Source organism: Scleropages formosus, chromosome 11, assembly GCF_900964775.1.
Source record: "Scleropages formosus chromosome 11, fSclFor1.1, whole genome shotgun sequence".
In the NCBI taxonomy this organism is placed as follows: Eukaryota; Metazoa; Chordata; class Actinopteri; order Osteoglossiformes; family Osteoglossidae; genus Scleropages; species Scleropages formosus.
Window position 1 is genome coordinate 20,266,385 of NC_041816.1, and position 58,500 is coordinate 20,324,884.

The window sequence follows — 58,500 nt, forward strand, 5'->3', positions numbered from 1 at the left end:
ATCGCAGAAGTGAAGACCTGCACTCCACTCCTATGAACCCAGACAGTGGCAGAAACCCCTGGGATGAAACCCGTCCCATTGCCTTTACAAGATCAGTTGTGAGAGGAATTGCAAATACTTTAAAAAAAAACCCTTTGTTAGGTATACAAGGTTAATGTATAACAAATATATGCATTCTGCTTATGAAAAGAACAAACTAAAGTGATGCTCTTTAAAAATGCTAAAAAGATGATGTAAAAATCTGAGGAAAGACCTTATATCCCTGCTCTCCTCAGCAGATTACAAAAGAGGTGTGCCATCCTAAAGACAACAGTTGAACGTATTTACAGGAGGCCATCGTCCTTTTCTCAGCGAGCTTGAAGGAGATTCTGGTAAGAGACTCTTGCAAGGACACCCACTGCATACAGACAGATGGAGGGAGAGAACTGCAAGAACGGAGAAGGGTTTCCTCTTGCCATCGTACTTCAAGGTCACCTGAGAGACGGGATGGGAGGCGAGATCATCGAGGGTCATGGCTTCAAACTACAACCCCTGAGAGCAGGGCCAAAAAAAGTTCAGACAGCCACAAAAAAGGTCTGCCGACATACAGTTACTGGTCTTCTTCCATAGCATAAAGACCATGCACTATGACTAATGCCTGTACAGCCCTTCCTCATAATCTTTACCAGCTTCAAAAGGTAAAAACAGGAGAAGCCTCTCTCCAGTGGTCTCTGTGAACTGGACAGAGCAGAACGGTTGGAATTAGCGATGCACCACAAGCAATGGGAAAAACTGCGCTGGAAACAGCTGTTCCCAGCAATAACACCGGAAGTGTCACATCCAGCAACTTTTCCATGGATTCCAAAGGAGGGAAACAAAGGCAGAATTCAAACCGCTTGAAATGAAGGCTGAGAGTCACACAAATAAACCCCGTGTTTAAAAGGAACCCCTGAACAACACTGGCAAAGTCATACAGAGGAAAAGAGAGGGGGGGGAGAAAAAAAAAAAAAAAATCCTGTACAGAAATGAGGTAGGTCTTAACTGGGAGTCACATCAAGAGACTTTGCTGCTGTAAAATATTCATCTCATCTTCCCACCTTCAGAGTCCTATCCAGTCGATACAGGTCATGCAAGTTGAACCTGCAAGTTGAACCTGCAAGCCTCCTCCTTTCTGCTTCATCTTCACATAATTCCTGCTATGTGTAGTCTATACATACTTTCAATATAAATACACAGACGATACAAATGCACCTAAAATGTTAGGCACCCAAGACCCCCAAACTCCACTCAGGGAGCCTGCAAGTCGAAATGCGCGGTGTGTGTGTGTGTGTGTAGATTGCACATTGCGTGGTCCATGTGCTTGTGAATTTGTACGTGTGTGTGTGTATATACCCTGAGACATCAGGAGAATGGGGGAGAGAGACAGGCAGTCAGCACTCTCAGAGTGGGTAAACACAGGCCTGCTTCACGGGGGGGCGGGGGGTTTAAGTTATATTTGCTCTGTCGTTGCACAAAATAAGAGTGGCACTATCCCCCTGTTCACCAGTTTACCATGTGAGGGTTCTTCATGTGCTCACAATCGGGTTTCCTGCGCCTGGGCTCCCACATTTCATCACAAAACCTTGTAGGTGCTGCGTAGTGCGACAAACGCTGCAAGGCGCACTCCGGTCGGCCTTTGAACGCACGACACCAGTCCACATTCTTCAGCTCAGCTTCCTGTGTATTGCCGTGGTGTGTGAAGGCGTACTGTACTTCATTCGCCTCAGAGGCTCGGCGCGGTTTTTCTAGTTCGGTTCTTTTTCCCCACTCCCGGAGCCAGGACTAGGGGCACACGTAGCTGTGCAGCGCAGAGTTGAAAGGGGATGGGGAGGAGGCGAGCGGAGGGGGGAGGCCCTTCCCAGACAGGAAGTGTCTGTTCTCAGGTTGGAGGGGGTTGCCGTTCTCCAGGTGCTCAGGTGAATGGAAGCCATTGGTGAGCTCCACCCCGGGGCTCGTGGTAGGGCTGCTCCCGTTTCCTCCACCTTCCTGTTGTCCAGTGTGATCGGTCTGCAGCTCAGCAGCAAGTTTAGGAAAGGGTTGAGGAGACCCTTCTTCCTGTGGCTGGGATTCCGGATCCCAGGGACCAACCGGCTCTGGGGCAGGAGCCACATCCTTCAGAGAGGGGCTCAAAGAACCGAGAGAGCTCGCTACCTCACTGCTGGTGTCCTGCTCGCACTCTGGGTCTGACAGCTCTGAGTGAACGATCACCTCCGCCTCCACCCGGTTCCTGCTGGCCGAGGAGTACAGCATCTCTCCCGGGTGACCCTGCAAGGCAGCCACCAGCCTCTTGGATTAGCAGGAAGGAACTGACATCATGATGACCTCCTACATTAACATTATGGTAACCATTTCTATGACTTCAAATTTGAATACAGGTACATTTACTCACTTAGCAGACACCTTGAAGTACAATGCAAACAAAAGTGTGTTAGAGAAGTGCGAAAGTGCAGGGTAAACAAAAATAAAAATCACTGCTTTGAAAACACTTTAAAGTTTACTTCTGCTAAGGACCAGTCTGCTAAATAATCAATACTGTAACTGAAGTCCAGTGAATAGCAGGTGTCAGGGTGTCTTGTGATTCTGTGTTTATATTAATATTCTGCGTGTAATTAAATACACACTGATTCTCACAGATAGGGCACCGTTTCAGTGTCTACCGTGTGTGTGTGTGTGTGTGCGTGCGCGAGAGAGAGAGAGAGAGAGAGAGAGAGAGAGAGAGATTGCGCTAACACTACTTCGCTCTAACCTTGCCAGGTTCTGTGCAGGAGGCCTCCAAGAGCCCGTCAGGGGTCCGCCTGGTCCCAGGACTCAGGGACCCGTTGCTGAGAACTGGGGAGTCCTCTGTGATTGCGTCTCGGTACCTGGTGATTCGGCTGGCCCAGTTGCGGCTGACCGACCCGTTCCAAGCGGGCTGTTGGAGAAGAGGACAGCAGGTGAGAAGGAGGAGAAAAGAGACGGGTGGTGATCCAGGCAGACCATCTGTGTCTCATTTACCGTGTTTTAGCGGATCCTTGTTGCGGCCAAATGAGAATCACCCCGAGGCCAAGGTGTAAATGTAAGAGAATGAAGGACAAGCAGCATGCACAACACTGTGACAGGGAGCACAGCATATGGCAGTCGCATGGGGTGCACATGGTGTACACCAACAAGTTCCAAATTTATTTGGACATCTCTAGCTTTTTTATTTTAAAAACACTGATTGAGCCCTGCAGGGCAGAGAAAAAAAAAAATGGTTACGTCCAAATAAAGCTGAAACGTACAGAAGTACCTCAGAGTGTGTGAGAAGCCCATGATGTACAACAAAAATCCTATGGCCATCACTTCGTGTGACTTCAAAGCTGCATGCTTTAACACGTAACCTCAGCAGCCATCTGCATTTCCAACACCACCAGTCCCGAAAGTCTCGAATCCCAGCGCACAGAACCCTATACCTCCTTCCGACAGTCTCTTAGGGACTGATATGTCGTGACCTGTTGTGAATACATGTACCAGGGGAGGCACTCAATGCTTGAAGGTCGCAGACTGCAATGGCTTTTGTTTAATCTCAGCACTTGGTAGAATGACTGAAGTCAGAGTCTGAGCTATGTGTCCGCCTCAGGTGTCTGAGGTATACATCCAGATAGAAACGGTAAAACAAAGGTGTAATCTGCTCGAATAGCTGTAGGGCCTTTTGATTGCTGGAACTGCTCATCTCTGATGTGGCTTAGGGTCATGAGGTTGGCTGCTTCACAAATGCAGAGAAAACCTTGTCCACGTACCTCGCTCATTTTGGGCTCCAGGTCCAAGCTGTCATCGGTGGCGTTGGGTCCCATGAGCCTGTGCTGCTCAGTGACCTCCGTCATGGTCACAGCTGAATCCTTGGTTCCAGGTGGCATCAGCGTTTCCAGCTCGTGGCAATCTCGGCACTCCGGCATCGCCGCAGGACTAGGCCGACTGCGGCGGTACTGAGACTGAGAGGGGAGGACAGAGGAATCCAGTCCCCCTGACCCCTCCCTAGAGCGAAGATGAGAAAAGTTCAAAGCTGCAGTAAAGCCACCCAAGAGTTGAGCATGCCTTGTGTCTCTCTGTTCAAGGCACTGTGCAACAGAGAACATGAACAGAACTCTGGGTCTTCTCTATACAACACATATGAAGGAATTATCTTCTTCGGATGCAATCCATGGTAGATGTGAGTATGAATCTGCAATTGTGATGCCAAGCTCTACTGACCCAGGCCTAGTCCAGCCCACTTCTCTCAAATCACCTTGTCAACCTAAAGTTAAAGGTTTAAGAGTTTCCCTGAGGTACCATTACTGACTTACAGGATGACAAGTAACATGTTTGTTTTGTTATAAACATCTGACCATCTACTACCAAGAGAAGGCTGTTAAAGGAAAAAAAAAATTGAAAATTACAGATGGGTTCATCGTGCGAGATGTGAAAAATACACATCCTTCAGATGTCAGCCACCTACTCACCCTCCATCTGGTGGGTTGTGCTCACCTGCTCTTGGTGCTGCGGAAGCTCACGCAGATGCACAGCAGGATGCAGAGAAGGCCCAGGCATACACCAACAATGATGCCCGTCACGGAGGGAATGTCCAGCTCTACATGGGTGTAGGAGCAGTATTAAAGATATGACATCACACATTACAGTTTCTCCTAAAACATGGGTGGCAGTAACGCTGTTCTTTGCGTACCACTACACTGCAATAATTTCTAATAATCAGAGTACCTGAAGCGCTCGGCAACCTGCATTAAAACAGCGCTGTAAATGCTCAAAAGAGGAGGGTTTGAGAAGCAGAAACAATTCAGGTACTCTAGGAATAGTCTAATAGCGCACCCCTGCTGTAGGTCATAATATTGTACGTACCCTATGTGTGACATGACCTTGCCGTGGAGTGCACTAGTGTGTTGGGTGCATTGGTAGCTAACATATAAAATACAAACTTCAGGCAGAAAACATAACATCACCGTATCTTCCAGGCAACCCCGCCTTTTGAACCATTTGGTGAGCTCTGCCGAAAACACTTCACACTCCCAGTAGGGGAGATATTAATTGGGAGTCGCGAATGGGCGTCTCTCCTCTGGCAGCCACATGAAGCAGGAGAGACAGATGGTGTGGCCCATCCCCCTTTCCTTCCCTCCAGAACATTCTCATTCACAACGGGCTTTATTATTGGCAAACAGAGGAGTTTTCAGTGGAGGCCAAGGCGATCGGCAAATGTTCCACCAAAAACATCCAAATGGTTTGTCGTGTCGCCATTCGGTCTGTACGGTGCCACGTGCCAACATCTGCAGGATAAACCCTTGGATTTCCTGCACTGTTGAAAGCTGTTTTCCTACAGACACAAGCGACTGGGCCAAGTTGGTTTCCTGCTGCTCTGAGAAGGGTGTATGAAGGTGCTGAGACGCAGGCACACTCACCGTATCTTTCCGGTGGTGTCTGAATGTCCTTTACTGGGGAAAGGGGTCCTGGACCCACCAAGGTGCATGCCCCCATCTTAAAGAAGTAGCGTGTGGCACTCATTAAGCCTTGTACTTCTGTACTGGTAACACTCCCTTTGAGAAACAAGGAGGGAAACAAGATAGGATGGTTCAGCACAGCACACAGGAATCCAGGCAAATGACAACAGATTCAAAGACAGACAAAGGGAAAGAAACACACAAATAGAGACATAATCAAACGGAACAATAGAAAAAAGAAGAAAAGAAGACACAAAAAAAAAAAAAAAAAAAAAAAACTGAAGACAGACACCTAAACAAATGACACTGGGGTCCAGGTACACACAAAGCAAGAAGAAGAAGAAGGAAAAAAAAAAAAAAAAAAAAAAAATAGAACATCAGAAGTACAGAGATACGGACAGATAAACACAGAGACACACCGTCACGTGACGCCGAGTTCCACTGGTGATCTGGCTGGCTACTGTTCCCACTATACAGGATCCTATATTCCACAATGATGCCGTTGGGCTCCAGGGGTGGGCGCCAGCTGACCAGCACCGAGTTGGGGTCTAGAGCACTGAGCTGAAGGTCTGTAGGAGGTGTGGAAGGTCCTGCAGTGGAGGAAGGAGTTGTCAGAGAGGCTTAAGCACCGGAGGAGGTTCGACAGCTGCTCTGTAATTGCACACGAGACATTAAGCACTGTGTGTTTTCCCTGGGGGACGGGGCCTTACCAAAGGGCAACCTGCATTGACCACCTGGTGACAGGGGGGTACAGCCAGAATCAGGAGGCTGGATAATGTGGGGGGCAGGTGGGGGTGCATATCCACCTGGTGCTGCCTTGGTAATGAATCGCCAAGGCAGAACCCTGCCCTGTTGGACAGGCAAGGGGTTTCAGCTCCATCTGTGCACTTAATTACCGCCAATTATCCTCCACCCCCACCCCCCCCCAACTTAATCTCCTCAATCTGACATACAGAAGAAACCCTCTTCTCAACGCCCCCGTCCTGCCATGACACGCAAAACCCACACAACGCATCACCATTCTCCTCTATCAAGACAGACTGTCAGCCACCTACTCGTCCTCCGCTGGTATAAACTACATCTAAGGAAAGAGGAAAAAAAAAAAAAAAAAAAATCACTGATGTCCCAGATACACCCTCCTCAAGTGACACATGAACCACAAAGATATACAAACTACTACGGAAAATGCACACAGACCCACAAAAAGAACCTAGACACACATACCACCCATTCAGCCACTAAAATTTCTCTTTCATCCATATGCCCACAATCTCTATTACACCATCTATTAGTTCTCTTTCATCTTTTTCAGACAGATGTATAGCTTTCAAACAGCAATTTATTTCACAATGAGAGGCCCATCAATTTCACGGAGAAAGGAATGGAAATACACAGCTGATGACCAGCAGTAACCTGCAAAACCTTGGAGAGCAGGAAAAGTCTGGGAATGTGTGACCCATTACTCACTGTCAGAGAGTGTGGACTCCTCAACCGTATTACTGAACGGGCCATCCACCTCCAGCCCATTGGACTGCACCGCAAGGGCATAGCGCGTGAACGGCTTCAACGCTCCCAACAGGATCTCTTGAGCAGAGCTGCAGATGGACACACACAGGGAGGGGTGCTGATACTCTGAAAATGGTAACAAAAGTGGCAGCAGTGCCCATAAGCCATTATACCATCCTATACATAAGTACAGCCCATGCACAACTAAATCACTGCCCTGTACACACACACATTATATATCGAAAGAGACAGAGAGAAAGGGCTAGCCAGTATATAACTATGGTACATGTCTATGCATAGCTTGGGGGGGGGGGAGAGATTGAGTAATGTTTGTTAATTCTTATTTCGCTGACAACTTTGTCCAAGGAAACTTACAATGCTATATACAGTAAACTCCTTACAATTCCCCAGTCTATAGAGCAGAGCAATGTAACACACCTCATTCACGCTCACATACATACATACACTACAGCCAAGTAAGAGTCTCCAGGTCACCTGAAACACAAGTCTCTAGACTATGGAGAGTAACCGGAACACCTGGAGGAAACCCTCGTAAACACGAGGAGAACATTCAAACTGCTTACACATTGAGCGGCGTACACCTGCGCGTTGAAAATGTACACTGAAGCACCATGCCTGTTGCAATGCTGAGTGGACGTTCTGGGGAAGCTACCTGGTGTAGTAGGAGACGAGTGAGGCGTTGCGCAGGCCAGCTGGACTGCAGCGCACTGTGTAGCTGATGATCTGCACCGTGCTGAAGCGTGGTTTCTCCCAACGCAGCCAGATGGATGTGGAGCTGTTGGCTGAGGCCTGCAGGCTACTGGGAGGCAATGGGGGCAGGAAGCGTTGGGCTGGAGCTGAGGACACCGTCGGGGAGGGGGGGCAGCGTCAATTACATACCATCATTGGAGCAGTACCCTTACCTCATACAAAAGTACACATTCATAATGGCACACACCATCTTACCTCCAGTGGAAGGCATTCTCTCTGTTCTCCCCTTCCACACGGCTGCGTAGCCATCGGTCTGCTTGTTGTACGCCCACACCTTTACCTCGTACATGCGGTCAGAGGCTGACAAACACATGCATTAGGAGGTGAATGGGAACATACTGCTCAAACATGAAAAGAAAAGGAACTCGATACCATACAAAATAAACAAAAGTGCCTCACGCTAGAAGGGTCAAGGATAATCTCAGGCTGAATACAACCTCTGTTCAAGTTGGTCTAAACACCAATCCAGTCAAAAGCAGAAAAGAAATTACAATTTAAGTTGCATCTTTTCCCACTAACAGCAACAAAGGCAAAAATGTAATATGGATGTGGGTCCAAGATACTTGGCTGTGTTACTAGTGAGTTCAGATCACATTTATTTGATGCTTTTCTCCAAAGTGACATACAATGTTAACTCCCTACAATTACTTACCATTTATACAGCTCGGTAATTTTATTAGAAAAATTGAGGAAAAGTACGTTGTTCAGAGGTACTACAGTTAGAGGCGGGAACTAAACCTGCAACCTTTGGGTCCAAAGGCAGCAGATCTAACCACTATGCTACAAGTCATGCCAGAATTACAACATATTTATCCTTTGACAATGACAAGCAGTGACATCCAACCGAGTCCAACCCTCAACCATTTTTTTTTTTTTAAACAATTATGCATCACATAGAGTGTAAATTGTGGAACTACTACTAAGAAAAGCAGATGGGGGAGGAAAAAAAAAAAAAAAAAAAAAAAATCTATCAGCACACATCCCAAATCCAGCCTTCATGTACAAACCCAACAATACCTTACTGAACCATAGCAATACAGTGTATGTGCGTAGCTCTGCGTCAAAAGCCAACAGTTGAAAACTAACCACTCCTAATGTGTAGAAACAACTTGTCCTCACAATAATCTAATTAGTATTTGTTAACGGCAATGTCACCTACCTAGGCCAGTGATTTCATAATGTCTATTTCTCTTCCTAAGTTTGATCGGTTGGGTTCCAACTCGCTCCTCCACGTTCTCTGGTTCCAGCTCCCGATACTGCAGCTTGTAGCCAGAGACCTGCGTGTGGTTGGGTGGTGGCTGCCATGTAACGTGGAGGGAGTACATTTTGGCTCTGACTTTCAACTCAGTTGGGGCATAGAGCACTGGGGGGAAAGAAAAGCAAAAAAAGATAAGAGGAAACTGAAATAGGAGCCAAAGGGGGTGCGGTGGCGCAGTGGGTTGGACCACAGTCCTGCTCTCTGGTGGGTCTAGGGTTCAAGTCCCGCTTGGGGTGCCTTGCGACGGACTGGCGTCCCGTCCCGGGTGTGTCCCCTTACGCCCTGTGTTACCGGGTAGGCTCCGGTTCCCCGCGACCCTGTATGGGACAAGCAGCTCTGAGAGCGTGCGTGCGTGCGTGAGAGAAATAGGAACCAATTTATATCTTGAAGGTTGCTGTTCAGTTCCCAGGAAGGGTCCTACTGTATCGCCACTGAGCAGGTACTAATCCTCAACATTCAGCTTTATAAACAGCTAAAGATTTTTTTTAAGATACTACAGATAAAGCCCTGCATGGATCACTGCCTTTCTGTGGTTAAGGGCTTGAGTGCTCCAGAGATTCTGGAAGTAATACTGTCTGAAACATTGCACCCTTGACAGGATTTCCTTTGGCCAATGATTTAAATGTGAGGGGCAGGACAGAGCAATCCAAAGAAACTGACTGCCAGGATGATAAAAAATGATGATACATGCTTTAAAATGGAATTGCATCACCAGCACCCAGCTTCTGGAGAAAGGCCTGGCTGGGGGATGTGGTTCATCGGTAAGTGCCTGGTGACTATGTAACCCAAATGGACTGGAGGTATCAACCAGGAAACAACTATCTGCAGTTTCCTTGTAAACTCATCATAAGCAAGGCAACTGGAGGAAATCAGCTACAGTGTTTGTTGGGAGAGACGGAGAAAATGATAGACCTATGGTGTGAAATATCCTTTTGCTGGTGAGGAAAGAGGGGGGTGTAGTGGCGCAGCGGGTTTGGCCAGGGCCTGCTCTGTGGTGGGTCTGGGGTGCGAGTCCTGCTTGGGGTGCCTTGCAGCGGACTGGCGTCCCATCCTGGGTGTGTCCCCTCCCCCTCCAGCCTTACGCCCTGTGCTGCTGGGTTAGGCTCCACTTTGCCGGGACAAGCGGTTGTAAACATTGCATGTGTGTAATGAGGAAAGAGCTGGAGGTGGAAAAGTACTGCTTAGATACAGCTGGTGTTACCTCCCTTCAAAGCATTGGCTCCATTTCCACTTCTCAAGTGGGGAAGGACTGTGTCATACTCCAGACATGCCTCTTATGAGAGGTCCAAGGGGGGTGCAATGATACCCACTAGCCCCCAGCTGGGTGGTACAGAGCTGGAGGTTGTCCCAATGGAGAGGTTAACTTGATGCAACTGCAAGTTACAGCAAACTGATTTTTTTGTGCTGAGCATCTGTTTGTAGTAGCTAGCCTTCCTGGAGAATATGGGTGCCATACTTGAGAACGTGCCACCTACTGACTCTTGAGACCTTAGAGACAAGCCGAGTGTGCCCGAATAGGAACCAAATGGTCAATTAAATATCTTTTGTGTTAATCATCGACTGGCCAAAAGGAACATGCTTGAATACAAATTTGTTTATGAGGGCAATTGACACTAAAGCACCTTGGTTTATAGTTTGATGAACAACATTGTAGTTGTACAATCCCACGATTTTTTTTATGCCTTATCTCCAGGACACTGGTGGTGAGTTGAGTCAGGCAACTGGGGGATTGCTGGAAGACCTGGGAGATGTAAAGCAGTGACATTCTCTTAAGAGCACCTGTTGAAGGCTCTGGTATGAATATGATGGGTGAATTCAATTCTGTCTTCTAGAAGAGTTTCACCTGCATCTAGAAGGAAGTCAGGGCCACCCAATCAAAACGGAGCTTCTTCAGGACCTTAACTGAGGATGCAGCTGTGAGAAGCTACGTTTAGAAGTTGGTGTCTGTTATGAGGACAAATCAAGAACCTACTGGTCCACACCAACAATAAGGGAAGCTGGTTAAAAGAGGTCTTTTGCACTGAGGACTGAAAGTGTCTAGCTAGCGCTGAGAACTTAAGTTGAGAGGTACAGGCAGGGAAAGGTATGGGAGGAGCTCAGAAAGAATATGGAAAGTGACTTTCAGATGTTCTGCTCGGACTGCTGCCTCCGCGACCCGGCCCCACCTAGCGGAAGAAGATGGATGGATGGACTTTCAGATGTCCTCAAAGAGGTTCTGGGAAAGCTTTTGGTAGCTTAACAGAAAACAGTGGAATGTCATCCAGGATTAAGTACTCTCAACTGGAGATACTGTCAGGGTGTGGAAGTTTGACTTCAAAAACTACTTCAAAAGACCACCCCCTCTGGACATAGTACTGTTTTCAGAGACCTTAGGACCATTTAGGTCCTGCAGGGCTACTAGGAGAAAACATCTGTAATGTTCTGGGGATGGCACCTCACCGCTGGTCTGGTTGAGGTGGTCCGGGGTATGGTGTAGCGTCCATTCTGAGGGGGTCCCGAAGCCAGCACTGGTCCCAGCTGCCATGCGAAGTCGATAGGCTCGGTTGGGCAGCAACCCCCGTAGGGTGACCTGGGTGTCGTTCCCACCCACCTCCACCGAGGACACATGGTCTGCTGTGAGAAGCACACACAGTCACGATTCCTCCATAGGCAAATATACACAGAGCATTTCAGGACTTCAGATGGGTCATTCATTTGTCCGATATCATGTTGATGTGTTCTTGGTATCTGTTTAAAAACATCTAGTGTGGGGGGGAAAAGCCAACAGAGACAAACGTGCTGCAGTAGAGCCAACAATGATTTGTCATCCTTGGTTATGACTATCTGAAAACCCATCGATTTTAAATTCCTCTGATTATCTGGTCATGACAACTATAAGCAGAGGTTCACACAGCAACTAGCGGAAAAACCTTTCTGCTTTCAACCATCAGTCTCCCGCTGGGCAAATAGCTCTGTAATTCAGCACTGAGTGCTAATGAATTTAATCTTTTCTTTGCCCCTACATTTGACCTCCTGCAATATAAATAGGGTTACAGCCAGAAGATTCTACATTGCTTTAATTTCATTGAGGGAAAAGTGCAGGAATTTTCTTGTTAGACAGCAGTATAATAGTAATAGTATAAAATGTAAAGCTAAATTTATGATTTGTTTGGGGTCTTCCTGACTCCTCAATGTCACAATATTATGAGAAGCTAAGTGAAATAGTGCACAGTTCAACTGCATTCTATTCTCTATGCAGCTATGACTAATGTGCCTTGGCAGAAGTTTTAGTATTGAACTAAGTGGCTGCACTTTCAGAATCATGTGTCTGTATCACTGTGTCATCGACAACATAGAGGTCTGTTTGCTGTCTTGTGTGTTTCTTTGGAGGAAATCATCTGCTAAAAGAATAGATGTAAATGTAAACATCAGCAGGGGGTGTAGTGGCGCAGTGGGTTTGCCTGGGTCCTGCTCTCCGGTGGGTCTGGGGTTTGAGTCCTGCGTGGGGTACCTTGTGACGGACTGGCGTCCCGTCCTGGGTGTGTTCCCTCCCCCTCCAGCCTTGCGCCCTGTGTTGCCGGGTTCGGCTCTGGCTCCCCACGACCCCGGATGGGACAAGTGGTTTTAGATGATGCGTGTGCGCGCGCGTGTGTGTGTGTATAAACATCAGCCACATGACAGCTCTGCAAAGTGGGGGCAGGAGTTCAAGGTGAAACACCGCTGTACATCTTCCTCCCAATGCACTTCTCGCAAAGATCAGACTGGCAGACAGCCCCTTCCTCTAGTGCTGGTGCTCACCTGGACCTCCTTAATCCTTTCTTTTACCCCACAAATATTATGAAATTCACCTATACCTAATAGAAGAATAATAAAAAACAAAAGCACAATTATAAGAAATGTAAAAAAAAAAAAAAAAAAAATGTAAGTGGTATGTTTTTTTACAGTGAAACGCAGACAAATGCGCATCAACTCGGAGCCAGAAGTACGTATTAAGTGGAGGTAGAGGGTAACACAGAGGCGGCACTTCATCGACACTTCAGTATTGGCAGACGCAGAAGCTGTGGAACTGGGGTGCAACATAATCAGACCTGTGATAAATGATAACCTTTTGACTGTGAGCCCTTGCTCTACATATGTCGACATATTTTCACTTTTTCACTATGCTGTCTATCATTATGCTGTTGTGACCCTGTGCTGTTTATAAAACCATTTTAAAAAAATAAAAAAAAAATTGGTGCGCAAGCTCTCGTGATGAAAAAAAAAAAAATACTTCTGTAAAGTTTGTAACAGCAAAAAGTTTGGTACTTGTTGGTTCAAAATTCAGGAACCCATTGTAGTTATTACATTAGCTGTCATAATAGGACATCAGCATTTAAATGCAAAAATATATAACAGACAGACTGAAACCGCTAGTCCTGAGCAGGGTCATGGCGAACAGGAACCTAACCCGGCAACACAGGGCACAAGGCTGGAGGGGGTGGGGACACATGCAGGACAGGATGCCAGTCCGTCACAAGGCACCACAAGCAGGACTTGAACCCCCAGACCCACCAGAGAGCAGGACCCGGCCAAGCCCGCTGCACCACCATACCCCCCGTATTATTATTATTATAATAATAAGAAAATATTCCCCAGTATCTGCACTTGACTCCTGATGGCTTACACACACACACACACACACACACACACACACACAAAATCACTGCCATTCAAGTCTAGTGACAATATGAAAACTATTCTTCAATATTAAGTGATCTTCACAATGGCAAATTATGAATGAGAGACTCAAAGGAGGCCCCAGTTATAGCTGTGCCACCAAGGGATGCTCACCTTCGTCCAGGGTGCTGTAATCTATGCGGTAGCGGGTGATGGCCCCGCGGCTGTGCTCAGGGGATAGGGGCAGCCACATGACGTGGATGTCGGTGGGGGAGGTACTGAGCAGGGAAAGCTGCGGGGGTGCAATGGGCACTGTGGGACAAAACAGGGCATTGACAATCTCGCCTCTCCAAATGCAGCCTATTCTCAGACAGCGCCCCCACATTCACCGCAGTCGACAGCACTTTTCAAACTTTACCCATTCCCTGCAGCTCTTACAGCGCCTGCTCTTTACCCTGTGACTCACCATCCTCCGGCATCGCCACAGTGATGGACTGCGAAGGGCGGCTGGCCCCCATGGGGGAGTACGCCACCACATAGAAGGTGTAAGCTGTGTGAGGAAGAAGCTCCTTCACCAGATACTCAGTCGTGTCATTGTGTACAGCAAACTGGTACTCCACAATGCCAGAGCCTAGAGCAAAAGAAGAAGGAAGAGACAACGTTTATCACTACAACAGAAACAAATATTTACCACTACTGTAAATCAGTGATACCATCATCACTCAACAGGCACCTGGTGGCACAGAGCAAATTCACAACTGAGAAGGGGCCTTGCTGTTGTGCACTACAGATTTATAAACACTCATCCTGTTATTCCGTCTCCTGATATCGGGCTTTTCACCTCTCTGGTTGGCAATTTTTTACGCTACTTATCATTAATTGCTCCGGATTCATCCGGTCTGCGACACTGTCTTGTGCAATAGACAGACGACATCTGAGAACTGCGCCAAAGCAGCTGTGTGAGAAAGACAAACACACTGCATTGTGGGAACTGAGTACCCATATGCTTTCAGTAGCGTTCTGACACTTTCCTGTCTCGCTTGCATACTAGTATGATTGCATCCTGTCTTAATTTTAATTCAATATAATTTAATTCATTTTATAATAAAAATTCTATAATTTATTTAAAAAAACTCCGGAGACAGATGAGCGATAAAAAAAAAAAAAAAAAAAGTTTTGGGGGTGCAATTGAATAAAAAAAAAAAAAAAATCATTTTTTTAAAAAAAAAAAATTGTGGAAGAAAGCCACAAAAACATAAAACAGAAAAAAAGAAAAAAAAAAAAAGACCACAAAGGGATGAGTGTATAATATTATTATTCATTCCATTTTACTGTGTCACTACTTTTTCCTTATGACATTGGCTATTATTTAGAGTGATTTTGGGGTGAACTTTGGATGAGCTTGGAATAAATCTAATTTCTTTTCCTAGAAGAAATGATGCAATAAGTAATTCGATTTGCTGGTTTTTGGAATGTATTAGAACTGGACAACAGAGGATAAGTATATGGGAAAATGGCAAGCTATCAATCTTCTAAGAAAATGCACAATTCTTCTGCGGTCATGCTCTCTGTTACCATGCACAGCATAAAAAAAACATAACAGAACACGTCAAGAACTGTGCTAGCAAAATGAACAGAATCTATCTCAGGAGCGTTCGACTTCGGTAAGGTCGGAGATTTTAGCATAGCGAAGCCAAACTATCGTGGTGCGGCGAAGCTCACCAGCCTGCTGGTAGTGCACGGAGAAGCCAATGATGTGTTCGCTGTTGTGCTCTGGCCTCTCCCAGCTCAGCAGCACAGAACTGCTGGAGTGCGGCAGGGCCGACAGCAACCTGGGAGGGCTGGGAAGCCCCTCTCTCACAATGACGGACAGCCTGGCGGTGGCGCAGGCCGTGCCCAGGCTGTTTGTGGCAATGCACTGGTAGTAGCCAGCATCAGCCGCTCCCAGCTGGTTGATGAGCAGGACCCCGGGGCTCTGGGTCTTGACACGGCCGTTGGGCCGCACGGGCTCGCCATTCCGCAGCCAGTGCAGTGTCGGCGCCGGCTCCCCGGAGCTGTTGCACACAAAGCGGGCAGTGTTGCCGCGGGACAGGGACACCGTCTCAGGGGGCTGCAGGATTACAGGTGGAGCTAGTGGGGCGAAGACAAAAGTCAGGTAAATCTGGAATTTATCCCTACTGCAGAGATGTCGAGCGGCAGGGGCACTCACACAGCACGCGCAGCTCTGCGACGGCTACGACAAAATCCCGGGTCCTTGGCTTGTTGGCGCGGCACACGTACACGCCAGCGTGGTGGCTCCGCGTGTCTGGGATCAGCAGGTTGGTTTCCAGGACAACTGCATCAGTAGCAATGGGTTTCCCATCTGCGCCAAGGGTGCAACAAAGCGGAGACAACAAACGTGTTTTTCCTCAACTTAATTCTCGCACGTAAATTCAGATGAGACACTCTACCCATAGAAAGAATCAAGACACACCCAAGCACAACTCCTTCACCATAGTACCATCCTTCACTGTCAGAGGAAACCAGTGTTTGGCAGATACTCTATATTACAGATGCATTTATTGAATTATTCTCGTATATTTTTACTAAATGGTCAAGGCAAGAAGTCAAGAAACAAAGTTCACAGTGGTACTGTGAAGGACACACCTGATACCGTGTAGACTGCACCCCGCATGTGACACTACAGGCACAAAATAGCGGCACCCGCATCAAAAAGAGAGAGGGGCACAGTTCAAACCAGCGGCGTTGAAGGAATTTCAATAGGCAATGCCGGTTTTCTTCCAGGACTTAATAGAACAGGGCTACAGGGGCCAGAGACTGTGAATGAAGCGTATAAAGTACAAAAATCCCTCGAGTCCATTTCTGGAATTAAGATAACCACCATGTATTAAAAACCCCTTTGAGGAAGTTAATACTTTAGAAGCGAACACACACAATTCTACACCAGTAATGTGAGCAATTTGCAAAAGGCACAGGAGACGTGCAGAGCCAAGGGTGCCACGGCGCTGAATCCAGGCTCAGGTGTGTTGACACACACACACACACACACACACACACACACACACACACACACACTCCTGTATCACATGTTTAAAGCGAAGAAAAGACGGAATTTGGCTGAGGGATTTTATTCAAGAACTCTTCTAACATCTGGGTTTAAAAAAAAAAAGAAAACCCTTTACTCATCCATCTGCTCAAACTTTGACAAAACCTACAAACTCAGTCCTCATCTCAAGGCTTCTTGTACACTCATATCAAAAATTCAAGACCTTTACTTTGACTTAATCAACTAGGAAACAGTGCTGTGCAAATACACGCTTTTCAAAAAAAAAAAAAAAAAAAAAAACAACATTTTCAGTCTGTTGAATTATATACGAGTACATGTATGAATCCTTTTGAGTTCTCATATCCAGTTGGAAATGCCAGAAGTGGGTCCTCATCCTTTTTCCTTTGAGAATTTCTAATAACATTTATGGAACAGCTAATACATGTATAAAAAACAGAAAAATTTTGTTCAGCATCGGTGCCTTAATTTAAAACCCAGTTTGCCACACTTCCGTTACAAATTCACCATGCGGTGAGTACTGAACATTGCCAGTCCCAGAAGATAAATAGTAACCGTTGAGCTGCTTAAGGAAGGTCAGATAAGGTCAACAGACGTAACCTCTGTGACCTTCTACAAGCTCCTCTTGAGAGAAAGAAACCCAAACGACAAAGACCTGGGTCCACGGTGGGTGATCTTTGGACTTAATCTAAGCGCCTCCAGTAAAATATAGAGTATAAACACTTGTATAAATGAGAGGCGGTCAGTCATCGTGCCAGTGTGAAGACCAACAAAGAAGTTTCACCAGTGATCAAACCCTGAGTTTCTTGATTGCCATCGAGTCTGATTGTCTGATCAGCCAGCGTTACCAGACTAACACGTACGTTTTCTGAATGTCAGCAGCATGATCTAAATTCTATTATGCAAATATGGAATACTTGTACAATCTTTCTCGCAGATGCAAACAATATTACTTTAAGCTGTCGAACGCAATAACATCCGATTTGGACACTCATATGAAATGTTCTGTCCCTCCCCATTTTCCATGGTCACCAACTGTAACTAACACAGGTAAAAGTCACCTTGGATCAACGGAACAAATGAGTAAAAGCAAAAGGGCAACAGGTGACGTAATGGTTACAGGTACTTCCTTGCACTCATAGGACCTAGGTTCGAATCGCACCTCCTGCTGTAGTACCCTTGAGAAAGGTAATTACCCTGAAATGCACCAGCAAAAAATACCCAACTGCATAAATGGGAAAATCATTATAAGTGCATGAGCATACAAACATTGTAAGTTGCTATGGAGAAAGGTCAACGAAATGAATAAATAATAACCTTAAGATGACTCACCCTGTCTACTCCAGGACACCAGCGGTTTAGGATGTCCCTGGGCCATGCATTCCATCACTGTGGGACGCCCCGATACCACCGTGGTGTTCCGTGGGGGTGCCTCAATCACCACATCCCCGGCAGCGGCGGGAGGCCCTGCGGACAAAAACACGGGTCCCATTCATGTTCCTGACAGCAACCAGCAGAGAGCAGCAGTGGGCAGAACCCAGAACAATACTGCCCACCACAGCCCAAACGTTCACCCCGGCCTGGAGAAGAAAACCGAAGCTCCCTGTTGAGCCTTTTGCGCGCTGTTCATTATTTACAAATGTCAAGACACACAGAAGGTGATAGATGGGAATGTGAAGGTAAAACTGTCAGAACTGAAATATGTTTTCAGAAACTGTTGCATCGTTTGCTGTCTGAACGCCGGCAAAAACCGAACACGCTCGTAGGTCTGCAGGTTTCCAACGACGGAGGAAATTCAGCTTCGCTACAAGTGGCATAAATAAACAGTGAAGTCATATATTCGCAAAGGAGCAGCAACACCGATATGAGGCACGTTCTGTATTTAGTGCTGACAAATCTCGCTATAAAAGTGCTCCAGCTGCAATCAACTCCCCAAGGAGAAATGGGGGGGGGGGGGGGGGGGGGGCAGCGTCGTCGTCGTCTCTGGGACACAGTAAGCAAATAATGCATTAACGAAGATTGCATACAATGCTGCCAGACCATTCAGTGGCTGTGGGCTGTATGTGGGTCACTCGCTGCTACGTGGCACCTGGAGAAATGTCCTGTGTGTCAGGTCTGTAAGTTACCCATCCGTTTTTACACGTCGTCTCTGTATCTGTATCAATATATAGTCACTGGCCACCTTATTAGGAAGCCCTACTGGAGCTAGTAGGACCCTCTTTTATATCCAGAATGGCCTGATGCAACAAGATGACGGACACATTCCGCAACAGTCTCAGCCTATGCTGGCTTGCCATTTTCGCACAATTTCTCCACATTCACTCCGCTACTATCGTTTTCCACCTTCCCCAAAGATGCTCCATTGGCGGGAAAGCTGGGCTTCCCGTTGTAGTGAAATTGCTGTCATATTTGTGGAAGTGTAGTGGGCAAGAGAAAAAAAAGGGGGGGGGGGTGGCCTTTTCTGCGTTGCTGGCACCAATTGTTACTTGAATCACGCACCGATTCTAACGTCCACTTGGGCAGTAACTGAACCTCTTGCCCCTGTATGCATGCTTTACAACCACGCGACTCACTAACTGCGGAGGCCGAGCTGCAAATGGCCACGCGTACCTAATAAAGAGGCCGGTGTGCGTATAATGCGTGTGAACATTCCTCAATGCTTTTCAGGGTTTTTTTCAAATCTCTAATTGCAGTAATTACGGTGCTTTGCTTGGTTTCGGCGGTGGGATATTTATCATTGCTTCCGCCCTTCGTTGCAGCATCGCCGTGAAATTTCCTTTGGGATCAATAAAGTTTCTTCGCATCCATCCATCAACGTATCGATATTCTCCCTTCATTATCTGGCCACTGCTTGCCAGACCACTTGCCTAACTGGCAGAAAAAACAATTACTTGTTCATCTACCAAAAATGGCACGCATCCCCAAAGCGAGGAACAAACACATACCTCCTGGAGCCGCTCGTCCCAAGCAGGGTCACAGCAAGCCGGCAACATGGGACGTGAGGCTGGAAGGGGAGGGGACACACCCAGGACAGGACACCAGTCTGTCGCAAGGCACCCCAAGTGGGACTCGAACCCCAGACCCACAAGAGAGCAGGCCCTGTCCAAACCCACTGCGCCACACCGCCCCACCCCCCGCTTCGAGGAACAAACATTATATATAAAAACAAAGGATTAGTACATGTGACTGGTATGATCTTCCTAACGCAGGAAGCCTTCTTCCTAGTCCTTAAGACGGGACAAAAGCAGAGTGAAGCGAATGAAGCACAGTCAGTCAGAGTGAGACACAAAAGGCCGGCTTGGAGTCGCGTACAGCCGACAGCGCTCGTCGCGGTGAGACGTCAAAGGCGCGAAGACGTGGTGACGTCCGAGGGCCGGTTTCTGTCCTGCTGTCGCAAGGCCAGCTGAAGGCACTGCGGTTAACTTAATTTGTACAGTTGGTCTTTGCACTGAAGCACACGTGCGCGCGCGCACAGACACACAGACCAAAACAAACAAAGGAAACAGCATGTCTGAATCGATATAAACCGGTAGTCTGTGTGCTAACAGCACACATGTGGTACAAGCCTATTAATGTTCCCTCCAGCTCAGCAGCATAGAGACCCATCATTGATGAAAGTCTCTGTATTCATTACTGCATGGTAATAGGGTCCAAAGCAGCTGCTTCATTTCATTCCATCTGCGCCTCTAACACACACACACACACACACACACACCATCCCTGCCTCTACCTTACCACACACAGCACACGCTTCATTAGCAGGCGGTGCAGTTGGTTCGGGCACCGTTTGTCGCAACTCCCTGTGCCGGAGGGTCCGGTAGGTGGGCTTTACCTGCAGCGACGGTAAGTGTGGCCTCCTGGCTGAAGCGTTTGCGTGCGGCGTTGGTGGCCACGCAGCGGTAGCTGCCCGCATCTTCTTCCTGCACCCGCAAAATTTGCAGCACACCACTGGGAAGGGAGATGAACCTGCGCACATGTGGGAGGAGGGGTGGTAAGGAAGGGAGCTTTCAAAAGCTAGACCAAGCATGACTGGACCCACACAAACTCAACCTTTCCTTCCCCACTCTACAGAGACCCTACTGCACTGGACCCATGAAGTATCCAAAGGAGTTTTCCCAAATAAATCTCTCTGGACGTTACCTCAGGATCCTTGATGATATTTCTGATCTGTGTATCACTTAGGAAAAAAGCATCTGTCAAATGCACTGGATTTACATTTATCTATTTAGGTGAGACTTTTTTCCCCAGAGGTGACTTAAAATGTTAAGCTACTTACACTGATTTACCCATTTATACAGAGGGGTGATTCTGGCTGGAGAAATCCAGGGTAAGAACATTGCTCAAGGGTACTACAGCAGGTGGTGGGGCTCAAACCAAAGTCCTTTGAGTGCAAAGGTGGTATCTCTAACCATTACACCACTTTCTGCACCCGAGCACAAACACGAAGGTGTGAAACAGAGTAGCCTGATGTAAGTGTGTGAGACAAGAAAAGGGAGGGACACAGACCACAACCGTACACTTGAACCATGCGTGAGCACACTGCATTGGAAATTGTATGGCACAATAGCTGTTCCCTGGTGGAAAGACCGATCTAGGGAGAAAGATACAGAGACACGGAACGGAGAAGAGGAGCAAACTGGGGAAACGGGGGGGGGGGGGGAGGAAAAAAAAAAAAAAAAAAAAAAGCTTGATGTAGAACATAGAGAGCCTGGTGTCACTCTGTTGCACAACAGCACTCACTGCTGCTGCCAGCTGCATGCTGTGCCCTCCACTTGTCAATATTGATCTCCCCTCGGCATGCCCGCATACCAGCTTATGTCCCTCCCTCACCATTCACGCCCTCTGCTCCTGAACTGGGAGTGACAATTAACCAGAGCGGTGAAAATAACAGGTATAATGCATCATATCCAACTATGAAAGCGGTAGGTAGGCTTCCAACAGCAGGGTGAAAAGAACGGACCGGGGGCTCAAGGAATTCCTTCTTGATAGTGCAACACCTCGACAGCTAGCAACTACACATGGGCTTGGACTCACTACCTTGGTCCCTTCAGGGTACAGGAGGTCACACAGGGACAAAGCTCTAAGTTTAAATAACTCAAAATAGCACATTCATAACACCAGTGTGGTAACAGGATAAATTTAGGGTACAGGTTACAGATTACCACTATTTGAAATGGAAAAAGATTTATTTATAACATAGGGAGGAAAAAAAAAAAAAAAAAAAAAAAAAAAGGTGTGTGATGATTTCCTCCAAAGCAGCTTACAATGTTAAAATTATTATTGCAGTTACAAACATTTACCCAGTTACACAGCTGAGTAATTTAGGGCAAGTACCTTGCTCAAGGCTATTATAGCTTGAGGTTGGGATCAAACCTACAACCTTCAAAGCCAGTAGCGCTAACCACTATGCTACTGGCTGTCCCATACAAATGAGCCTGTTTGTCCACTAATCAAATTTTATACAATAGGGTAATTTCTACTCAAGCAATTTTACAATAAGTATTTTGAGCAATCGGGGGGGGTTGGGAGTGTGGTGGCACAGCGGGTTTGGCCAGGGCCTGCTTTGTGGTGGGGCTGGAGTTCAAGCCCTGCTTAGGGTGCCCTGTGGCAGACCGGTGTCCTGTCAGGGGTGTGTCCCCCCCAGCCCCGCATCCTGCATTGCCAGGTTAGACTCTCGTTTGCCGCAACCCTGCTTGCAACTAGTAGTGGTGGACAGTGTGTGCGTGTACTTTGAACAACAGTACTACTACAGCATCAGCAGGAGATTTTAACTGTTTCCCTGAGTGCAATGCAGCAGTTCCACTCACCATAGCACCTGTTGCCCCCAGCAGGTGGCACAGTGGTTCACATTTTCCTGCTGAATTCCATTTACTGTATCACTCTGCAAACTAAGCAGGAATGTGAACATCTCCACAACACAATGCCAGATTATATTCAGTTAATTTCAGCTGTCAAGTAGAACAAGTTAATTAAATGCAAAAAGACACATTTCTTTAGACAGCTATCCAGATGGATATAAAATATATGTTGAATTACTTAGAGGTTAAATGCAATTTTGACAGTCATTTAACCTCGAAATAAGTAAATGAGTAATTTAAACAGAATGCGCTGCTTTTTTTGTGAAAAATGATTTTGCTATTCAAATCATTACAAGGAAAAACACTTTATTGTATAATAATAAAACATGCTGCATCAGTAGCCTGCAGTGAACTGCCCCTGTATTTACAGGTACCACCATTCAACCCGGCAGAGATATTGAAAAAATGTGACTAGTTAAGACAACTACAGTGAATATCATTGCTAACAGTACATTAGGCAGCTACACTGCTGTTAACGGTGGAACACAGGGTGAATTTGTGCGACTTTGAACAGTGCACCCAAGGTGCAACAAACACCAGAACAATGGATTTTGGGAACAATGGACAGCGGCCAAATATTGTTCCCCCATTTAAGGAACACACACACACACACACACACACACACACACACACACACTTTCTGACCCGCTTGTCCCATACGGGGTCACGGGGAACCGGAGCCTACCCGGCAACACAGGGCGTAAGGCCGGAGGGGGAGGGGGACACACCTAGGACGGGATGCCAGTCCGTCGCAAGGCACCCCAAGCGGAACTCGAACCCCAGACCCACCGGAGAGCAGGACCTGGTCCAACCCACTGCACCACCGCGCCCCCCTTAAGGCAAACAAGCAAGAAGAAATAAAAAAAAGGCATAAAAATCTGTAAAAACATATGTATAAATGGATATATACAACATAGGCCCATTCCTGTGTGGGTGTACAAACATTTGCAAAACACACCTTCAGAAGAGCCGTGCATGTAGACCTATCACATCTCACATTACATAATAGTCGATCAGATGACTGCAGAAGGAAACTGTCAAAAGCTTTTCCATTCTAATGTACACTTTTCTCCAAAGCAACGTACAGTGTTAACACAGACACTCACACACGCACACAGACTGAAACCGCTTGCCCCAAGCAGGGTCGCAGCAAGCCGGAGCCTAACCCGGTGGACACACCTAGGACGGGATGCCAGTCCATCACAAGGCACCCCAAGCAGGACGCAAACCCCAGACCCATCAGAGAGCAGGCACAGGCCAAATCTACTGCGCCACCGCACCCCCTCCTACTTAGTGTTAAGCTGCTGACAATTATTTACCCATTTATATAGTTGGGCAATTTTACCAGAGCAATTTAGGTGAGATTCAAACCAAAGGCAGCAGCTCTAACCACTATGCCATGAGATTTCCCCAATCTACTTTATTTTACTTGCATTTCTGCTGTGAATATTTATTTATGCATTTCATATCATAAAATATTGTCTGTGTGTATAGCATCCTCCGCTGCCCTTCCCTGTAGTCTGTTGTTCCGAGAATGGAATATATTAATTCAGTAAAGGAGGAAGGATTCAAAGCAAGATCCTTTGAGTGTGGGGCAGCAGTGCTAACCACCTACTTATCAACAGGCACGTGGCAGTTCAACCAAAGCTGAAGCCGTCCTCAGTTGTGTACATCAGTTTGTAACCAATTGACTTCAACTCTCATATGAATCAAGGCCTCTGAAGGGCTTCATTTAGAGACAGATCCTGGACTTGGAGGTCTAAGAATGATATCAGCCAACAATAGTAGGGAAACTTGAAACCTACATGAGACAACATGTCTAAAGACAAAGTAGCAACAAATACTGACGCCCAAATAAAACAAAATATCAATTTTAGTTTCGTTTAGCTGACGCTTTTCTCCAAAGTGACTTAAGATGTTAATCTACTTCCAGTTATTTACCTATATAGACAGCTGCGCAATTTTACTGAAACAATTTAGGGTAAGTATACCTTGCTCAGGGGGTGCGGTGGCGCAGTGGGTTGGACCACAGTCCTGCTCTCTGGTGGGTCTGGGGTTCGAGTCCCGCTTGGGGTGCCTTGTGATGGACTGGCGTCCCGTCCTGGGTGTGTCCCCTCCCCCTCCAGCCTTACGCCCTGAGTTGCCGGGTTAGGCTCCAGTTCGCCATGACCCCGTATGGGACAAGCGGTTCCGAAAATATGTGTGTGTGTGTGTGTGTGTGTGTGTGTGTGTGTATATATATGTATACCTTGCTCAAGGGTACTACAGCTTGATGTGGAAATCAAACCTGCCATTTCTGGGCCGAAAGGCAGCAACTCTAACCACGACACTAAGAGCTGTTTATTTTGCTTCAATTACCATACAATCTATTGTCTGAAACCGCTTGTCCCATGCGGGGTCGCGGGGAGCCGGAGCCTAACCCGGCAACGCAGGCGCAAGGCTGGAGGGGGAGGGGACACACCCAGGACGGGACGCCAGTCCGTCGCAAGGCACCCCAAGTGGGACTCGAACCCCAGACCCACCGGAGAGCAGGACCCGGTCAAACCCACTGCACCCCCTCATAAAACTAATTTAAAACTCCTAAAAAATAAACATCTCCACAAACTTCTGATTTCTCCCATAAAAATGTGTAACATCTTGTTATTGATCGCAGACAATGAAACAGACGCACGGGCTGTAAGCACAGTGCAACCGAGATGAATTAGGGAGGTCCAATCCCGCCGATTCTGTCGGGGTTTCTTTGCTACAGACAAGTTTTAGAGAGTAAGTAAATGAAGAATATCTTTTTTAAAATAAGATGGGGAAAATATCTATTTGCATGGTATTTCCTGGAGTCGTTAGACCACCTACAGTAAATATAAATGTTATTAAAAGCACGCGGGTAAATGGTATTAAACCGAGCTCTTCTGTTAAGGTAAAGGGACAGGTCAGCCTTTGGAGTTCACCTACAGCAGCCATATGACTGCTTTAGGGGTATATCTACCATGGAGCTCTGCCAACCGGCCCCTTTTGATGAAGTTGAGGCCTCCTGCACAACGTCTTGCAGTCGCTTGGGTTTTGGATTGCATTCTGACCTCTGCTTTCATGTTCCGATAAATCCTCCCAGGCCCCAGCCCCCACTGGCTCTCAGGGCAACGAAGGTGCATCTTGTTCACCTCGCTCTCTCATCCTGGAGAGAGCTCCAGTCCAACGGGAGGCTGCGCCCTCTTACAGCCCCTCAAAGACATCTGTAACTCATTCATTCGGGGATTGCACAAGACTTTTGCTTTCTTCAAAGAGGGAAAACGGAGAAGAAAGTCAGAAGAGTAGGAATGCATGACAATGCCGGTAGATGGTGAGAAAGGAGGAAAACACCTGAAGGAGAAGCATAGCTTTCACCAGGCAGAGGGCATGAACTGAACCAGACTAAGTGTGGAGTTTTTGGGTAAATAAAGAAGAAAATGGCCACGAACTGCATGACCCCTACCTTCAGCCCTTACGGAGAGACAGGAAGCCAGCAGAGTTGAGCTCGGCTCTTATCTCTGAAACCCAGTCAACCCGCGAAGATCAAATACAGCCAAAATAAAAAATACATTTCTGATTTAATAAGTCTGCTGTTCAAAAGCACTGCACCTTCTCTTCCATGGAGAGGTTATTCATTCAGTATCCAGCTTGAAACCTTAGTGGTGGGATAGAGAGCTCTTTTGCACAGTTAACAGCTGGCCACAGTGCAGCTAGGCCCCTGTGACATCTGCTTCACACCTTACCCTTTCACATCATGCAAGGTTGGGGGAGTGCCAACTGGAGAGGCTGCGGGGAAGAATTCTTGGAAAACATCTAATGCTGGGAGTTTAGGACAAACATCCTGCTTGAGGAGCAGCTGCTCAGCTCAAATGCCTTCACCAGCAGCTAGCAAAAATGGTTAGTGCAGCATGTCAAAATCTCTCACCTGGGTTGGGCGGGCACTGGCACCTGGTCCTTCTCCCAGGCAATGCTGGGTGTTGGCAGGCCATCCACCTGGCACTCGAAGCGTGCAGCTCCCCCCATGGGTACCACCTGGGGCTCTGGGTGCAGGAGGAAGCGGGACAAGCCTGGAAAGGAGGATGGAGGAAGGGAGAGGACAGCTGGGACCTCTATGAAGAGACAGTGGACACTGCACCCGCTGCTCGTACCATCCAAAACAAGGCAATGGAGGCTGATAAGGCCCACAAACCTCAGCCATGTATATCCCATGGTAAGACTTCATGAGCGGTGCAGACCCGCTCTAAGAAGTAGTTTCCCCATGATTTAGCAACGGGCATTACATTTCCAATGCTGCAAAAGTCATTCAAACACATCCAAAAAAAAAAATTACAGAAACGAACAAAGGAGTCAATAAAATCTCCACACGGATTCACCTTGGGTTGCTTTTGTGGCACAGTAATGTGAAAAGCTAACCTGTGAACCAGCATTTCTGGAGAATTCTGACTCAAACTTCTGCAAGCATTCATTCTAGGGCCTCAAAGGAGATGAAGGGTTGGTACAGATGGAGTGTATTCCGTTTCTATACAGGCAAAGTTAAAACCAACTAAACAATAACCTAGAGTTCATTCTTTAAATAAATATTTGTTCCTTCCTTCAGGACAGTCCCTGAGCATTTCAAGGTTACTGAATAGAGGTCATATAGGTTTGTATACAGTATGACCAGAGTATGGGGCAGTTTGTTTTCATTTTAAACATTGACTGATTCTTGCAGGCATACCTGGAAAGGGGTCCTAACCTGCTATGTACTTGTTCAAACGGCTTAAATTATCAATGAAGCCTAGGTGCTCAAAAAACACTCCAGCTTTTCAGACACACAACTCTTCCTGTACTGTAAATTTAACTTTGGCGATCGCCGCAGTGATGTTAAATCAATAATTAACTACGAACAGCATTCACGTAAACATCTGTCAAACACCATAAACAGGATAGAAGAACCAAAGGCAGCACATGAAAGCTGAGAACTCGAGGAACACAGATGATGGGAACAGCGCAGGCTAATATTCACGAATTGTTTGTACTTCTCCACTGTTGGATTCCCAATAATGCACAAGGCTGCGTGGACACGTGAAGCCAACTGCATTCGTGTACTGCCCAACTGCTTGTTGCTGCGATCTGGATGGGCTTGGGGTGCCTAACCGGAAAACTGTAGGCTTGCACTAAACCCAAATATTGCCCTCAGCACCAAATGTGAGGCCATGTTAAACTTGCAAAAGAAGCCTCTATATCAGGCAGGCGTTGTTCCCATCTGTGCTCCCGGCATCACTCCAGCTTCTCATTTTCCAGCCACTTTCCTGTCATATCACAGCTCCCTCTCACTTTCTCCTATCCCCTTGAACTCTTGACAGTCCCTCCCAAGATCTTGGTAGCCATCAGCTTCTGCTCCCATGGCTCCGGCAAACATGCATACCAACAGTCACATGGACATACTGGCAAACACTAGCACAAAAAACACAAAGGAGTTGCCTCCTGAGCCTCAATCATTACACAAACCCTGCATGCATCTAGAGGGAATCATTCCAATGTGCGATCGCCAACGTTCGCCTTTGCGTGTTCTCTCAAACATATATGCCAATACTTGTGTAATGTGCACCGGCAAAAACATCAGTACTGGACATACTTCCTGTTCTTTGACAAACGCGTGTCTATCTAAAGCTCTTTGTCCGAAATCCACTTCTGTGCATTCTGTTCTGAGTTGCACATCCCTCTTAGAAAAGCCTCCACCAAATGAATGAATGCATGCAAATGTTTTGTGACTTGACCTTCATGTTGGTGCTGTAAGACCAAGAACACAGCAAACGGGTCAAGATGTGAGCTGTGACCTAGGTGGCCTTTTTGTTCCTCAGGAGCCCTGAAGGGATAAAACCTGCAAGCTGAGCTGCTCTGTTAAGGGAACTCTTAATATGCATAAAAATAAGTGCCCCTCAATAGCCCAATATAGCCCCCTCATGAAAAAAGCATTAGGAAGAAAAAGAGCGAAATCTCATGCAAAGATGACAGTATTTTACACAGCGGCAATAAAGCTGAAACTGGTGCTTTCTGAAGACCTGCAAACTAATCTCCCTTTTTACTCCCAGGACGGAGCCTGCGGTGTCCGCAAGATGCTACCTGTGCTGGCACATACAATGGGCCCCTTGTCTGTCCCAGGTGTGCCTGAGTAAGCCAGCATAAGGAATGGACTTCATCTGCAGGAAGTGAGGACACGCTACTGACAGGGACCGCTACAAAGGCTTTAGACTGGGTGCACACAGAGGTCCCGAGTGAAACCATGTTTCCATATGCCAGCACCCAACGAACACATCTGTACAGACACACATATACCCTCTAGACAGCTGAGGTTATGCTTTCAAACTGGAGATGCTGGTTCAGAGAGTCAGGCTCGGCACTCACTGGCTAGGTGCAGAGTCAGGGAGCGACTGGCCAGAGCGCCCAGTGGGCTCACTGAGATGCAGCTGTAGCCGCCCTCCACTGCAGGGGGCACCTTCCCTTCCCGGCCTTCTCTGGAGGGGGCCAGCACCGCCAAGGAGCCGTTGGGGAGAGTCTGCGTGGCCTCGCCATCCACCACAGAGATCCCATTCTGTAGCCAAGTGATGTTGAGAGGTGTGTCGGTCGCCCCCAAGTGGCAGTCCAACAAAAGGGGCTGTCCTGGCTCCAGAACCACGTGGACAGGCCCTGCCCCGCAGCTGAGCTCCACTGACACTGGCTTCTCTGCATGGGGTGTGTGTGAGAGAGAGAGAGAAAGGAGAAGAGAAAAAAAAAAAAAAAAAAAAAAAAAAAAGAGGTGAGCATTTTGCAACATAGGAAATTAGCACACCGAACACCTGAACAGCGAACAAAGAACCTGAGTTGTATGAGCAACTAAAGTCAAGAGTTAAATGAAGGTGATCTCAGACAGAAGTAACGGCATCCTATGCACAGGACGAGAGGAGACTAGTTCACCATGGAAAGGAATGTAAAAAGAAAGAAAAGTACCATTTCCAAATGTTCAGGGTCACGATGGACAGTAAGAAACCCACGTCAAAATAAGGAGAACAGCAAAACTCAGGAGGGATGAAGCCCAATTCAAACCCTCAGCCCAGGAGCTGTGAGGCACCAGTGTTACCTGCTGTGTCACCATACTGCTCCCAAGTCAATTACAATGTCACTGCAACATCTGCCTGGTGTACTTTCAGTTTTTTCTGGAGATGGCCTTTGAGGGCAGACCATGAACAGAGGTTTGTGCTGGTTGATTGCGAAGGTTTTGATCAGACTGAACAACCAATTTCTTTCACTTTGACAGACTGAAAGGACCGTATTGTACACGGGAATGGAAACTGCATCAAAAGAATAAAATCCAATTGGTAAAATGAAGCTGAAAAATAGGATCATAATGCACAAACTATGGTATGGTTCTCTCTCCCTCGCTCTCACACACACAGGTTTGCATAGTCAGACACGACCTCCTGCTTCTTTAGTCTGCAAAAAAAAAAACAGGAGGAACATTGGGAACAAATGTTTCCTTGATTAAAGCAACACTGCCCCCCCCCCCAAGCAATAGCAGCCCCCCGCTGGGAGCCTACTGGGTCCTCAAATTACAAACACAATTGAGACCACTATGGTACAATCAATAAGAGCTTAATAATATAGATGTCCTTCGATTTCATTTGCAGGGTATCTTCTGTAAAAGTCTCAAATATAACTTCAATAAAGAGAAAAATATGCTGTGACTCCTTTAACATTTTCTTAGCTTCAAAGTACATTAATTTACATTTATTCATTTACCAGATGCTTTTCTCCAAAGCGACGTACATCTCAAAGAAAATACAATTTGTACATTAAATCGGGAGAGAGAGAGACATAGCTGCAGACGTGCGATTCTTAAGTACAGTTTCTTTCCACCATACGTATCGACGTTCACCGTACAAGTAGCTGCATAAAACTCAGTAGACGAATCCTGATCACCTTCCCGCCATTTTTTTTTTTGGGATACACAAACATCTACATACAATACAGGAGTAGCGGCTGCGTAAAGGATTATCTGGACATGATCATAAAGTTACTGTGCATGAACATATACACCATACATGAGTTTGAGAGATTATGGGGAAGTGAGTTCAGAAAAGGTGAGTTCAGACCCTTCTTGAGTGTAGACAGAGTTTCAGCAGTTCTGAGAGAGAGAGGGAGGTCATTCCACCACAACGCAACCAGAGCTGAGAACCTCCACGCTTTACCATTCGTGTGCGGGACCACCAAGCGAGCGGAAGTAGACGAGCAAAGCGGTCTGGTTGGGGCGCAGCGGATGATCAAGTTTTGTAGATAGCTGGGAGCAGTTTTATTGATGCATTTGTAAGCAAAAACCATGGTCTTAAACCAATTAAACTGATTTCAAATAAAATTTAAAATTACAATGCACTGTCTCTGGAATTTCCAGTTCAATACCAACTGCAGACAGATTTATCCCAAGAACACACATGTACAGGTTTGTCCTCCTACTGTTCACCAACACTCAACTCCAGACGCGAGTCGTAAACACTGTGGAAAAAACCTGAATTAATCTAGACCCACACCCCTATTCTGTTAGAGTAAGTTCTATTGATAACAAACGTGGGACATGGAAATGCAGGTGACGATCATTTTGCAACAAGGAAACTCTGAAAAATTTAAAGTGCGAAAACTCTCGACTACGAATAAGTGAATGGAAAATGACTCTTCAATTCAAAATATATATACACACACACATACATACATACATACACACAAAATATATTTTCATTTGGCTAACAGTTGGGTAATTTTTACTCTATCAATTCAGGGTAAGTACCTTACTCGGGGGTACTACAGTTGGAGATGCGATTTACATCTGGGTCGTTTGAGTGCAAGGTGGGAGCTCTAACCACTACGCCACCTGCTGCATCATTGGAAAAGTATCCCAGACTTCTTAAGTCCAATTATACTACTGCTATCCCTCAAATTATGCAGACAAAATCCAGACTCGAGCGGTGGCCTGAACCATAGGACCCGAGCCTTGGTCATGGGTCTAAACCAGCTGTGCCACACGAGAACCCCCCTTTGAATGAAAAGGGGATCACCCTGCAAGACCTGCGCCCTTCCAGGCTCTGCTGCAGCGCCGGGCTTTTCCACAAAGAAGCCCAACAGAAGGAAGGGTGCTGAGGCAGCGAACACAGTAATCACTTTAACTTTTCCGCTAAGCTTCAAAGTGTTAAGCTGCTTTGGGCAAATTCAATCAGTCCGAAATCCAAAAGGAGATCTAACCCGGGAAGCTTTATGCATCTGGCAAAATCATTTGAGGGTGGGCACGATGGCTGTTGAACAGCCAGCACTAAGTAGAACCACTGTTCGTGAGGATACTGCGGTAGAATGCCAGCAAACGCAAGAGGGCCTGTGCAGACGCTCACCCCTGCTCACCCTGACCACCCGAACCCTTCCCCCCGGCCGTGCGCACTAACCTCCCCATTTATATGCTGATTAGAACATTAAACCATTTGCATCCGCTCAGCAGCACGTTGCCGCGGGCCAGACCACTGCGGCCCTTCTCAGTCAATAACGGATGGAGCGGTCCCTGCGCTTTCGCACGGTGTTTGCCAGATGTTTGACGAAAGAAGAGGCAGTGTCTCCTGGGTCCAGACCACACATCACACACCTGTCCTTCAGAAACCGACAGACACACACACATACAGCGAGAAACGATCACAAGATGCAAATGGTCCAGCTGGGTCAGCCAATGTCAGCCTGGAGCGACATCTCGAACGTGGAAAGGAGGTTAGAAATGGTGCATCTCCACCCAGTCGCCTTGCCCTCAGTCAGCAGCATTAAAAAGGGTACGGTGGCAGGATGCCAGACACCTCATATTCTATACTGCCCTTGAGAGAGAGAGAGAGAGAGAGAGAGAGAAGCATGGGGCAAGCAGGGGGGTGGGGCAGCAAAAGAGAGGAGGCAAACAGAACAAAGGAAGCAGAAAAAAGGGAGAAAAGGACAGCGGAGGATGTCGCGGAACACACGGCCTTAATTTCACCACCGTTTTAATCGCCATCATCATTACAGCGGCGCTTCACGTTGGTCGCCGGCCATTGTTGTCTGCCCACCGAACCGCCGTCGGTAATTACCGCTGCAGTTATTACCGCGCCTTTGCCAATGTTTCACCTGTCTTGTTGCTAGAGCACTTTTAATGAATATATGAAAGGTACAAAGTCAAGGCCTGGGGGCATTGAGTTTCAAGCCCCGCTGCCTGGTTATGCAACACCGCCAAGGAGCCCTGACCTTTTACTCTGCACACCTGACATGATGGCATAGAGTCTGCACACCTAGGGCCTGAGGGATGTGCAGCTGGACACGGGGGGTATGACGGCCAAACACGCAGGTATGGAAACCACACACCTGGGAGTCAGAAGCATGGATTCTATGGCCGGCATCTGGAACGAAACTCGCGTGGGCAAGCAACCCGCACACTTGGGGTGCGAACATGCAGGCGGGGACTCGTACGCGTTTGACGTGAGCACGGTTCCACGGTAGCTGGCCAAGCCCACTTCTGCCAAACGCTGTCATTCACAAGGCTCCCACCTGCACGCCCCCCCCCCCCGGAAGCTGTCAGGCAAGCGCTCGTCCAACGGCAGCCGTCTCATTCGGCCATTCAATTTTTCCCCAGCGCTCATTTACAGGACGCAGGAAAGGACGGGTCCCATCGCTCAAAGAAACGGTCCCCTACACGGAAGGTGTCTCCTGTTGCACAGGCTCGGCATCCCAACACTGCAATTCAGCAAGCGATCTAGTTAATAAACCCACCTATTTAACTCAAATCCACGAGCAAGGTACCAACGGAAGTTCAAAAATATGCTTATTTTCCAGAAGCGCCGCTCTCGTTCCGGCGTGCCCCCGGGACCCCCTCGTGCTGTAACATCGAAACGCAGCCGGCTTCATGTGTCCAAACACACGTCCCAATTCTCTAAACGTTCAACCTAATAGGCTTTTATCTGAGCTGCGCTTCTCACAAGGCTGCGTGTAATGTTAGAGGTCTTCCTACAGAAAGGAAAAAAAACCGCGTGCGCACACACACACACGTTTTCCTATATTTTAAAGTACTATCCATCCTTTGTCAATTGTACTCAGACTACAACTGGCCTTCAGGGAACTTCACGCTAAAATGCCGCTACTGCTAAGTCTTTGATTTCTGTTTTTATCCCCCAGTTTTATTTTTGGTCAAATATAATTTAAGCTTGTTTATCGCAGGAGACAGACACTTGCGTAGCACTCTCACTCATTTAAAATATCACACCAATGACAGCTGTCTTCACCTTATTTTTGGCTGTACAGTTCTGAAGATCCACGTGAACAGCGCGAGGGTACGCCTGGTGTTCTGAAGCGAAGACACACACACACACACACACACACACACACACACACACCTCGTCTCGATCCTAAAGTAGCTCGAGGCTCGTCTTCACCGACACGAGCAACGGAGAAGTTGCTGCGACCCCTCTCTGTGCCTAAATGAAAGATGCATGCTGCACGCTATAGGCACACAGCTACATTTACATTTATACATCGAGCAGCTGCTTTCTTCCAAGCAATGTACAACGCGGGGCACAGAAAAGCACGGTGAACAACAAAGAGCTTCCGGTACAGAGACAATAATTAGTCTTTAAGACTAATTTACTAATTTAGTTGATGCTTTTCTCCAAAGCGCAGGGGGGTGCAGCAAGCTTGACCGGGTCCTGCTCTCCGGTGGGTCTGGGGTTCAAGTCCCCCTTGGGGTGCCTTGCGATGGCCTGGTGTCCCATCCTGGGTGTGTCCCCTCCCCCTCCAGCCTTATGCCCTGTGTTAGGCTCCAGCTCCCCACGACCCTGTATGGGACAAGCAGTTCAGAGTGTGTGTGTGTTCTCCAATGCAACTTATAATGTTAAGAGCCTTATAATTACTTACTCTTTTTTTTTTTTTTGCACGTCTTGGCAATTTTTGAGGGGTATACAGCTGGAAGTGGAAATCGATACCTGTGACTTTTGGGTGTAAAGATAGCAGCTCTGACCACAACGCTACCAGACACCCCCAATAAGACATGCTAGGATAGGTCAGGATAAGACTTCACCGGCAAACCAAACTCGAGTTCCACCTGCAAGGAGCATGGACATGGAAATAGCAGTTGTTGCAAACAAACAAAATATTACTGGTGACCCTTAAATAAATATTGAATGTTATTTTACAATATAAACTGTGCTATCAGTGGAAATCTTTAATTACATTTTGTGAATTTACCAGCTGAACACCAGAAGTGCAATCTTAACATCCATTCAAGTGTGGTATGATGTGCACTTTGGAGGTTGAAAAAGGACAATGTTTGCAGGAATAAGGTGCTCCTGCACCTTGTTGCTTGAATCCTGACCGTCCTGCATCGTTTCCCCACTACAGAGGGCTCAGAAGATGCGGAACAGTTGACGGAACGATCTGGAACGCACACTTTGCGGTCCTGGAACTGTCAGTTATTATTCTGGTGAGGCAACGTCACAAGTTTAGAAAGGGAGAGAGGGAGAGGGCATCAATGACCTACACAGCTTGCTTGAGGGTTCCAAGAGACATCCCATACACATCAGACTTCAGCATGACTTTTACAGCTAAAACAAACCCAGGTGTCACCTGTGCCTCTGACTGCCAAATAGCTGTCAAATCCTTAACCACTTCAACTCTCCGAGCAAAAAAAAAATTGCTTTGAAAACACCCATCGTGCTACTACAGGCGCGCGCACGCGCACACACACACACACACACACACACACACACACACACACACACACACACACACAAACACACACAGCTCAAAGTAGATTTTGTTCCCTCCAATAAAGGGAATAAACTTGCTGAGATCAAGTCCATTTGAAATATAAATCTGACGGGGAAGAGAGAGATGGGGTTAGCGGGGTTCAAAATTTGACGAACAGAGTGGTCTTCAGCCCACCCCCCCATCCCCCCAACACAGCACTGTTCTGCATGATCGCTCAAGCAAAGAGGGACAGGGGGCTTGTAGAAGCCCCCCCCATCTCTCCCACCGCCATCACCCACAGCCCCACGTGGTGGCCTGAAGCCAGAGAAGTTACCACACTCCAGATGTGCGGATCTGCCCCACCTACAGAGCAAAGTGAATGCTTGCGCTTGGTGCCAAAACCAACGAAATGCTCAAGAGGGGTAGGGGCATGCTAATCGCACATGTCACGGCAACCGTCCTATTGGACAGAGCAGGGGGTGCCACGGTGCACCGTGCCACGTGACTGAGCTCATGGCAAAGACCAATAAACACATGACTGTCCCTTGTTGAGGCTGCTGATGAGCTACACATTGTCTACGGAACGGATCGTTTTCTCCAAAAAAATTAAATCATATACTGTGTATGACTGATTTATTACATTTTTTTTGGAGAAAACGATCCATTCAGTAGACATACATATACACACACACTATATATATATATATATATATATATATATATATATATATATATATGAAAGAGCGAGCGAGCGAGCGAGCGAGAGAGAACAGGAACAATGTGATCAAGGAATCGTCTGATTTATTATTTCACCCTCTACTTTTTTATGGCCACAACAATTTTTAAAATCACAAAAATGTTTTCTGATACACATTTTTTTTGTTTTAATTAGGCCCTCAGTGTCTTTTTTTTTTTTTTTTTTTCCTCCTCCCCCCACTGCCAGTATATTACTTTTCCTTGTTCTGTATGGGTCTGTGCATGTGGCTGAGAGTTTGTGTGCCCCTCAGGGTTTGCGCTTGGGCAGCCCCCAACCCCCCTTTCTCCCATCCCGATGCAACAACCGCCTGTCATGTGACTCAGCGGCCAGCAGCGCGGAATGGAAGGAATGTGATCGTATGACTGTTTGCCCAGTGAGCACAGTGAGGAAGAGACCAAGCCTCAGACAGCGCAAACACACACCACTGCGTCCATACACAGCCAAGTGGCCTCTTATGGCGCTGCTACCATAAACGACCCAGCGTCCTCGTACTGCGACACAGTCCTCTTTCCGTTCGTCAGCTGGGGTTTGCAGCCATTCGATGTTTAAAGACGTCACCTAGCTGGGATGCAAGGGGTTTGAGTGGAGCTTCCTCACCCCCCCCCCCCAACCACCACTATGGCTGCAGTTCAAACTGCTGAATGGCCCAAGACTGGCAAGAAGTTTGATCAATGGGGAGGGGGATGATGCCCGAACTCAAGGAACCACGGTTCGTGAGCAGTCTGAAGTGTTCCTCGAGTGCAGCCCAAAAGACCCGTCCACCCTGACTCCCCCCCACCATGGGGGCCTGGGGATTGCTACCTCTCCCAGTGGAGCCTTGAAGTGCAGCAAGAGAATCCCATGTGTGCCATATGTTCTGCGCTAATGTAAACACCAAACTGAAGAAATACGGGCATTACTGTGTGCTATTCCTGCACTCTAATTATGGCTCTTTATTTCATTAATTTCTTATGTCATTCCCAATAAAACACAAAGAACATTTTTTTTTTTTTTTACATACTGCACCAAAAATAGTATATGGAACTACTTGAAATGACTGTAAAAATGCAGATTCCTCCCTGTGCACGCTGGGAAGAATGTGGTCCGTTTAGGTAATTAAGGAACTCTGCTTCCCTGAACTCACAGCTGCGCAAAGACAGCAAGAGCTGAAACCAACACCTGCAGTCAGAGAAACCCCAAAAATCAAAGCAAGACAAAAGGATGGTGGACAGACACCGATGTACCACCTAACAGGGAGTGTCTATGCTGCTGTACACTAGAGGACGAAAAATCATTTCATTAAATGTCCCTCAAAGGCAAAACACTGCCTGTTGGCTTGGATAAAATAATTTGTTAAACCTCAATATAATCAGTTCCATTTCCTTCTGCTTGTTCTGGAGAGGGTCACAGTCCAACAATACGATGATCGCCAAAAAGTTCACACATCCACTCCTGCTCAAGTCCATCTCTATGCAATATTTGCTCTAAGAGAAACAAAGTGTCCCTTCTGCAGGCAAAGACAGCCTTTTGACATTTGCCTCTCTGCCCCGCACTTGTCGGCTATCACCTGTACAGGGGGTTCGAGAAGCTACTCTGTTCTGAAAGGAGAACTGCAAACAGCTTTCACACCCAGCAGCTGATCTCTCTTCACCAGCCGCCATCACGGGAAATGTAAATAACCACGGTAAAATACCCGCAGAAAGAGCTGGAAATCAATGTCTCCTTAAAAGCTCAAGGGTTTCTAAGGCACTCCTGACATCCTGCAGGGAGGCCCAGATGCCGTTACTTGGGGAGGTGGCGGATCCTTACCTATTGGCCATGAAACCACAAGTAAAAGAAAGCAAAGCGGCGGATATCGTGCCTGACAGAGACACCAACCTCATACACTCCCTGGAATCTAAATCCTTCTCCAGCACCACCGAGAACGGAGAAAAATAGCATACTCTGAGTGAAGGTATTAAAAATTCGGACTGGATTACAAGTATATTTCAGGAGCTGGAAGTATTAGGCTGTGATCATATGTTCATAGGGGTGAATGCTTGGTGTCCTTTTCATCTTGAACAGAGTCCACTAGAGGTTTCGCACCTGCGGTCAAGTGAGGCTGTCGAGCCCCTTGTTGGACCGCTCCTGGAGAAAAGGAAGGGTGCAGGTGCTGTGGTACTGCGTTTGTGGAAAACAAACACATGCGGGAGCATGAAGGTTAGTGGGCTTTTATACAAGTTATCCATGACTGACGGCTGCATGTGCCCAGGGGTTTGGTCTATATTTCCTTCCCCAATCATTTGTTTCTGCAAAACTCGTTTGCCACACAAGGTTCAGATTAGGCTAAAGATTTTTTTTCCCCCAGGAGCGCAACAACATATGAAACAGAATTAATCTAATTAAAAAAGTAAGTGGCCTTATGAATATTCCATTTAAACAGACATGGGGGGAAAAGCTGGAACCTGGAGACAGGGCAGGTGTTCCCAATGCCAGATGTTGGGGCAGGACCAGTGCTGCACTGTGGAGGTGAAGTGGACCAGGGCAGAGGCCAGGAGAGGTGAAACTGGGACAAACTACTAGTCTGGGGAAGAAGTGGGCTAGGTAGAAGGAGAGCACTGTTAGGATGTGAACACTTCATGCATGGGTCTTACCTGGACCTGGGCTAAGAGTAACAGTTTGTGAGGAAGCACCTTGGACCAAGACAGAGCTAAAGCAGCACAGTCCAATGAAAACTGAAACATTTACCCATTCATACAGCCAGGTAAATTTACTGGTACTAGTGAGTGTGAGTACCTTGTTCAAGGGAACTTCTGCTAGAGGTGGGGATTGAACCTGTGACTTTTAGGGTCTAAAAGGTAGCAGCTCTAACCACTACACTACCAACTGCCCCAAGAGCCTGATTCCTATAAATAGGTAAATCAATGCAAGTCACTTTCCCTGGGGCGGCATGGTGGCACAGCGAGCAGTGCTGCCGTCTTACAGCGCCTGGGTGGTGCAAGAGGATGTGAGTTTGATTCCCGCTCTGTCTGTGTGGAGTTTGCATGTTCTCCCCTTTTCTGCGTGGGTTTCCTCCCACAGTCCAAAGACATGCTGTTCGGGTTCCCCCATAACGTGTAAGTAACAGAAAGAGTGTGTTCCACTGATGTATGGATGAGTGACCCATTGTAAGTAAATGTAAAAATATCCAAAAATCCTGCTACCTGGAGAAAGAGAGGTCACACGTTCTGCTCCAAAGCAGCTTACCATCCACCAGGGTGCTGCTCTTCGTCTCGCACAGCTTACAGGTTTTGCAGCAAAATATACTGTCAACTACCTTCTGAAACATCCTTTCTTAGCTCTACTTTTTTTCCCCCTTGACATCTACTGCACACAACATGCACACACCCACGTATTCGGCACCACAGTATGAGAAGATCAAAAAGGTTGACAAAGTTCTGCTTCATCTGTGAAGTTAAATAATAAACAACAAACCTTTAGTTTGCAGACATTAGAAATAAAAAAAAACCCTCATGTCTCTCAGCTCGATCACTTAAGCTCCATTATCCTGCCACACCCCCTTCCACCATTACTCCCCCTTTGCCTCTCTACATATGGCCCACATGTTTGCCCTCAGCCCACAACCCTACTACTGCACCCCAGTTTCCTTCCCTTCCTACCTTTGTCTCTGTGTCTGTCTGTTCGCCCAACTGAGAAGTGTCTCCCAGCCAAGACCTTGAGATGAACGTGATGAAACTGGGTCATCTGACCATGAATAAAAAATGCCCCATGGGGCAGGAGTAGTACTATAGCCATTGCTCAAGCTTCGTGTATTTTTACATCAGAGAAGACAAAAAGTTCACCATGAGAGTAATCACATGTCACCATTCAGCAGTAAATAGGGGTACTGAGAGAGGAATCATGAGACCATGTGACACTCCCACAATGAGTTGGCCACTGAACCAACACCCAGCCCAGCTTCCCAGTGAGCCCAGAATGGGCAGTTTCTCCAAGGGTGTGCATTCACAGGTCAAGCATGTCCAATCTACAGTCTCCATCAAACATCTGAGTACACTAAGTCGGAGAGGTCGTGAAATGTCCCACCATGTACTCCTCAACTGGTGTTCTGCTAAGCCTGACTGATGTTCAGAATAAGGAAGGACAGAGGGTGCAAATCCAAACAGCCCGCATTCTGGGGAGACTGGCCGCCAACGGTCTGACCTGCTCTCAGAGGACATGCCGTGTTTTGACACAAAGGTCAGAGCTACTCTAGCTCTTCTAGTGTCCAAATTAGCCCCTATTCCTTCTGAGCCCAGCACAACCGCCTTCTGCCGTTTTCAACAAAACTCGGCTCTCATTGTTCATAACTTGGAGGAAATTTTCAAATAAAATTTTAAGATTTAGTAGGGAGAGCTGCTAGTGTAGTGGTTGGAGGTACTGCCTTTGTACCCAAAGGTTGCATGTTCAATTCCTGACTCTGGCTGTAGTACTGTTGAGCAAGGTATTTATCCTAAAACTGCTCTAGCCAAAAAAAAAAAAAAAAAAACCTAAATGGGTAAATAATTGTAAGTGCTTTGGAAAAAAGCATAAGCTAAATGAATAAATGTAAATTTGCCTCTGATTGCTTACAGCATTATTATTTGTCATTGATTCAGAGGTAATCTGTCTGAGAAGGAATTATACAAAAATAAACTGAATTGAACTGAAGAGGGAAAAAACTAATTTGGGCCATAAAAAGCTGCAGGAACTTATGGGGGGGGCTCAAATTATAAAGGGGTATGTGATCAGGGGCAATACCTTGGGGTAAAATATTTATAGTAAAGGCAGAGCACAGTATAGTTACTAAAGATGAGTTACACATCTGAATTTTGCAGTTCCATTCTGTTTCTCATGCATTTAATGCCTGCTGAAGAACAGCAGCAACATCCGTTATAGAAAAAAAGAAAACCACCACTTGGGATGTACACACTCCTACTTTTCTTAATATTCTTCTTCCAACCTGAAATGCACAATTGTATGGCAAACTCATTAGTATTTACCTACAGAGCACCATACAAGCACCTTGCAATTCCCAGTTATTTGGACTGAGACAGCGCCATAGGCAAAGAGTTATTACTACACATCTCCCTCTTCAAAGTGAGAGCACTTCTGCTTTCTAACGGTCCCTTCTTCGATTTATTAATCACACATCAATCATTTGGGCGGAACTTCACCAAGGACTGGACGCAGAGCTTGAAGATGGGAGAGCTTCATCCTCAGTTAACAACACGGCGACATGAGAATAAATTCCCAAACAGGGGGGAAGAAAAGAAAAAAAAAAAAAGAAAAAAAAACACGCAAATCATTTCGAGCTGCGCATCATCGGGAGAGAACGTTGAGCCGTTATTTCGTCACCTGCCCCTTAGTTATGACATAAATCCGTCATGTAGCCGTGCATGTCTGGAATATTAATCCTGGAGGCCACCGTTTCTAGGTCACTTAAGTTGCGGCGGCGGCGAGCGGCGGGCACGCGGAGCAGCGACGGGCGGCGAGCGCGCTTCTCCCGCGCTCTTTGTCATGTAAATACACACCGCAACCGAGTCCCGCACCCCCTACTCCCCGGACCCCCACCCCTCGCGCCGCTCCTCGCCGCGCGCACACACACCCCCGCAAACACCGCAACAACACCGAGCACATGGCCGCGCATGAGTGGCGCACGCTTGTTAAAAGCCACCCGCTCCATTTCCGCGCAGTTCGGCCGCGATGGGCCCAGCCGCCCGGCCCACTGACAGTCACCGTGCGTGGAACACCCGCGAGTACTGCTCATTTCGATCCTCACGAACATGATCACGCGATCACGTCAGTTTCCGACTCCTGGAAATACATTACTGCACATAGTAGCACTTTGATCAAAGCAAACGTGAGACAATCTTGCGGGTTTGGTTGTCGGTGTCATTATCCTGTGGAAAGGAAAGAGTCCGCTGAGATGAAACGTGGAGCCCCCCCCCAGCCGCCCAGCAGGAGGACAACTTGCAGGAGTCATCTCAGCCACGCAGAAACACAGCAGCAGGACTATATCTTTTCTCATAATCCATCATCGTGCCATGGGCATGGATCAAACGAAAACGGACCGCGATCCTCTGGTCCAACACTGAACTCGTTTATTTAGAGAAATTCGATCTGCGCTGTTCCCAGACTCAGAAAATATTTGGGAAATAAAGAACCACGATAATGTAGATCCAGTGGTGCACATGTCAGTGACGAGCACGCCCCCCCCCAAACATAAATAAGGGTGGGTTTCAGCGTCCGAGAAAGCGACAGGCAGCGCTTGGCGTGGAGGAACGTGGGAACCAGCGGAGCGCCGGCTGCACATGGCCGCATCTCCGGGCAGACACGCGCCTGGGGCTCGCGGAGCGGAGCACGAGGGGGGAAGTGTCCAGAAGTATCGCGTACGCCAGAGACACGAGAACAGCGACACGCGCACCGGACCGGTGCTCTAATCTGCACATCTGTATAATTTATACAATATGCGCTGGTGCGTTTACCTGCCGGGGGGCACACCGGGCAAATGGTGCAGCGAGCAAGGTGCACAGCCGCGGAGCACCATCTCGGGCACGCACACGTGTCCCCCAGAACGAGACCCTGACAGCCTGGCACGTTCACGACACCAGCGCGACCCCGGTCGGACCCACGGCCTCTAATAACACGTATTTCAGTTAAAAAAAGCAGCTTACCTTGAGCGGACAGAGAGGAGAACCCCAGCGAAAGTAGAGCGAGGAGCCAGAGAGCGTTCACCGCCATGTACAGCCCTTTGGTTTTTTTTCTTTTTTTTTTTTTCTTGCTGCGGAGGGGGTGCGGGGGTCGGCGGCGCGCGTGGCTTTACAGCGCGACACCGCGCGCTACATTGATCACGCGCACGGCGGCTACGACACGCTCGGGTGCAGCCGCGGCTGTCGCGTATGTGCTCGGTGCCCCGTCAGGGTGGTCCGCCTTCCTCTCTTCTTCCCATCAGCTGGAGGAGACTCGTCGCGCTTCGCGTTGCCTCATCGCCATGTTGAGAATGAATGTTGCGGGCGCGCGTGTGTATGTGTGTGTGTGTGTGTGTGTGTGTGAGAGAGAGAGAGAGAGTTACCAGCTTCACATGCTGAGCGAGAAGGGGGGGGGGCGAAAGAGTGCCTCGCGAAAGAGTCCTGCTTTAGGTGTCCACCGGAGTCGCCTGAAACGACGCCAGCAAAGCAACACACCCCCTTCTCCCGTCGTCGAGCGCCATTTGCCGCCGCTTTCGAACGAGGACGTGCAGAGGAACGCGCGCCGAGGCTCTCGCGCCTGGGTCACGCTCACAGCTGGCCCTGGGCAGCGCGCGGCGCCTCAGCGGCGGCGGGGCTCCTCCGTACCGGACCCGAAGCTGAGAGAGACGGAGCATTAAAGGAGACGACGGACAGACGTGACGTTTGACATGTCCTCGAAACGCGCGCGAATGTGAAGCACTCGCTTTTAAACGCCAATTAAGTATTCATCCTCATATACGAATGCATTTGATTACCTAAATCAGACAGATACCAAACTTATTGATCCGGAAAGAAATCGAACTACGCGTTCGATTTCTTTGGGGGGATCAATAAGTTATCTGTCTGTCTATTTTTTATCGGGGTTAAACCACAACGAGAGTCACAGACCAGTAGGTTATTAGGGCTCGATTCCAATAAGTGACAGATTCCTGCCTCAAACATGAGGCGACGCCACTTACTCTTCAACCTGTGATTTAAATTGTTTTACCGGGAACCTGGGCAGATTTAAATAAAATCCAGCACCACAATAACCCGCGCGTTAAAAATGCATTGTGTTCTCTGACACTCATTTAATCGTCAGGTTGAAAGAAAATTAATCCGTTTTCTGATGAACCACGGAGTTGACAGATTTTTCCCCCCAAAGGTATCCACAGTGATTTACCTATTTATACAGAAGAATTTTTTTTAACTGTATTAATTCAATTAATTGTTCAATGGCAGTACGTGGGATTTACATTTTTAAGTCATTGAGCTGGTGCTTTTCCTCCCAAAGCAACAATGTTAAGCTACTTTACAATTATTTACCCATTTATAGAGCTGGATAATTTTTACTGAAGCAATCTGGTGTAAGTAGCTTTCTCAAGGGTACAAAACTTGAAGATGAGATTCAAACCTGCAACCTTCGGGTCCAAAGATAACAGCACTAACCGCTGAGTTGATTCTAAAGGCAGTGGCTCTAACTAGCACACCACCTGCTGCTTTTCTTACCATCACCAGGAGGACGTGTCCTACTCACTTTGGACCACAATTTCAAAGCTGTCTCACATATTATACAGCGGGCTGCACGGTGTCACAGCGGGTCACGCTGCCATCTCAGAGAACCTGGGGGGTGAGAGAGGATGTGGGTTCAGTTGCTGCCAGCCTGTGTGTCTCTGTGGGTTTGCTCTGAGTGCTCTGGTTTCCTCTCATAGTCCAAAGACATGTTGTTCAGGTGGATTTGTGACTAATTAACCCGTAGCTTGTGGGTGACAGAGAGAGTGTGTTTGACTGATGTATGGATGAGTGACCCATGGTAAGTAGTGTATCTAGCAGTGTAAGTCACCTTGGTGAATAAGGTGTGTGGGCTCATAACACTACATAAAGTTCAGTGGAAGTTGCTTTGGAGAAAAGCATCTGCTAAATTATGTAACTTATTATAACAATGTGGGTCGTCTGCAGCCAGCCATATTTAACCAGCAAATTTCCACGTTGGGAACAAAAAAAGCAACTTTCAAGTATTCCTCAGATTTCAAATGTTCCCAAAGGATGGACTACGGGGTATGTAGTGTTTATAGCTGCTTTCTTACAACCTCACGGTCCCAGGTTTGAATTGCACCCTTCGCTCCAATACCCTTGATCAAGGTACTCCCACTGAATTGCTCCAGTAAAAGACCCCCAGCTGTGCACAAGGGTGCAAAACCCCTGTAACTTTATAATTATACAACACCTGTCATAGTAAGTTGCTTTGGATAATGTTGTCAGGTAAATAATGGTTAATAATAAAAGTCTGTGTTTTAAATATTAGGCTGCCTGCTGCCCTTTGCAAAACATATTCTTTGTTTGGACTGTATGACCCTTCACAGTCAGACAGTTACTGTACCAGCCAAGGTCATAAGCAGAGTCTGCTGGCTTTCACGTGGAGATACCAAGTCTGGGCAAATAGAAAAATAAAAGTCATCCTAGAAAGAGTGAGTCTTCTGTGTTACGCTTTCCCTCAGTGGCCAGAAAAGCAGGAGATGCATTTGTGGAACACAGGTGTCGCATCTGTCTAGACATCCATGCTGCAAGAGGTTCAGCAAAGCAGGTCTGTAAAACAAAATCACTGAGCGTGAAATTGTCCTGTGTGGCTGTCCACTACCATGGGTTAAAAACTGGGTTCGTGCTTCTCTTGAGACCGTGCAACATGAGAGCCTTGCAGAGCACACACACACACACAGACTTTACGAGTCAACCAAACAACAAACCATTAACACAGAGATTTATATCTTTCTTAAATGCCAAGAAAGTAAAGACGTGAACTGATTCTCACCTACGCTGGAGTGCATCACCTCTGCCAGACACAGCAGGCACTCACTAGTGCTGTGACTTCATATTTATTCATTTAGCCGATGCTTTTCTCCAAAACAACTTACAATAATTTAACCATTGCTACAGCTGGGTAATCTTTTTGCTAGAGCAATACACACAAGATACCGTGATCCATGGTACCCCAGGAAGAGGTGGGAATCAAACCTGGGACCTCTGAGTCTAGAGCCAGAGCACTAATCACTTTACAACCTGCTGGCCCTGTGTTTAATTTTATTTACTTATTTACTTTGCTGACACCTTTGTCCAACACACCTTAAACTGTCTCCATTATTACGATATATATTCGTGCTTTGGAATAGCCTCCACTTTAACAATCTCAAGACATTAGACGACAGTGTTACTTTCAGAACAAATGCACAGAAAGGGATGCTGCCATATAAAGGAAGGTTAGAGCAGAGCTGTGCCAAATTTCTCTCCCTCTGTTTGCTTGCGAGAGGATTATCAGAAGGATGAGAGCCTCCGAAACGCGAGGATCAGCTGAAGAGGGAGCGGAGTGGGCGGCGCTGCCTGGAGCTGCAACGAGCAACAAGACCTTCAAGGAAGACGGTCTTGGAGATGTGTCAATGTTTAACAGCCCTAAGAGGGCCGCCTTTGTCTCGCCAAGGCCATGTGCTCTTCCAGTGGACGCTAAGAGGGCCACATCTGTTCCCGAGAGTCATGTTTACACAGGATGGGGTCAGCTCTCGTTTCCCAGGGGCCTCCAGGGCTCAGCACTGACTAAAGCCCAGTATTCTGGTCCAGTGATCTGGAAGACAGTATGTACGCTGAGTGACACCTACTGTAGCCTGGTAACTCCTAAGTAGTGGCTGGAACTGTTTTCTTCAACTTGAAGGACCTAGTTTTGGATCCCACCTCCTCCTGTAATGCCCTTGATCAAGGTACTTACCCTGAACTGCTCCAGTAAAAATTACCCAGCTATATAGATGGGTAAATTATTCTATGTAGATTATCATTTTAAGTCACTTTGGAGAACAGCATAAGCTAAATAAATAATCATGAATGTAAATGTCTTCTGACGTACAAGGTGACTTCAAAGAGCTCCGTCTAGACAATGACTTCAGTCACAGCATTAAGCGATGAGATTCAATTATCATCAGCGCACCTCAAGGAGCACAGCTGCCCATCCGAAGCACAGCTGTTCACCGATCGCTTCTGGTGATCCTACGCACACTTTCACCGGACACAGCGAAGCTGTTCTCTTTCTGCAATGGCACACCCATGCAGTTCAGCACTCTTACAGCACTTCCCCTCTGAGAAATTACCTTCCTCCACCCCTCCCGCGTTTAACCCTCGATCGGGCTTCGCTCACCCACCCTCGATGTGCTGCTTTCTCAGGAAAAGGATAAAGGAACCCAAGGGTGGGATGTTCACGCCGTGACTTCTGAAAGGCAGATGACAGCAGATGTCTGGAGAAAAATTCTCTACGCTCTGTTAACTGGATCCAAAAATACTGACTGGGCCAGGGACACCGGTGACAAGGCTGAACCTCAGAGCAGACCACCTGTGGGTGGTTTCCTTTGAGCGGACAGCGGTGGAAAAGTAACGGCAACAACAAGGATCTAGAAGATATTTTTAAGAAGGTTATGAAGCCGTTATGGTCATAGGTTAACCACATGAAATGTATGGTTTCAGTGAGCAGTACAACGAGTGAAGAAAGAGTCTGCTGTTTTCACTTCAGAGCTCCTGGTTGATTATAAGCTACATTTACATCTACTTACTTAGCTGATGCTTTCTGCCAAAGCAACTTGCATTCACATTTACATTTATTCATTTAGCTGACACTTTTCCCCAAAACAACTTACAGTGTTAAACCACATGCAATGATTTACTCATTTATGCAGCAGGGTCATTTTTACTGGGGCAACTCACGGTAAGAACCTTGCTCAAGGGTAGTACAACAGGAGGTAGGATTCAAACCAAGGCTCTTTCACTGTAAGGCAGCAGCAAGAAACCTATGACCCAAGAAATGAACTGAAAGCTTTAATAGACATCAATTTCTTATAAATTTCTAAAAATAAGATTCAGAACCTGCCAGGTATGTGTTTAAGCTCAAAAATATTTATTCATAAAATATTTAAATATTAAATATTAAAATATTCTAAAATTATTCACTTAGCAGATAGATACTTTTTTTCCCAAGGCAACTTATATTGATTATTATATAGTATGTAGTTGATACCTTTTATCCAAGGTGAGTTAAACACGCAACACGCCACAGCAAACTCTTTACAGTCATTCAGCTGTCTGAACAGCAGAGCAACACACACACACACACATACACGATGAGCAGTTTATAGTCACCAGTTGACCTGAAACACATGTCTTTGGACTGCGGGAGGAGACCCGCGTAGACATGGGGAGAAAATGCAAACTCAACACAGACTGACCGGAGACGGAACCAATTTTCACCAGTAATCAGAGTCTACCACAGAACCAAGCTATTAATGGCAAGTGTAAAAGGAGGGAGTTTGGTGCTCTCTTTTTACAACCCAGATTATTAATAGTGATTCAGGAGCTTTGAAATTTCAGACCCTTCAGCAACTGCTCCAAGTTATACAAATGGGTATAAATAGGTGCAGCTTCTAAATATATTTTTGGATAAAAGCACTGGAGCATAATAATAATAATAATTTTCTCTTTTGTCAAATGTGCCAAATAGATGTGATGTGTGACAAGACAGATCAGGTCACTCATAATAGGTTATTACTTGGGAGCTAATTCTGAGGGAGTGTTACAGCAGTAAAATTGCCTCTTGGGATGAGACTGTTTCCGAAGTGACGCTCTGCATTACACTTATTACAAACTGTCAAATTTCAGAACACTGGAGAAAAGGGCCAAACGTTGCAACGGTCCGATTACAGATTTTTTTTTAATTCAGTTTTGGGCCATATTTTGTCTAACAACATAAATTAGACATATCACTATACAGTCCATGCGTGACAAATTTTGCCACTGCAAACAAAGCTTTTGCCCAAGTCAGTGTTTTTGTGATGAATCAGCCAACGATCAGGACTGAATAGGAACTGTGGAAACAAAGTAACAATTTTAGTCATTTTAAATTAATTTTAATTTAGCTCAAAATTAGTAAAAATATTAAATTACTAATTTTTTTTTTTTTGTTTATTAGAACAACTGTATACATGATTGTTACAGGACCTAACCTCCCCAAAAATAGGGGGACGGCTCTATCATTATACTGTCATTGATTGTGATTTGCAGGTTTAAATGAGCTTTGGCTTTACCAATATTTATAAATAGGAATGTGGAAATTTGAAAGAAATGTGTTGATGGCTAATATTTGGCACCGGTGATGCCACGCACTGAAGGCCGAGCGCCATCTAATGGCAAGGGCCTTACAGAATTAACTGAAAGCGAAGTCGGTTGGCATGAAGCTGTGCAGAATGTTAATGAATGTTTATATCTGTTGGTTGTGGGATTTTTCTCGGCCTCACGTATAACCCTACAAAGAAAGTGTTGCTAACAAAGGTAAGTAACTTTGGGTCTCTTTTTTGGGTCTCACGCAGACCATGGGAAATTTAGCCGTTCAAGGCAAACTGATGGGAGGGGTTTTTGGGGCAGCTGTTTCAACAGCCTTTTTCTGTTTTTTCATTTTTTTTGTCTAAACAGGACCCTCTCCCGTCCTTCCCAGCCCCTTTACAACCAACACAAACAGAAAGTGTTCAAGGAATAAGCCCTAGATTGTGGTGGAGTTTGTGCCTTCGTGTTTGTCAGTATTAATGAAGGGAGCGCTTGCCTTGCCTATCTGCCCCCCCTCCAAGACAGTGATGCTTGTGGGGTGCCGACGGGACGCTTGGTGCAAAGGAGGCGGTCTCCATGGAAACCAAGACTTGGGGTTGCCACATGGGCAGATGGGGTGGCTGGGCAAGAAGCTGGTAATGGTGGCACTCTGCCCGGGAGCTGGCCCTGATCCCAGGGCTGCCACAGTGCCGGGGAACGGACCAGGGAAACAGAGGGTGTACTGGGTCACAGGAGGAGCAGGAGAAGCACGCACAACACACACAGACCTCAGGAAACTGCCATTGCTGAAGGATGGGGATATGGAGATGTGAAGTGCAGCGGTGCACTGCTGGGTCTCCAGCTCTGGGTTATGGACTCCTGGGCACAACCACATATCTCCTCGTTTTGTTTTTTGCCCATCTAGCAAAGTTTGGAAAAGCTGGATAGTGTAAGCAGCATTTTCCTGTAACTCACGATGGGCAAAGGTATAAGCTGCTGCTGTTAATAATAATAATAATAATAATAATAATAATAATAATAATAATAAAACTACCAGAATAAATATGTCTGCCAAAGCACAAAAAGTAGTAAAGTCAGTGTGGTGGGTATGACCGGGGGAGCCCATTCTTTTTGAACTAGATTGTACCACACACATATATTCAGTACCTCCTAGTGTCAACACCTTCCTAAAAATGTTATAATCCATTAAAAGCTATTGATTGAACTAAATGTATTTGGAATGCAACTGTTCAGCAAACATCTTCACCTTACATGCAGGAAATTTTTAAAGAATTGTCAGATTGCTCCTTGCTGGTACTGGGGCGGAAAAGGTGAAGAAAAAAAGTACAGACCATGCAAGGAAAACCAACAAAGGAAGTAATGAACCTACTTACTGTCCTATATTTCATATAGCGTAGCAACTGTTATGAGGAAGAATGGAGCCTTTGTGCTGGGCCGGTGCAGTTTGCCAAGCCTGCAGAGTCACCGTGACTTTCCCACCCTAAACGGTGCCATTGTGGGGAGGCAGGGGGGAGAGGGAACCAGTGGGGAGGGGGTCAGAGCCCCTCCCAGGGTTGCTAGGACCAATGCTGTGTGAAAGAAGTACCTCTTATCCTAATTAGCTTAAAAGCAGATTTTAAATCCCAGTAAAAGGCAATGGCAGGGGTGAAAGGGGGGCTCCAATGGGCTCCAGTGGTGTGTCTCCTCAAGTGTCCCATCAAAGGGGGCCTTGTTAGTTGAGGGGATGGGGATGGCCCCTCCCGCCCACTCTTATCTGTGTTTTGGCTTCGTATTGACGGTGCGCGCCATTTGGGCCGGTGTTAACGAGAACTTTAGGAGGCCTGCTCAGATCGCGCCTGCTGAATATTCATGAACGCTGCCAAACGGATGAGAACGGCAGGGGGTGTGCAAATGGTGAGAGAGGGCAAAAGGGCCGGCACAGTGTACGAAATGGAGAGGGAGAGAGGTGGCGTCCAGACGGTGAACGAGGGTAAACGGGGTTGACGCAGTGTACCAAGTACGGATCAGCCACCGTGATGGTAGATACTTAACAAAAGTGGGATGGCAGGTGGTGTAGAAGCTAGAGACTCCACCTTACACTCCAGTAACTGCAGTTTGAATCCCACCTGCAGCTGTAGTACACCTAGCTAAGGTACTAACCTTCAGGTGCTCCAGTAAAAATAACCCAGCTCTATAAATGGATAAATCAAATAGTTCAACAAGTTACTTTAAAGAACATGAGCTAAATAAATGTAATAAGTGTGGAAAAAAGTGGTGACAATAAAGCAAAAGTAGGACTTTAACAAAAACCCTTTTCTTGCTTTTGAAAACACCTTATTAGTCTCAGTGACACACATGCGAAAGTGGGCAGAGTCCATGAGAATTTTTAAAGAAGAGACTGTCACAAGGATGTCAAAGAGAGACAAACTAACATCTGGTACCCTTAACATTACCCAAACCCTAAGCATCCCCATTCCATCCATTTGAACGAGGTCACAAACTGAAGATGACTTCCCATCGCTGCCTGAAGGGAACAGGCAAACTGGAGAATGGCAAACGTGGCTCCAGACATGGACCTCCTCTCATCAGGAACACAAGAGTCCTGGTTGATCTGCTTATGACGGACGCTGCCAGCTCGTGTTCAGAACCGACCTCTTGAGTGTGGGAAGGGGATCTGTTTTAATAACCTGCCTCTGTTTGAATTTATCCTGAGTGACAGCCGAAAGTGGCCTTCAGTTCACATCCCAGCTGCTAATTAAATCAGCCTCATTTCCCCAGGAGATTTATAGAGTAGTCTGTTAACAGCCACATGCGTGCAGCAGGAAAATATGGATTTTTTCCCTCTTTTAGCGCAGATCAATGGGTGTATGTGAAGGGCTAACACACAGGAAGAGGTGGGGTTGTGCCTGAGCTGCAGACTGAGACCAGTTGGAACAATGAGGGGCTACATGCGCACAAGATGCAATTATTTAATTTATGATTGTAAGGAAGAGTGTGCTTATTAAAGTCTCTGTCAAAATTTTGAGTACGCTTGGAGGAAACTAGTATTTGTTTGTTTATTGCAACTGGCGATGTTTTATGACCAGGTCATTAGCCTGAGTTGTCCTTCACTGTTTCCATTCTCCAGATAGCTCTTCCACCACTCTAGATGGTGTACCAGGTCATTATCAAAAGCACTCATTGCTGAAGAACGAGGGATTGTCCAACAAGCCATTTTCGTGAAGGAAAAATATACCTCTGACATATGCTATGATATCCACACTGGTTGAGATCATATACTTCCTAAAGTAACTTTGTGTGCATCAAAGCAGCCCCAGAGCATGACACTGCCCCCTCCATGCTTGATAGTGGGAACCATACAAGTCCAACTTATGTACTCACCTTCTGTGTGTCTAACAAATACCCACTGGGACCCAAACACTTAAAATGTTGACTCAGTCACTATAAGACTGACATATACTCTTCAAAATTCAGTTTTCTGTGCTTTTTTTTTAGCTGACACCTCTGTCCAAGGTGACTTGCAGTGCTAGACTCACTACCTACAGTGAGTCTGTCATCTATACATTACTACATTTAGACACCAGAGCAAAGCACACACGCACACATGCACACTCACACAGAGTCTCTCATTCACTCACAATGGGCAATTTTAGAGTCACCAGCTCACTTGAAACCCATACCTTTGGGCTGTGGGGAGAAACCAGAGCACCTGAAGAAAACCCACATAAACACAGGGAAAATATGCAAACTCAGCATACACAGACTGAGGATCTAACCCGTGTCTTCGTACCTTGTGACAACAGCACCACTTGCTGCGCCACCATGCCACGTTTTGGCCCAAGCAACCCTGTTTTCAAGTGTACTCAAACTTTCGACTGGTACCGTAATTCCTTCCTTAGCTCGATCTTCTATGGCTCTTCTATCTCAGAGTGGAAGTGATGCTATTATCTAGCTTGAAGTCATATATCTGAACCAAAAAGAAATGTTTTTCTTGTAAGATTCAGAGTTTCGGAATTTCAGATGTTACACTTGAAGGTTCCTCTCAGCATGGAGTCCCTGTCAGAGGTGCTGCCAGCATAAGCAACAGAAAAACCATTCGGGGAAGCAGAATTGCTGTTTTACTTCACATAATTTCACACTGTTTCTGTTTCCAGGTGGCAGCTTTAGCTGTGTTTTGAGAAGATGCTCCCAGGGACCTCGCCAGCTCCATTCATTGTGTGGTTCCTCCCCCATCGGTAACACCACCAGCAGGCCACCGTCTCCCACTAATGCTTTGCACTGCCAGGAACTCCCACTAGTAGCGCCTCCTAGGGGCTGCTGCCACCCACGGCTAGTGTCCACCAGTGCCAAGATCCCCGAAAGACCCGTGGCTTCTACGGCTGTGGTGTTCCACTAGTAGGCCTCCCGCTGCCAGTGCCTCCTTCTCCTCAGAACTCCTGCTGCCGCTTCCTGCTGCTTGTGCTTCTTCTTGCCAGCATCTTCTGCTGCTATTGCTACGAAGGCCTAACAGCGAAGGTAAAGGTTCGCTGGATCTGAAGGAGTGGAATGGAAGGCAAAATTTAATGAGAAGCTGCAGCTGAAATCCAAGCATGAATCAGAGATGCAAATCCATCTCAGCCTACAAAACTATGAACACCACTTTTTATATACAAATTGTCAAACCCTTGCGCAGTTTCCTTTGGGATTAATAGAGTTCCATCCATCCACCTACATTCATTCATTTAGCTGATGCTTTCTCCAAAGTGACTTAGAATGTCACAATTATTTACCTATTTATACAGCTGGATAATTTATTTTTACTGGAGCAATTTGGGGTTGCTTAAGGATACTACTGCCAGTGGTGGGGATCAAACTTACGACCTTCTTTCTATCTATCTATCTATCTATCTATCTATCTATCTATCTATCTATCTATCTATCTATCTATCTATCAAGACTGCAAAACAAAACTTATCTTTAGTTTTTTCTCTATTTTAGTGGAAAAGCTGGTCAGTGGATCGCTTTGGCCCCTGAAAAAAAGCTGCCACAGTTCTGTTACAGACTAAGAGAACGGAAAAGCTGTTCCAAAAGGATAGCGGTGCTAAGCTGGGCAGTGAAATCCATCCCTCAGGCTTCAGGCCTCAGGTCTCCCCGGCGCACTGTGATCCCCACACCCTGGCCCCAGAGAAGTCCCCACAAGCTGCTGTGAAACATGCTGCGGGAGTGACTTTCTAATGACATTTAAAATCTCTCATAAAGCCACTTCAAAGGGCATGCGAACAAAGCCTTGCGGGCGTGCAGCATTGTGAGAAGAGCGGTGGGCGGGGCCTATGGCAGCCCCGGGCTGGTCGCCATGGAGTCGTCGGCCGACGGAAAGGTGCAGACATTTCCACAGTTGTAACATAGCCCACGTCCAACAAAAGCCCCTTCCGGCAGACGCCTGAACCCCCTCCCACCCGCTTGCAGACCAAACGGCTTTAATTGCTCTGATTCATGGATTACACAGAGAGAGCTGTGCTGAGGACATTTGTCTTTTTCAGCCCTTCTTCTTGTTTAGCCCAGAGAACCTTGGAGAGAGCAGACTGAACACACGTGTGGACGCTGACTTCTACTTCCTGCCCTAGGGGGTAGTGCTAATGTAAATACCCTTTCTGGGGTATATGAACACATGTGAAGAAGAAGTGCTCTTCACCACCAGGTGACGACGCTGCTTCAAGAGATGAGGACGGTTAAAGATGTTGCAACCATGCCCGCAAATGATGTGACAACCTTGTAGTCGCCGATGACCAACCCATCTGGTTAACACTGCAGACCCCCTAACCCTAGCCCTGTTGAGCACACACACCCTGAGCGATCACTCTCAGTGACCACAGTGGTGGTAATGGGCACATAAGATCACTCAATGCATCTCGACTCGTGGACTGCTCTGTGACGGCAGTCTTGCTATGGAAGTCAGATTCCACATTAGGACTGACCTGCCTTTGCGGTGCATAGCTGTGGCTCTTATGGGGAAGTGGTACTTTCACAAGCAGGGCATCGCAATATACAGTGCTGCTTGAAAGTATACGAACCCTACAGGGGTGGTAATTACAAACACCATCTGAAACCGCTTGTCCCATACAGGGGTCACGGGGAGCCAGAGCCTAACCTGGCAACACAGGGCATAGAGCTGGAGGGGAGGGGACACAACCAGGACGGGACACCAGTCCGTCGCAAGGCACCCCAAGCGGGACTCAAACCTCAGACCCACCAGAGAACAGGACCCAGTTAAACCCACTGCCCTGCCGCATCCCCTGGGTGATAATTATTCTTTTATAAAATATAAAATAAACTTACAAAAACTTAAATGTTATTTTTTTTAAATAAACATAAAATGAATTAAATAATCAATCATCAATCAATAAAATGATTATGATTTACACACCTGACTCTACTTACCCACTTGGTTTAACCAGTGCAACTTGTGGTTCGCTTATTTTTGCACCTTTACAACTTTTGTTTTTCTACTACATGCCTGATTTCCTCTAAAAGAACATATGGAACTGGTCATTGCACATCTATTATGTCAGATGAGAAACACTGCTTCTCATTAAATAGACATTTTGTGGTAAAATTAAGGGACACAAGGGATTCATATACTTTCAAGCAGCACTGTATGCTTAGAATAAACATGATAGTCAGCTGGAAATTAAGATCATGAAGAACTGAGAGCCTAAAAGTCATTCTATATCTACGTAGATACGAACCAATAATATTCTTATGTATCGTGTGGAAAGAGCAGTCATTGTAAGTGCATACAATTCATAGACTCAGTGGCCGTCAGCTTCATCGCTGCACAGTCACCGACCTCTGACCATACGGTTGCTGACATCTCCCACTGCTGAACACACATTCATTGGGAGTGTGGCATCCATCTCCAAATCAGCATCCTTGCTACATCATCACCCGGAACCTCATGGATCCAACAGCCCCATTCGCAAGTTCCAGCAGTTTTTGAGCCGAAACCAGTTTGCACACTCGTTTACATTTATCCATTTAGTGCATACTATTCATCACATTACATTTATTCACTTACAGTAGACACTTTTCTCCAAAGCAACTTCCAATGAACTCTATGTAGTGTTATCAGCCCACACACCTTATTCACCGCGGTGACTTACACTGCTAGATACACTACTTACAATAGGTTACTCATCCATACATCAGTGGAACACACTCTCAGTGTCACTCACACACTATGGGGGAACCTGAACAGCATGTCTTTGGACTGTGGGAGGAAACCAGAGCACCCGGAGGAAACTCACGCAGACACGGGTAGAACATGCAAACTCCACATAGACTGAGCGGGGATCAAACCCATGTCCTCTCGCACCACCCAGGCGCTGTAAAACAGCAGCGCTTACTCACTGTGCCACGTTGCCGCCCCACAATTCACAAAGTGATTTGCATTGATTTACCTATTTATAGGAATAGGGGACTTGGGGCAGTTGGTAATGTAGTGGTTAGAGCTGCTGCCTTTAGACCCCAGAGGTCACAGATTCAATCCCCACCTCTAGCAGAAGTTCCCTTGAACAAGGTACTCACACTCAGTAGCACCAGTAAAGTTAGCTGGCTGTATAAATTGGTAAATAACTGTAAGTGGTTTTGGAGAAAAGTGTCAGCTAAATGTAATGTAATTTTAGCAGAGCAAGTGAGGTGAAATTACCAAGCAATTGACCAAGGGTACTACAGCAGGGGGTAGGAGCTAATCCTGGGACCACGGATCGAGAGGCAGCCACTCTGAGCACTACGCCACTGGCTAAGTGTACAAAGCACAGGAACTGATTCCTCGTTATTTCAGGTTGTTCACATTAATTCTTTTAGCGGATGCTTTTCTCCAACGTGACGTATAATGATTACGGTGTAGCATTTAGCAAACAGCTTTATCCAAGGTGGCTTAAAGCGCTAGACAAAGGACACTACACTCCCCATGATCATTCAGTCACCTGTACAGCAGAGCAACAGAAAACACATCCACCCTCACACACTATGGGCACATTTAGTCCTGAGTCAACGTCGGTTGACCTGAAACGAGCATCTTTGCACCGCAGGAGGAAACCAGCACAAGCCCCCACACAGACTGGGCAGCAGTCGAACCCATGGCCATTCACACTGTCCAGGCACCGTGAGGCACCAGTGCTATCCGCTGTGCCGTTTTTTACCTTCGACACAAGGCCTCTCTTCCGTAGGTTCGCTTCCTCGCGTGTGTCGTGGAGATGCTGCATGTACCTTTGAGCCTGCGAGCATGTACTCAGTTTGCATATGATGTGATAAAGTCCTGGACGTAGATACACTCAGGGTAACTGTGCAAGCCAGACTAAAGGTCCATCTGCCCTTGTCCACATGCACTTCATTGCAGTTTGACACCTCACTCGATCCCAGACTCTACTGTGAGACCTTGGAGGGGTTCAGGGACATTATATCCCGTTCCCTGCTACAAGCACTTTATATGACTCGTGATTTAGGATCGTGGTCGACCAAACATGAGACTCACATAAATTAGTGCTGCAATCAAAGAGAACACACAGCACCCTCCAGTGGTTCTATGGTCACAAGACCACTATGGCAGAAGGTGTACGTTACTCTCACTGCATTATAGCTGCTGCAAGAGCACCCATGTGCTACCCGGCGCAGGGAAGATGGAAACCTGCTGCCCGTTCCTTTCGTACACTGTTTGGCAGCCGAAGAATCAGGTTAAGAGAGGGCTGTCGGTACACAGAGCAGAAGAAAATGAAATCACTACTTAGCTTGTCGAGGGGTCCTCTTTAAAGTGAAATGTTCTCCTTATTTAATCGTGTAAATACCAGAAAGGCTTGGTCGAGCTGGATTTTTTTGTGTAGATCTGTGTCTGATTGTGTGCCTGTGTATATGTAAAACGGGGGGGGGGGGGGGGGGGGGGTGCAGTTGGTAGTGTAGTGGTTAGCGCTGCTGGCAAAGGTTGCAAGTTCAAATCCCCCTTCCAGCTATTGTATCCTTTAGCTAGTTACTCATTCTAAATTACCCAGCTGTATACACTGGTAAATAATTACAAGAAGCTTAACGTTAAATGAGTTAACATAAAATTAATGAGTAAATGGAAAGCACTGGATCTCTTCTTCCCCAGATGCCAGCAGCTCTTTGACTGCTTCTGACTCTACAGAAGCTCCGCCCCTTTTACTGCCTTGACCTGGGGGATTTACACCCCCGCCAATGGCAGAAAGGGCCTCGTCTGATCTGGCTGCTGAAGATGACCCAGCACTTATTACGAGACGAGGATCTTTTCCTCCGCTCAGCGAGAAGGCGGTTTGCCATGAAAGCCGTCAGTAGCGGAAAACGAGAAGGGCTCTCCGAAGCCTCATCCTGCGCACGCTCCTTAAACCGAACATGTTTCACACTGTAAAATGTTCTGCCCAGTACAGCCCTGAGCCTTCATGTGTCCTGGACTCATCTCATCAACTCCAAACACAGCTGCAGCATTTGCAACGGCACGCTGAACAGGCGAACCAAAGAATATGACATCAAGGCTGCTGTGAATAGTTAGTCCAACAAAAGAAAAACTACTGGGTTATTCTCAGTACCCTTTCACACTATGCAGATCAATGCAACACACACACACATTTTTTGAACCATTTGTCCCATACAGGGTTGCGGGGAGCC

The 58,500-nt window shown here is 46.8% G+C and overlaps 1 protein-coding gene across 1 annotated transcript; it reads right to left on the reverse strand.

Moving 5' to 3' along the window:
• Positions 1-712: 712 nt before the first annotated feature.
• LOC108940832 (immunoglobulin superfamily DCC subclass member 4-like) lies at positions 713-43,297 on the reverse strand. Its single transcript, XM_018763223.2, has 20 exons — positions 42,709-43,297; positions 28,945-29,262; positions 26,483-26,624; positions 20,529-20,662; positions 18,029-18,163; positions 15,842-15,994; positions 15,355-15,762; positions 14,099-14,263; positions 13,807-13,944; positions 11,437-11,610; positions 8,899-9,102; positions 7,935-8,039; positions 7,642-7,825; positions 6,930-7,057; positions 5,882-6,052; positions 5,424-5,558; positions 4,501-4,603; positions 3,777-4,011; positions 2,765-2,929; positions 713-2,283 (listed from the first exon to the last, which is right to left on the reverse strand). The coding sequence occupies exons 1-20, from the start codon at positions 42,773-42,775 to the stop codon at positions 1,801-1,803; spliced, it is 3,747 nt and encodes a 1,248-aa protein (XP_018618739.2). The 5' UTR covers positions 42,776-43,297; the 3' UTR covers positions 713-1,800.
• Between the last annotated feature and the right edge of the window lie 15,203 nt (positions 43,298-58,500).

Excerpts from the sequence above, each read along its gene's own strand:
- LOC108940832 (XM_018763223.2), bottom strand. The coding sequence starts at position 42,775 with ATGGCGGTGAACGCTCTCTGGCTCCTCGCTCTACTTTCGCTGGGGTTC. Across the intron at positions 26,625-28,944 it reads CCTGACTCTGCACCTAGCCA|GCTTGTCCCGCTTCCTCCTG; the intron begins GTGAGTGCCGAG and ends CCTCCTTTCCAG. Across the intron at positions 7,058-7,641 it reads CTCGTCTCCTACTACACCAG|CTCTGCTCAAGAGATCCTGT; the intron begins GTAGCTTCCCCA and ends GTCCATCTGCAG.